We start from the raw sequence: 72,089 nt of genomic DNA, 5'->3' as shown, positions 1-72,089 counted from the left end.
TTTGTGAACTTTGAGTTAGTTTAATGAAGGTATTATCTTAATTTGGCTTAACTTGAATACTTTAAAAGGAGAAGATATGACTGAGCTTAAAAGACATTCAAATGAAACCCAGCATATATTTGCAGACAGCTTCTTTTGATGCAGTTTTAGTGAGGTGCTGATGTTGCCATCTCTAATGCCAGCATATCATACTCTCGTACTGCATGATTGAAAAGTTCAGTAACTGGCAACAACTGCACTGTGAGCTTTTCTACATGAGGCTGCTATTCCATTGTATCTACTTCCAGTTTCGTCCCAGAATTGAGATCCAGGCACAAGGAACATTTTGTTTTCTGCTTTTCTGCCAAAAAAACTCTAGGTGGCACTATGGTATAGTAGAACAGCACAATTACACAAGTGAAAAAAGCATTTTCTTTCACATTCACAAATAATACTGCATTTTCCATGCTCTAAAAAACAACAACCCCTAACTGAAAAGCTCTATATCTCTGAATTCAACAACATATCCAGAGATACGAAGGTGATGGAAACTGTTAAGCAGAGGTCAGCAATTATATTTACAGAATTGGTCTGTGTCCCAACATGCCACCTTGACATGTCCTTTAGAACATGAAGCGGCTTGCAAAAAAACCCTAACACAACATGACTATTAGATCCATTGATGCATGTTAAATTGATGACACAGCAATGTTCTAGTCCAGAGCTGGGTTTTCATTTTGGTGGATGTTAGATTGTAAGCTCTTCAGGGCAGGGACCAGACTGTTTTTGCTTATGCCATTTTGCACATCACCATGTATGTTGATGGTGCTTATACAGTCAGGGCCAGAAATATTGGAACAAGGATAACTGTTTTGGCAGTTGGCCTCTGTACACCACCACACTGAAGTTCAAAGGAGGAAGCACACCCAGATGGAAGTGAAGTACAGCTTTCAGCTGTAATTCAAGGGGTTTGACAAAAGTGGGGCACTAACCATTCAGGAAGTACAGCCAGTGGCATACACCCCCCCCCCATTGTTGGTTGTTCATAAGTAACGGAATGAATGGCTGACAAGCAGCTGCATGGCCAGGTGTGGCCTGTTTCCTGGGTACCCCATTTCCTGGGTGCCCCAATCAAGCAGTTAAAAGGACTGGAGGTGGTCCTGAGTGTTACATTTGCATCTGGTAGCTGTTCACTGGAACTCACAACATAAGGTCCAAAGAGGTGTCCATGAGAGTGAAGGAGGCCATCATTAGGCTGAGGAAACAAAAGAAACCCATCAAAGAGATAGCAAAAACAGTGTTGTTCCATACAACAGTTTGGAACATCCTGAAAAAGAAGGCATTAACTGGCAAGCTCAGCAACAGCAAAAGGCCTGGAAGACCACGGAAGACAACTAACGTGGATGACTGCAGAATTCTGCTCATGGTGAAGAGGAACCCTTTCACAACATCTAGCCATGTCAACAATGCTCTTGCAGAGGTAGGCATGCCATTGTCAACATCTACAGTCAAGAGACGGCTTTATGAATGTAAATACAGAGGCTTCACAACAAGGTGCAAACCACTGGTAATGCTCAAGAACAGAAAGGCCAGATTAGCCTTTGCCAGCAAACACCTAAAAAAGCCTGCCCAGTTCTAGAATAAGATTCTTTGGACTGATGAAACCAAGATTAACTTGTATGAGAATGTTGGGAAGAGAAAAGTATGGAGAAGGAAAGGAACAGCTCATGATCCAAACCATACCACATCATCTGTCAAACATGGTGGAGGCAGTGTTATGGCATGGGCATGTATGGCTGCCAATGGAATTGGGTCACTGGTGTTTATTGATGACCTGACTGCTGATTAGGGATGTTAGAGAATTCTGCCATGGATACCACGGGGGCCGAACTTCCAGTGAATTCCCCCCAGAATCCATGGCGGAACGGAGCAACCTGCCCCACCACCCCGCGAAAGCCCCACGAAACGGAGCCTACCTGGCTGTGGCTCCAGCTGCGGCTTTGGCTCCGGCGGCGGCGGCAGCTCCGGCTGCTGCCAGGCTGGTGCGGATGCAAATGGCGTCCTGAGTAGGGGATGCCATTTGCATCCCTATGGTAGCCTGTGATGGTAGCCCATATGGTAGCCCATTTGCGTTCCTGAGAAGATGGGAACGCAAATGGCGTAGGGGATGCCATTTGCATTCCTGCTTTAGCCGTCATAGGCTACATAAATATTTACGTAGCCTATCACGGGCTACCATGGGGATGCAAATGGTGGAGCAGAGCCGGCCAGGCAGGATTCCGGAGGGGGAGGAACGGATCGCCTCCCCCCACCATTGAAGATGTCGGGGGGAGGGACAGAGTGCCTTCCCCCCACTGCAGATGTCCCTGGACGAAACCAGATAAGTGTTTCGTACATCCCTACTGCTGATAAAGCAGCAAGATGAATTCTGAAGCGTATAGGGCTATACTTTCTGCTCAGATCAGCCAAATGCTGCCAAACTGATAGGACGCCGCTTCATATTGCAGATGGATAATGACCCAAAACATACAGCAAAAGCTACCCAGGAGTTTCTCAGGGCAAAAAAGTGGGATGTTCTTCAATGGCCAGGTCAGTCACCTGATCTCAACCCAATAGAGCATGCTTTTCACTTTCTGAAGACAAGACTGAAGGCAGAAAGAGCCACAAACAAGCAGCAGCTGAAGGCAGCTGCAGTAAAGGCCTGGCAAAGCATCTTGAGGGAGGAAACTCTGCATTTGGCCATGTCCATGGGTTCCAGATTTCAGGCAGTCATTGACAGCAAAGGATTTTCATCCAGGTATTAAAGGCAATCCTTAAGTTTGAAATTATGTTGGTTTGTTCCATTACTTATGAGCCACCAACGATGGGTGTGTGTGTATGCCACTGGCTGTCCTTCCTGAATGGGTAGTGCCTAGGGGTGCACGAAAGTCCCTTACCTGTCCTCGAAGCTTTTCGCGGTGGGGGGGAGGTGCTTCGCTGCTCCCCCCGCGAAGTTCAGGCCAGGGGGGAGGCTTCCGGCCTCGCCCGGCCAAAATTCAGGCCGTGGGGGGAGGCTTCCCGCCTTGCCCGGCCGAAATTCAGGCCGGGGAGGAGGCGCCTCGTCTTGCCCGGCCGCGAACTAAACAGTTAAAAAAAAAAACATGCCCCCGTGATAGGCTACGTGACGATTAACGTAGCCTATCACAGCTAGATCTGCAAAGTCAGCCGTGATAGGCTACGTAAATCGTCACGTAGCCTATCACGGGTGACTTTAAAAAAAGAAAGAAAAAAAAGCGCGTACGCAAATGGCGGCCCCCATAGGGAGCCGCCATTCGCGTTCCTTATTTGGTCGCTGTAGTCTACGTAAAGGTTTACGTAGACTACGGCGAAAATAAGGGCAACGCTATTTGCTAAACTTGTTTGGGGGGCCGAACACGTTGGCGCTCGGCCCCCCGAAGTTTCGGGGAGAAATTCTCCGCCAACCCTACTTGCTTGCTTCTGTAGTCCCTGGACCAGCTGGAGCAGCTTGCTCTGCTCTGCTCAGCTGGGAGGCGGGAAACAGACTGAAGCTTCCTGCCCACTCAGCTGCTGGGAGTACTCAGGCCACACACCTCCAATTCAGTTGAAGCTCTCAGAAGCACCTGGTGAGCTCACAGCCAATCAGAAGGATAAAGGGCAGCCCCCTGGGCTTCCTGCAGCCCACTTACCTCTGTCTCCTTTGTCTCCTTTGTCTCTTCAACCACTGCAACTCCCCTGGCCAACTCCTGTTTGCTCCCCCTGTTAAACTTGCTTTTGCTTTGCTCTTCCCAAGCCAAGGATTCATCTGAAGGCATACACCTTCTGTGATGTCACAGTGTTCACTGCATGATCCCCCATTGGGTGGGATCACCCATATGACTATTTCAGGAAGGAGGAAGCAGTAGCAGTGGTCAGGGGAGACAATGGCATGACAGTTCTACTGCTGATGCTAAGCAGGTCTAGCTTTGTCAGCCTTCTGGGTGGGAGACTGCCTAGGAATCATACGTAAACTGCCTTGGATATGATGAGCAAATAAATTGACCCTTTAAGGGAACTCGCTATAGTGTTGTTCTGTTAGATACAAAATAGGCAAGATGAACTCAGGACTGGTGTCAGGGGTAGGCGTAGTTAGGCACCTGTTGAGGGCCCACACCCCAGCAGGGGCCACTGACGAAAGCCCCCTGCAGTTGCTCCTCCTCTTCACCATGGCAACCTGCTCATTCACCTGCCTCTTGTTCTGTCCAAGCCAAGAGTGCTGGTAAGAAGGAGAAGCAGTAGATGCAGCCTGCTTGCTCACTGGCTGTGCGCCTGTCAAGCAAGCGCGTGGTAGTGGTGATGAAAGAGAGGAAGAGGAGCAAGAGCAGCTGGTGATGGCGAGGATGAGAGAGGAGGCCCTTGAGGATGTCTTGCCCAAGGACCCTCAAAAACCTGGAACTGGCACTGGGTGAATTTCTGGATGGGAGGCACTTGCCCACACTATCTGTTCCCTTGAAAAGGTACACAAGCAATGAAGCTCTTTCTGTAAGAGTCTGGCATGCTGAAGATGAGTTTGGTGTTTTGAACTGGTGCATAATAGAAAGCTATCACCTTACCTCTTCTGGCATGCAAAACACTGAACATTGATGTGATGTTTACATCGTTAACTCCTTGGGGGCATCGTTAACTTCTTTTCCACTTCACTCTGTAAAATACCACTGATAGGCGCTATACAAGTAAAGAACTCCACATAAAGAATTGGATGAAGTGCAGTCTTGGGATACTCTATAGGGACTGTCTGCCTATATAGGCTTATCCCTTTAAATCGGCCTAAAGGCAATTCTAGTTTTTAATAATTGGACAACTTGCCAACTTGGAAGGAAACAGCCCATAGCAAAGTCATTAGCGAGAGAAAGCCACTAGGATTCGACATGGTCAGAAACAGCCATAATGAAAACTGATCAATACTGGTGAAAAGAACTTACATAAAAGCACCCATGATATGAGAAGTGTTCTGTGGCAAAAGTAAACATAATGGGGATAAGAAAAATGTGCAGCTCAAAATTGTTAAACTGTGACAAATAGGATCTCTTTGCAGGCATGACTGAGCAATTCAGTTACTTGTGGAACTTGATATTTACTCAGACGACACTACATCGCTGCATGTAAACAACTCTGATTTCATTCTTGTGTACTTCTCATTGCTTCTGTTGATAAAAATGGGCTGCAATCCGTGCTTCATGATACCAAGAAGAAACATTTGGAATTCTGTGCTGAGCAATGGATATGGACACACACAGATGATGCTGGCAATCTTGCAATTAGACAATAGGACATTAATGGAACCACTAGGGGGCAGTTTAAACCAAATGTTTTATGGGATTTCAATTGCAGAGCACTTGTCTGTTATCCCTTTTTGTCACCTGGATGAATCTGTATCCAACTTCTATTGACAAGCTGATTGCACTTTCTTTGTTATCCTTATAGTGCTTTTTAAGGCCTGGCTCTCCTATCAGTCCACATCTCTCTCACCTAAATGCCTTCACCAAAAGCAATTATTTAGAAACACTGGAAAATGGCCACCTCGTTTCATCATCATCATTTTTTATTTTTTATTGCAGAAGAACATGAAGTGGAAGGGTAGACAGAAAATATATTTTTGTGCTTGTTTTTAGCCCGTACCCCCCTCCCCGCATGCCACCTTTACTAAGTGAATGATGCAGTATTAAGAATCATATTCTAAGGAAATGGTGGTTAAGGAAAGTGTCGTTGTTGTTTTAAAAACACACACCTGAAATTAGCATCTTGCGGCTTAACTACATGCTATGTTAGCATGATTAGCAATCACATTGTGTTTTCAAAAATTAAATACCAGAAGTGTAATTAGGCCCTTATTTACACACACACACACACACACACACACTCACTCTGCTGTGCATGCATACTCACAAATAATTCAACAGAAGTCTCAGCCAGAGAGCCCTGTGAGATACTATATACAATTAAACTAAGCAAGATAATTTCAACTGGCACTCTCATGGGAGCCTGTTTCGCAGTAACAACCACCATAGGGCATAGATTCAGATCCAGCCCAGTCTTCATGCAATATTGTAATTCTTTGACTAATCTAATTACTCTTTCCTCATTTCTAAACAAAGCAACACCACCTTAGCAAAAAACTAGTGCTGAGCTGAAACCATGCATGGTTTTTCATGAACATTTTTGGCAGAGCCCGAAGTGGAGCCATTTTCCTGTGATTGTTCAGCACTCCTTGTGTTCATTATTAATGTTGCCTGCAATGACATTCCCACTTAGCCACATTTGCTGGGCTACCTAGCTTTTTGATATCATGTAGTTCACTGCACATGACCCTGATTGGGTGGGACCACCAATGTGGATAATCCCAGAAGCAGCAGCAGAAGGGATGTTGCTGCAGCAGACAAGGCTAACAATAGTACCAAAAAGAAGAGAAAAAGTGTGCCGTCAAATTGCTAGTTTCTACCAAAAAAAATTAAGCTAGAAAATATTCAGCACATCTCTACAAAAATATACCACAGTTTTTGCAATTGCATCCTGTTGGTAATGATGGATCGAGACAAAACCTGCATACCTACTTTGAAAGCAGCCATTCCAACATATATAGTAACTATTTTCCTGGAGGCACAGCTCTTCCTTTCTGTCTGATGTCTTTTCAGTGGAAGATCAGAGCACCTGAAAACTATGGAATTTTGATTTCTCACCATCTATCAATAATAGTGAATATTATCAGATAGAAATAGGGGGCTACTAAAACTTCATCCAGGCTGGTTTTTTGGTATGGAAACTGGTTCCCGGTGTGCAGAAATTTTGAACTGAACGTTTTTGTACTTGCCTGTAATTCTGAACTTCTATTGAAACAGATTCTGGATTGGATCCAGACTTAGTCATACTTAGAGTACACCCAGTGAAATCAATAGGACAAGTAAATTGGGACCAAGTGAAGGCCCTCTCTCAAAGACCTTAAAACCTGAGCAGACTTGCATGGAGGAATACAGTCTTTCAGATTGCCTGGTCCCAAGTTGTATAGAGCTTTATAGGTCATAACCAGCACTTTGGCTTGTGTCTGGAAGCAGATTAGTAGTAAGCGAAGCTGTCGTGACAAAGGAGTCATGGACTCCCTGTAACTGGCCCCAGTCAACATTCTGGCCACAGCATTCTGGACCAGCTGAAATTTCCAAACGCTTTTGAAAGGCAGCCCTAGGTAGGGTGCGTTACAGTAGTTCAAACAGAATGTAACTAAGGCATGCGTGACTGTGGCCAGACCAGACATCTCCAGGGATGGGCACGGGTGGTGCACTAGCCTCAGCTGTATTAACACACTCCTGGCCACACTGGTACCTTGGCATCCAAGTGCAGGCCTGAAATCTGGAGGACACCCAAACTGTGAGCCTGTGTCTCCCGAGGGAGTGTAGCCCCATCCAGCACAGGTTGAAACCCTATTCCCTGATCTGCCTTTCTGCTAACGAGTTTAATCCAAATCCCAGGTAGAAGAACTGCTATCAAGGGAAAGTATTCTTGGTAAGGCACATTCCCAAAGTGTGCATTTCTAGGAAGCCAATGTAGACCATCACATGCGCTACAAGAACAATGAAGAGGGATAAGGTGATAGGGTTGGGTCAAGGATGACTTCCGAACATGTGAATGCATTTTCATCCAATTGTAAGACAGATGCTTGCAGATGTCCAGCACAAGGAAAGAGCAAACAGTCACTGTGCAGTTAAAAACAAATGAACATTTGTGAACTAACATGAACAAAGGCAAACCACAATAGGTACTGCTGTCTTCTTCCTCTGTAGTTATCAATTTCTGGCTTTAATTGGAGTCAGGAGTTCCAGATATAGAAAAAGGATTATATTCTTAAAAGCACCGCTGCATTGGACCACATCCATCTAGTGAAGCATTCAGTTTCCAATAGTGGCCAACTAGATGTCTCTGGGGAGTTGGCAAGGAGAGCATGAATGTGACAACCTTCTCCCTGTAACCCTCAATATTTGGTACTCAGGGACGTAGTGCCTCTGAACATGAATGTTCCCATTAAGCTCTCATTGCTAATAACCATAGGTGGAGCTATCCTCTCTAATTCCATTTCAAGTTAGTGGCCATCACCATGTGTGGGGCAATATAGGATGCAAAAGCTTCAGTCCTGGATGGGAGCCAGAGCAAACCTCAGGTTTGGTCTGGGCCATTCTTCAATGGCAAATCAATGTCACAATAATAGTAAATCAATGGTCGACTGGTACTTTAGGCATCAGTTACACCACACTGATTGTCTGGGTCACTCATTCTCCAATCTTTCCCAGTAATCTCAGCTTTTCCATTAATCATCTTTTGACCCATTTCATCCAGACCAGGATAGCTTTCTGCATCTCTCAAAGTTTCATCTCCCTGGAAATAATTATAATAGTTAAAACTTTAATACCCCACTTGTCAACGGGTGTGTGTGTGTGTGTGACAAACTATAAGGGGATGAAGTGGAGTATGGAATTATCCATCCATTAGCTCAGCAAATTCTGGCCCATGGTTTTGATTTATCTAAAATACGATGAAAAATGAAACCTTGGAACAACCCACTTAGGCTCCGATCCTATACACACTTACCTGGGAGTAAGTCCCATTTAACTCAGTGGGTCTTACTTCAGAATAGACATGTATAAAATGTTAATCACATTTTTAAAAATTGAGTATAGTTTTACTAATCATATTTATTTACTATTTATTTATAAAAATACCAATACTCTGCCTTCAGCAGAGAAGACCCCCTGGTGGCTAACAGTATAAAAGCCACAAAAAACACCATCAGTGTGGTTGTAAGTGTAGCTTTCCAGCTTTTAAAAATAAACTCTGCATTTGTCCCCCATTGTTTTCAGAAATAGTTGACGGACAAAAGAGATTTCAAATATGGAAAATACAGTAAAAATGAAATAAAGCAAATGAACAAACCAGAAGTTCTTTGACTCAATAAATTTTCAGTTTCCCTGGCTCCCAAGGTTGAAGACAGATGTAAGAAATAAAAAGTTGAACATAGGAAGCTGCCTTATACTGAGTCAGACCCTGGGTCCATCTAGCCAGAAAAATGTAAACGCCGTAATGGGCCCTTTATTTTTTAAAAAACCAAGCCAAAAACAATGGTATGTGTTAGACATTTGAGAACAACAAAGAATTTATTGTATCTTAGCAAATTGCCATTATACACAGTTACACTTGAGAACAATATTTTAGGACTGAAACCTTTGCAATGTTATATTATTATTAACCCCATAATGCCCAGAACCCATCCAGAACAGAATGGAATGGCCCGGAATGCCAACTTCCAAGTGAACCAAACCAACCAAATTTACCAGCCACACATAACAGGATAGGAGTGATGCAACCACAGAAACAATGTTCCAGTACCCATTATGGGCATCAGTCCGTATTCTGGAAAATGGCCCAGCACGCCAACTTCCAAGTGAGCCAGCCAACCAAATTCACCAGCCACACATAATGTAAACAATAATAACCACCACCACCACCACCACCGGGCTAGTCTGGGTCATTCCGTTCCTGCATCCCCATCTAGCCCAGTATTGTTGACAATGACTGAGCTACAGTCCCAAAATGTGTTCTTCAGATGTGCTCTGTGCTATCAGGTTTAAACTAGTAAATCTAAACATTGGCTGCAGCCCTTCAGTCTTCCTTCTCCCTGGTGGCTTCTTCTCCTTTGCCTCTGTCAGCAGAAAGCTAAGGAAGCACCCCACAGCCAGAGAGTGACAGGGCTGGCCCCACCATTAAGCAGAGTGAGGCGGTTGCCTCAGGCAACAATTGTTAAGGGGTGGGAACAGCAGCAAGCTCTCAAAGGACAGAGGTGGGCATGCCCTGTGGCCTGCCCTGTGTCCCGTAAGCTAGCCAACTGCTCTTAAGTACAGGGGAGGACACTGCCAGTCAGCACTGTTGAAGTAAGATTCAACTGCCAGTCTGGCTGGGTTCTATACAAGGAATGGGGAGTGGGGAGGAAGCCATCTTGTCCTTTGCCTCCAGCAGCCAAATATCTTGGGCCAATCCTTTGGAGTGGGAAGAAGTGGCAGTAGTAGTGAGAGAATAATGGGGAGGCGAAAGACTCAGTTAGTTTCAGTTAGTGTTGGATTCTCTGGTACATGTGATAGCACAGTTCAGGTTTGAAGGAGGGCTCAGAGCTCTGGGAATCTGTACTTGCCACATTTCTCTTTAGTCTGGGTTGGTGGAGGAAGGAAAAGAAAGGGGGGAAAGGAATGGATGGAGGAAAGAGGTCCATGCAATTGTCACAGGAAGGGGAAAGAAGAACCACGGGGTGAAAAACAGGAAGAAGAGCTAGGAGGTGCTGTCTTAGTGGAGCTGGAGGTGGGATAAAGATAAACATGAGTATATCAATCACCTGAACCCCAAACCCATTCCACTGAACCCAGGTTAGTTTCAGAATTATTTGAACATGGTTATGCCACCCTCTCCCCACTCATTCACTGGGGGTGGGGGGCTTGGGAGTGGGAGGAGATAATCATAGATGCTTCCCTGATCTCTGATCTTCCCTGATCTCTTTGTAAATGTTCAGTCTCTTTTCAGCTGGGATATGGATATCAATTCCTACTCAGAAGTACATAACCAGGGAATATGGAAAGATCTTAGCTTAATTAGCAGCACCTGTGGTTTCTCAGCTCTAAAAGGATGAGGCCTATAGAGGTTTATGAGAACAGCATAAAAAATAATTATATTATTATTTCTTATAAATGTAAGTATACATGCAATAACCAATACAAAAGAAAACATCTAATACATCATAAAATATTTCTCAATTTCTACAACTGTGTTTTCCAAACCATACATTTGTCAAGGATCTCTCTCTCTCTCTCTCTCTCTCTCTCTCAAAGAAAGTAAAAACTAGTAAAAAAAAAAAAAGAACACAATTTTTTCCAGAAAGGTGACCGTGTGGCTATCAAACAAACAAACAAACTTATACATATGGCTGTGCTTGATGCTACTCAATGTGAATTGACAAGGCAAACCAGCCATCTTTTTTTCAGCCTCTACTCTATTTTGTGACTGTCTGACATCACCTCTGTACATTTCCCAGCAAGGGAAACACACCTGACCAAGGCTCACCTGGAGATCTCCTTGCACTGGTCCTACTGGCAGTGGAAGGAGTATCTGCTTTAGATTTGGGATAGCCTTGGAGGAATTTCCTGTTTGAAGGAAGGCCGGGCAAGCTAAAATATAGATAAGGCAATAAGCCAAGACAATAATACTTGCAGATGCATTTCAGATATGGGAGGATTCATTCTGAATCTGAACAGTGTAACATGAGAAGCAGCTATCAGATCAGGGTGCATTAGGAACAGGCATTGTGGTTTGGTGATCTAAGTATTTTTTTTCTCTCCAAGAACAATCCTTACATGGCAGAGCAAGAGAAGATACTTAGAAAAGCATGGAACTCCAAGCCAACAGAGCAGCCATTTGGTGAAATACTGTCTACTTTCTAGTTTGCCAAGGGAGGACCCCCCCCCCATAGCAGCCATTTATAAAGCTATGAAAAAGCTCTGAATTATAAAAATAAATGGCTAGCCTCTGACAATATCATGTTTCCCAGGAAACAGAGGTCCTATGAATAAACAAGGGCAGGTATTAAAAATGTAAAACCAGCCCCCCGCTCCATTTGATTCAGCATAATTCTTTTTTGCTGAGGATATTTGCTCTTGCTTTGGTGTGTCCATGACAGCAGTTTATATCTAATATGGAAATTAGACAAGCTCAGAATATATATATTTCCCCTAAAGGGGAGCCAATGAGCATGCTTTACATTTCTAATGTTTCAGTGAAGGCTCCAGCTCTCAAGCAGTGCACCCCCATAAGAGTTCTCAAGCAAACATCCTCATGTTGAACTTGGAAATCTTGACATCTTATGCAGATCTAGCTAAATCATCATTCTTAAATAAAGGCTGCTCTATATGACAGAGGGCCAGAGTTTATACAGCGAGCAGAATTTGTTACGGTTTTAGGTTTTAATGCCTGTATAAATTATTGGGTTTTTTAAAAGTAGATTTTAGGAACCACCTTGGGGGATCTTTGGATCTGAAAGGAGAATATAAATGAAATCCAATCAATCATTAGAGATTTCCCTTGACTGTACTATCTCAAACTGCAGGAGTGTCTAATGATTCAATATTCCACTAGGAACTAGGATTCTGCCAAGTATTCCTCAGTTTCAAAATTCATGTCAAAAACAGTGCCGTTTGTTAAATATTTCCTTTTTAAAAACCTTTCATATTGCTGCTGCTTCAACACCATTTTCCCCTGACTGCCGCTTCTTTCACCTTCCTGGAGTAGTGACATGGATGATTCCAACAAGTCAGGCATCACATGGGAAGATAATGCAACATATGTTCAGATTTGGCAGCCTGTCTGAGAACATCACATTGGGCAACGCCGCCTGGACAGTCACCCGGGTCATCTCACGCAATTCAGGATCACACAGTGAATGGGGTGACATCACAATAACTCACAGCCAAGCAGATTTGGTTACAAGAAGACAGCACTATGACAATGGAAGTCAAATGAAGAGTCATATACAGTAGGTAAATGAATAAGTGGGCAGTTTCACAAGAAGTGCAAAAGCCATCGAAAAAGAGGGTGGGTTTTTTAAAGACTACCAAATATGTTCATAAAAATGGAGCTGACTTTTGGCTTAGACCTATTTGTATAGAACACTGTAATATCAAGGAGGAGGCTATGGCAGAATCTATCCGCCTGACTTGCTATTTTCCTTTGTATAGGGAATCCCCCCCGCCCAATTGGGAAGCATTCAAATATAATTCCACACACCTGAAGTAGTACCGTCCAGGTTATATAACTGGGCTTCTACACAAACATACACATGTCCATCATGTAGAGGCCTAGGATCAGGTCTGGCTGTGTTCATGCTGAACGGCTGCTCTTCAAAATGATTCATGTATATTGTCAGCATTATCGCCATATTGCAGAAGTGGGACTGAGGCTGAGAGAGATTGGCTTGCCTAAGGCCATCTAGTTAATAACAGAGGCAAGACTGAGGGTGCACAGGAATTTAGTTTCTGTTCAAAAATCATGAGAACATGATTTCACATAACAATCATGTGAACACCCAGCAGGGCACTGGATACATGGAAGCCTCCAAGATCGGAGGCTTTCTTCCAACGGGCAGTAACCCAATAGAGTTGCACCCTAAGGCGTAATCCTATACCACTTACCAGGGAGTAAGTCCCATTGAACTCAATGGGGCTTACTTCTGAGTAGGCTTGTATATGATTGCACTGTAAATTAATGGTGCCTTGGTCAGATATGATAAACTCAAGCTTTAGATTAAATGATACATACATTTAGATTAAATTATACATACATATATATACAGTCTGCTATATTTCTAATTAGGTTTGTTCTTTCTCCTTGAGAAAAATTCTCATCCTGTACTTATTTATTATACAGGAAAAGAGCTTAAAATGCCCAGAAAAGATGATGGAATGTGGTTAACACAGAATAACTCTGTCTGGGGAAAAAAGAAGAACTGGACTTTGATCTTCACACCACATTTTAGAAAAATGGCAGAGATAGACACAGTAAAATCTTGCATTTCTCTAGCTACATTCTAAGTTTCCTCTACCTTTCTTGAGATATTTATGAAGGATCAACACTGGTGCCTTGTGAGTGCCTTCACCAGGTATGGTAATTATGGAATGTCTGACTCCATAGGACTGAAAATTTGTGTAATCCAACGAAGGATTCCCCTAGACAAAAATGCAGTTAAGTGCCTTACTGGCCCAGCGTACTCATCTCTGCAATCATCTGTCACTCCAGGGGCACTGTTATGGACAGGCTCACCTGGGCAAGGGCCCCAGATCTTTTGAGCTGTGCCCTGGATCTTCTGAGCTGTCCTAATTGCCATTTTTTTTACATTTTCCCATTGACTTGCATTGGAAACCAGAAACGGCCATAACTGTTTTATTTTGTAAGATAAATACATGAAATTTGGAGATCTGGTAGCCCCCATGGAGCTTATTGAAAGTACTCAATTTCAGGCAGTTAGGCCTAGTGGCTTTTGTGCTAGCCACAGGTAAAACTTGCTATTTTCAAGAAAATGTGTCAGAGCAAAGAGCTCTAATTTTTTGTTCTTCCACATGAGTGCATGGAATTTGGGGACCTGGCAGCCCCTCGACAGATGACTGAATCTGCCAAATTTCAGGCAGTTAGGTCCAGTGGCTTTAATGCTAGTCAGGGGTAAAATTTGTTATTTTCAAGAAAATATGTCAAAGCAAAGAGCTATATATTTTTTTGTGCTTCTACATACATGATGAAATTTGGGGACCTGGCAGCCCCTATGGAGCTGACTGAACCTGCCAAATTTCAGACAGTTAGGTCCAGTGACTTTTATGCCAGCCATGAGTAAAGTTTCCTTTTCTCAAAGACTAAAACAATACGTAAAAACTGCCAAGTCTCATTAGAGATCCTAATCAGAAGGTGTTTAAGGTGACCATTAGGAGCTCACTATCCCTAATCTCTCGTGTTGGTTTTTCTTGAGATGCAACCCCCCCTCTCCCCCTACTTTAATGCTCTTACATGCCCACTGTTGGGAGCTTACTTTCAATGAAATTTTGAAGAGGGAGAAGGAAGGGAAGAAGAGCTCCATGGGAAATACTGGTATTTCACACAGCACCTGATTTTACTGCCCCAAAGTGGAACCTTTGGATTCTGCAGAGGTTTAGTAGCTTCAGTACAGAAAAGGACACAATCAGCCTCCACAAACTTATTTCTCCCCCTCCACTTTAATTTCTCCTAAATAGCTGTAAGACTCAAATTATTTCAAAAGGAGGGTTAGGACTACATGGCATCATGATTGAAGAACTGCTAAGGCTTTTAAACAGGTTCTACAGTTTAAAAAAAGCTAGAAAAAGCCCTCAGCCGCCTCACCTCATAACGTTCATTTAAGGACGTGCAATCCTTGCAAATCCTGCAAAGCCTCCTAAATTCCTCTGAAGCACTACTTCTCTAAAAGGAGCCACTTGGCTTAGGGAATATATTAGGCTATTTGCATTGTCCTTATTTTCACCGTAGTCTACGTAAATCTTTACGTAGACTACAGGGACCAAATAAGGAACGCGAATGGCGGCTCCTTATGGGGGCTGCCATTAGCCGTTTGCGCTTTTTTTTTTTTTAAGTCACCCGTGATAGGCTACGTGACGATTAACGTAGCCTATCATGGCTGACTTTGCAAATCTAGCCGTGATAGGCTACGTTAATTGTTACGTAGCCTATCACAGGGGCGTTTTTTTTTTTTTACTTTTCTTGTAATGGCGGCGGCGGCAGCCGGTCGAAAGACCGGCTGCCGCCCCCGCCCCTGATGAAGACCTGCTGAACCACCGCCGGGACCTGCCGCTGGGAGGGACATTCGTGAAAGGTAAGTCCCATCCCGGGGGGGGGGGCGGGGGGGCAGAGAATTTCTCCCCGAACAACCTTCGGAGGACCAAATGTGTTGGCACTCGGCCCCCCGAAGTTTCGGGGAGAAATTCTCCCCCATCCCTAATATCTTGAGGAATTCTTAAAGAGAATTCTCTTCAGTGGGCAAGACAAGTTCTGAACCGTATTTGACTTTATACAAACAGACAAGAGGGTTGGTTTTCTCCTTCTCACTCAAGTCTTTGAGAAGAGTGGGTTCACATGGTTGCAGAGGAACAAAACTGGGGCTGTTTTGTTTGTCAGTTGCCCTTATCCAGCAATAGGAAGGGCTGCAGCTCAGTGGCAGAGCACAGGCTTGGCATGCAGAAGGTCCCAGGTTCAATCCCCGGCATCTCCAAGTAGGACCAGGAAAGAATCCTGCCTGAAACTCTGGAGAGCCGCTGCTGCCAGTCAGTGTGGGCAATACTGGGCTAGATGGACCCAGGGTCTGACTCAGTATAAGGCAGATTCCAATGTTCCTATGAACAGAAAGCTTTAATAAAAATAGGAGGTTTTGGTTTGTTTGTTTGTTTTAAGTGGAGGGCAGATAACTACTGATCATTTATACAATCCTATGTATGCCTACTCAGCAACCCCATTATGTAATGAGGCTTACCTTCAGGAAAGTGTGCATTAGGGATGTCAGAGAATTCCACACGAACTTTAAATGGGATCGAATTCTGACAAATCCGGTCCGTGGAATCCTCCTTGGAACACAGCAGCCTGGTCGACCCAGACCAGAGCTCACGCGGACCCTTTTTTTTGTCCGCAAAACTGTGGATTTTAGGAAAATAATTACAAAAAGAATCGGAAATCCAATTCCGTAAATCAGAAATGGAGGTAGAAGAACATGAATGGCTTTACCCTTTTTATGAAGCATTTTCCCTGTGAGCCAAGGCTTTCTTTCGCTGGGGCTGAGTCTTGAAGTCCACGGAAATCCTCCATCTTTTCTGTTTATTGTCTGTGGAGGTGAGGTGAAGTCAGGACAGGTTTGGTTAGGTGAGGTCAGGACAGGTCTGGTGTGGTCCGGTGAGGTGAGGTCAGGTGAATGGAAGTTACGTGGGGAATCCCCGTGAAGGGCTTTACCCTTTTTATGAAAATAAATAGGCATTTTCCCTATGACCTGAGGCTTATGGAGACCGACGGCGGGCACATGGAAAAGATTTTTCAGCAGTACTTACAGAATTATTTACGTAAGTTTGGGGAGACGAAAAACCCTGGGCGAATCCGGGGCATGCGGACAGTGGAACAGGGAGGCCCTCAGCTCTGCAGAATCCTCATGGAGCGGAACCACTCCATGTGGATTCCGGGGGAGAGGAACAGATCACCTCCCCCCCCCATGGATTCCCCACCAGAACGGGTGGTGGGGAATACGTAAATCCCTAGTGTGCATAGGATTCCAGCACGAGTTACTTTTGCAGGGAGGTTTGCACCTTGATGTTCTGCATGTTTACTCAGAAATAAGTCCTGCGTTGTAGGCATGGTATTGCAGGCTTAATACAGTGCCTACCCAATTCCCGCTAATTAATTGACTACCCTTTCATCTCAGTCCTATACATGTTTTGTCATTTGTGTTTTTTTCATTCTGCATGAACTCTAGCTTCAGTAGTGAGGGAAAGACACTTAGTACATGCTCAGAGTTTCGCCATAAATGAACCCTAGTTTTAAAAACAGACTCATTGACTGAATCCTGGTGAAGTCTTGGCACAAATGAAGTTATGGGGAGGAAGATACATTGAGAGCTTGTGCATAACAAGGAGGAGGTAGAGAGCAGTTGCACAAAACAAGAGATCTGTTTTTATGAAGAGTTGCTGGACGATAGTAGGATGAGGAGGGATGGTTGCATAGAGGGGAATAGAATTGGTAGCGGGGAGAATGTAAGTGCTCAGTGGTGAAAGCAAAGCATTTTGCATATCCTCAGAGGCACTCTATATTTAAGAACATAAGAAGAGTTGTGCTACATCAGACCAAGGTCCATCTAGTCCAGCATTCTGTTCACACAGTGGCCAACCAGATGCCCACGGGAAACCCACAAGTAAGAAATGAGTGCAACCTTCCCACCCATGTTCCCCTGCTGCTTGTATTGGTGAAATGTAAATAAATTCTAGTCATTCTAAATTTGCATGCATGTATATCCTTCAGAAACTTTGCAGGTTTCTTGCCTGGGAGACCATTCCATGTGCATTGTCATACAAATTTACCCAAAAACTATCGGGTAAGGGGTGAAGGGAAAGCAAATCACTCCCTCCCCATATTGGAGAACTCCTCTTCCACATGAACTGCTGTACCTATCCTTCTGAAACTTTGCTGGTTTCTTACTTAGGGACAACTCTAGGCTGTCTGTAATTTTCAGAACAATGGTCCACAAGGAAAATAAGGAGAGAAGTATATCCTCTTTTGGAGACCTCAAAATGTCAAGGCCACCCTTGCACAAAACCCCTTGCGGCTATTATTCTGAAATTTGGAGACGTGATCTCCTCTGATGGGGCAATGAATCCTGAAATGTTTATCCAATTCTTCCAAGTAATAAAAACATTTTGGCAGTTCCCTTTAAAAGAAAATCAAAATATAAACCCTGCACCTATTTTTCTGACATTGGGCAGGTGTCATCCCCTTTTAGGGGCTACTATGCCTGAAATTATCATCCAGTTCTGACCAAGAGAAAAAGTTGCAGGTTTTTTGTTTTTTTTTTATTGCATTGGCAGTCAAGAGGAAGCATAAAGACTCATTTTTCCAAATGTTGACTCAAGTTTGGTGCTGAGCTGAAATGGTCCGACTACAAATTGGACCGAGCAGAAGCGGGATGTTTTCCAAAATGCTGAATCGGGGTCTGAGTTGAAGTGGGGTGGGGGGTCAGTGCACACTTCTTGTGTATGTATATAATCTATACACACATGCAAGCACACCACATGCACATACCACACACACACATATATATATATATATATTATAGGTGTGCTTAGACGCGGATATATATATATACACACACACACGCATGTGCGCACGCACGCAAATGTGTGTTATGGCCCTGTGCCCTGGATCTTTTAAGAACCTAGGAATGCCCCTGTGTCACTCCAACAGTTTCAGTGACATTTAGGGAATGCGTCTCGTTAACCAGTGAGAAGAGGAAAAAGCAACCCCAAAACTTGTTACAACAGAAGGCTTGTTCACCTAATCTGGTATCCTCAGGCCTCAGCCAGAGGGAGAGATTGTCCAGAGCATTGAGGCTGGATATCATCAGTATGCTGATGATAGCCAGCTCTATATTACTTTAACTAAGCAACCAGGAACCAGCTGTCATGGTTCTAAAGCAACATTTGGAAGCTGCCATCAGGAGGATGAGGGGAAAGAAGTAGAAACGGAACCTAGACAAGGCAGCAATGATACTAGCTGTAGGATCTGGAAGAATGTGTTCTATCTGTTATCAAGTGTATGTATATAACTATGTTGCTCTACTGCAAGTCTGGAGAACCTCAGGCCTGGGGGCCAAATATGGCCATGCCAGACCCCTTCCCCTGGTCCTTTCCCCCAACCACCAGTGGTTTGGTGGTTTCCCAGCTTTTGTGCAGCCCCCCCGCCCCGGGCCAAAATGTCTCCCCTAAGGCTTAGTTACTGGCAGTAACAGCTTTCAGCTACAACATGCTGGTATTATTGTTTGCGTTTCTGGCCCCACCTCTTTTGCCTTCAGTCCTGCCCACCACTGAAATGTGGCCCCTGAGAGGGTCTCTGAAATGGAATTTGGTCCTTGGGCTGAAAGTGGTCCCCCTGCCCCACTCCTTTCTATTGGAACAGATATGCTGCTTGGGCATCCTTCTGGATCTTCTGTTGTTCAATAAGCGAGTGGCAGTATTCGCTCTAATTATCAACTATATCCAACATGCTGACTGCATGCCTTTATTTCAGAGCCAAGAAATTGCAACAGAGTGTGTTTTCTGTTGGTTCCATTGCACCTCTCAAGTAGGGCTGCGTGAGAATTCTCCCGCTACCTTCACTGGCCCTTTATACCCAGAAGGAGAAATTCAGGGACATTCATCTGCAGGTGAAAATTCTTTGACATGTGGGGGAGGGAGAAGAGTTCTTACAAATAGCTTGAAGAGGTGGTCTGAGGGCTTCCTTCTTCCCCCCTTTAAAAAAATACTTTAAATCCAAAGCCAGGGTGAAACTGAGTGTCTAGCAGCACAGCTACTGGGTGCTTTTAAAATGGTGCCACAAATGCCCCTGGGAAACAGCCCTGCATGACAACACAGTGTTGTAACCAGAGAACTGTATGTAAAAACAATGTCTGTCCTCACTGACTGCCCATGGGGGCAGCCATCTTTTTTATATAATGGTTACAGCATCATCACATGACACCATTTCCCATGGACGTTTGTGGCTCCATTTTGAAAGCGCCTGGCAGCCATGCTGCCGGACTCTCAGCTGTGCTGTGGCTTCATATTTAAAGTCTTTACAGAAGACAGGAGAAACAAAGCCTTTGGATCACCTCGTAATATTATTTCTAAAAAATTACTTCCCTCACCCACATTTTCGCTCCCAGCTCCTAAAGTCCACCCCTCTTGCTGATGTTCAGGAGGGGTTTCTTTGCCACCCCCAAGCATTTGAAAATGTTGTGGCAGCCTTACTCTCAATGGCTTCTGATACCATCAACCATGGTATGCTTCAGAGCCACCCAGCACTGTTTCACAGTGTTTCTGTTCCTTCCTGGTGGGTGGGTGTCAGGAGCTGGAACTGGGAGACCGCTGCTTGTTCCTGTGACCTGTGGGGTTACAGAGGATTCCATCTTGTCCACCATGGTGTTTAAACATCTACATAAAACTGCTGGGAGAGGCTCTCCATAGATTTCGGGCACAGAGCTACCAATGTGCCTACCGTTTGTGCGCTCCATTAATAAACAAGTCTTCAGAGGAATGAAGCTGCTGGCCCTGATCTGGCTGAAATTAAGTTGTGACCAAGGCCCACTGAAATAAGTGGAAGTAGTAAGTCGCAACTAGCTTATCTTGTTGCTTTGAATGGGGCTTATTAATTATTATCTTTAGTCGGCTTGGGGTGCTATTATGTAATAAAGGTCAGATATATGGGAGAGAGGTTAGTGAAGCAAAACTAACCTATCTCCCATATCTGCAAAACTAACAGAAACCTTTTACATATCAGTAGTCAACACCAGTGTACAAATATGTTCTAAAGCTGGAATATCAGGTCTGTGAGCTTTAGAAATCATTGTTGCAGCAACCCAGGAAACAGGATGACAATGGCAACCTAATGCAATTCACCAGTTAACAGTTAACCACATTTTATGTGGTCAACTGAAAGGAAGACTGGGGAATAGGGACTCAACATGTAATGGATAGGGTTACACTCCCTTGGAGAGTCAAGTTTTCAGTTTGGGTGTACTCCTGGATTAGCCTGGAACTTGGATGCCCAGGTTTCACCACTGGCCAAGAGTACATTTGCACAGCTAAAGCTAGTAGGGATGTTGGAGGAATCTGTCTAGGGAGTGAAGTCTACAGCTCACGCCCCCCCTTGGACTCGATCTGTGTGAGTCTGGCCAGCTTGCAGATTTCCATTTCCCCTCTCTAAAGTCAGCAAGTTACACAAATTGCAGCTGCAATTTGCGTAACTTGCATGAATTGTGGCCGTAATTAGCAGGGCTGTGCATGGAACCCCCGATCTGCTTCGGATGCCTCTTCAGACTCTCCTAATCAGCCCTGCTTTGACTTGGACCGATTCGGACCCATTCCACCTCAACTTGGTTCCAGATCTGAAGTGAGATTCGGATATCCAGGCCACTCAGTTTGTGCGTTTTCCCATTGACTTGCATGGGAAAACACAAATGACCATAACTTTTTCAGTTTTCATGATGAATTCATGAAACTTGGGGTGGTAGAGAAGGGGAGGGTTCAGCTCCCATCACCCACATGCCCTCTTTAATATTAAAATCAGGAACCTCTCCCCATTCCCCCCAAACCTGTTTCATACATAAACAAGGCAAACACACGATTAAATGTCATGTCTAATTTGTCCTTATGGCTCCATTGCCATGCATTTCTAGTAGTGTGGCTGCCACTAGCTCCATGGCAGCTGCTTTGTCATCAGGCATATAAGAGTCAACCCATGTGGTTCCTCTGTGAGCAAAGGTGCCACCCCCGCCCCCACAACACCCATCTCCTAGCACTACATTTATAAGATGCCCATTTACTGGACCACAGTCAAGACTAGAGATGAAGTGAATTTGGATGGCAGCGCAATCATGGTTGTATCTTTTGCTGATGCAGTTCAACAGACACAGATGGGACCTCTGAGTTCTGACCTATGATGTTGCAAATTCAACAAAAGCACAAACATAAAGGGTGTGTGTAAATTCACCAGGCTTATAAAGCATGTCATTTTATTACTTTGCATAACTCCTGATGGTCCCACATAGCTCAGAGATCTATTTAGAAGCCACAAGGAGTAGGGCCTTTAGTGTGGCAGCTCCTCTGTGGAATGGCACTCTATGGAATGCCCTTCTAGCTGAGATCAGGCATGCACTTACACTAGGGGTGGGCAGAAAGTAGATCTCCAGATGTTTTGGACTTCAACTCCCACCATTCCTGACCATTGGCCATGCTGGCAGAGGCTTCTGGGAGTTGATCCAAAACTTCTGGAGATCTACCTTTTGCCCAGCCCTGACCTACATTACTTTGGTTTTGGTGAAGACTTTTCTTTTCAGGCAAGCATCTCCTGACTGATGAGTAAATTTCAGCCCCTGTTTTATTGATCTACTTGCTTTTACTGTAACTTTTTGCATTTTCAGTTTTAATTTACACTGATCTGATATCTCTCAGTGTGGAGTGGTATATAAATTTAATTAATTAATTCTGGCTGTGTATAGAAAGAAACCAAGCTTTCTCAGTAGAGAACGGGAATGGCATTATCCCAAATCAACTAAAGATAAGAGTATAAGAGCATAAGACAACTAGGGATGTTGCAAGTAACAGAGGCATCTATATAAATACAAACCTATGTTTGGCTTAACATGCTTAGTTAATCCCATTCACTGATGAATGTACGTCACTTTCCGTCACTATAGTGGAAAAGAGTCTTCTCTTGTATGATCGGTCCACATTCTATGATGGGAATCTTGTTGCCTTAGCCAAAACTGTCTGGAGATTAGGCAGTGTCTTACTGGTTTACTCATTACTTGGTTCAGGATGGCTCCCTCACTAGGCAGAGCTGGCATAAATAGAACAAAAAGGAAGAAAGTCAGGCTCTGAGTAGCTTTCAGATATTCATAAACTATCCATATTTAGCATGCATTTGCACATTGGCAGTGGGTACCTCTTCTTAATTTTCACTATGAAACCATGTGAATTCATATTCAGAACAAAAAATATATCAAGCAATAACACTGTTCATTTCTACCAACAAATAAGTATTAAGGTCCACTGAAGAGAACTGCTTGTAGAATGCAAAATTAGGAGGAGACATTTTGTATTGTAGTCACCTGTAATCTCAGAAATTAATGAATTACACACTTGTTTGGTTTTAGAATTATTACTTATATTCCTTCCACCAAAATAAACTGTTACATTCCATAATTTCTGCAAAATTTCAGTTTCAACTGGAAACTCCAATACATTCCATTTAACAGTCATTTCTGGTTTTGATGTTGTTACAATATTGATCACCGATTCCACATAATAAGCTACCAGGCCTTTCAAATAGACCAGCAAACCATGGCAATGGCTATATCCTCATGCATTCACTTGAATAATAAGGTCCTGGTGGCTAACATATACCACTGCATGCATGCACACACACACACACACACCCAATATTCATAAAGCTCCATTTAAACATGAAAATTGGGTTTCTTAAAAAGCTAGTATAAGGAAAATTAGTGCATCTGAAAAAATAACCAACTACCTTAAAGTGTAATACATCATGCAGCAAATGAAGAACTTGTAAACAGGTAAGATTTTATAGTGCAGGGGCATATAGTTTATATTGCACCCTAAATTTGATAATGGTTCAAACAGTGGCCTCTAAGTTCCCATTCAGGTCATGCATAAAAACTGTCTTCTTACAGCAACCAGTTCTTAGTTTCCAAAGTTTTAAAGAGAGAACACATAACTATGTTCTTTAGGAATATGAAGACATTAACATCTTCACTCAGAACTAAAAATAGGCCCACAGGGTGCATATCAGGTGGCCTGGTTAGCAGAAAAATGTGGTGAGTACTTGGAAAATGTGGACACTTGATCTGCAATACATGTTTATGCTGCAAGGCACACATACTGATGGACCTTCCCCTTCATCATGTGCTGATGAGCATGGGCCCGTTCCACATCCACTTTTTTAATTGAACTAAGATACCTTCTTGTCAGTGACTCCTACTTGTGATTCCAAAGGGTTGCTTCTGACAATAAATAAAGGCATCAGTTTGATATTTAAAGAACTGGGCTATCCCACAACTCCTGCCGCTATATCATAAGTTTAGACTTGGACAGGAGCACACAATGATAAAAAGTACCTTCACATGTTGAATGGCAAATTGGGTTGCTGTCCGGATAAGCTAGTTCCTTGTGTTTCATTCCAACATCCCTGGAATACAACAACAGCAGCAACAACAACAACAAATGAAATGTGATACTCCGGGGAACAAATAACCTCAAGAGGAGAGGAGATTATGAGAAATAAGGGGTGTAAGCTAAAGCTTAAGAAATCCAAGGTGAACAATAAACTGTGGGACTTGGTATATATTGCAGATTTGTCCAAACCTAAAAATATAACATAAAGCCAGTGAGATAAAATATATTTTTAGGCTGCCTTTAAGGGTAAAATTCCTCTCCAGGGGGCTTACACAATAAAATCCACTACAACAACAAACCAAAATGCAATTAAATAAATGTCAGCAATGATATTAAAACATGCAGCCCAGAAAATACTAAATTTAACACAAAAATTGCTGCTGAAAACCATCAACAGTCTGATAAACGAACTCAAGAAAAAGCCAAAGAAAACAAATGGGTTGTCAGGGTTTTCCTAAAAGCCTATAGTGATGGGGCCTGACAGATCCAAGATGCAACGTGCTCCAAAGGTGTGGGGCCACTGCAGAGAAGGCCCTCTCCCTTGTTCTCAGCAACCTAACTGCCCCCAATGGCAGGCATGTTAGTAGGGCCTCCATTGCTGAGCTTAAAATGTGGACAGGCTGAGATGGTCCTTCAAGTAACTTCAGTCCAAACAGTTCAAGGCTTTAGAAGGTTAAAACCAGCACTCTAGACCAAAACACACTGGTGGCCAGTTCATCTGGCACAATATAGGTGTCACATGAACCACCTACTCCCCCTGCCCCCAAGTACCAGGGCAGCCAGCCACGTTCTGCACCAGCTGAAGTTTCTGAACTGCCTTTAATGGCAGCCGCATGTACAGCACATTAGTTGAGCCTGGTTGTCACTAGTGCATCGATACTTGAGGGAAGGTCAGCCATCTCCACAATGGGTTGCAGCTGGCATACCAGCCTAACTGGGTAAAAAGCACTCCTGGCCACCGCCACCACCTGAACTCCCCCAGTTAGTACTGAGACCAGGAGAATTCCCAAACCACGTGCTTGGTCCTTCAACAGGAGTACAACCCCATCTTAGACCAGTGGTGAACCTCTATATAGGATAGTCGATTTCCCTACCCAGAATGTCTGTCATGTCTGGATTAAGTCTCAGCTTGTTCAGCCTCATGGATGGCGGAGAATTTCTGAGAATTTCTCCATGAATCTCGGTGAGGCCGAATGCCAACACATTCGGCCTCCCGAAACTGGCGGTGAAATTCTCCGCCCCCCCCCCGGATGGGACTTACCTCCTGTGAATGTCCCTCTCGGCGGCGGGTCCCAGCAGCGGTTCAGCAGCGGTTCGGCGAGGGCGGGGGGCAGCAGCCGGTCTTCCGACCGGCTGCCGCCGCCGCCATCACAAAATAAAGTAAAATACAAAAACAAACCCCGTCATAGGCTACGTAACGATTAACGTAGCCTACCACGGCTGACTTTGGAAATCTAGCCGTGGTAGGCTACGTTAATCGTTACGTAGCCTATCACGGGGTTTTTTTTTTTTTCACTTTTTGTTTCGCGGCCGGGGAGACGGGGCGCTTCTCCTCGGCCTGAATTTCGGCTGGGCGAGGCGGGGCGCCTCCCCCCCGGCCTGAATTTCGGCCAGGCGAGGCGGGACGCCTCCCCCCCCTCACCTGAACTTCGGGGGGAGAAGCGAAGCGCCTCCCCCCCACTGCGAAAAAAGCTGCGGGACAAGGTAAGTCCCTTTCGTACATCCCTATCCCTAAACCACCTCCAGACACTCCTTCAGAAGTTCTACAGCCTCCCTGGATCAGCAGGTGGAAACAAGAGGGAAAGCTGAGTATTATCTACATGCTGATGACACTTCAGCCATTCAGCTTCTCCCAAGGCAGTAAAGCTGTGTGAGCACTGCTTGAATTTCAGGTAGCTGCTTGAATGCTCCCTCCGTAAAATGCATATTTATAGAAAGTTACCATATCAGGAGAAAAGCTAGGCTAGAACCCTGCTCCCTGACGGACTTGCTTTCTATATGGAGGGAGCTCCATGAGCTCCTACCAGCATGGCTTCAGTGAGAACTAGGTCCTAGTTCAGCTTTTCCTGACCTGCTACCCTCCAGATGTTTGTGACTTCAACTCTCATCAGCCTCAGCCAGCATGACCAATGGTCAGGAGTTATAGTCCAAAACATCTGGAAGGCACCAGGTTGAGGAAGGCTGCCCCAGTTACTGTAGGCAGTTGAGAAATTTAAGTACAGAAATTGTAATGTTCAGCTGGGGAGACATGACACCAGCTTGAATTCCAGAAGAACCACTCATTTTTGCTCAGTTCAGTTAGCTCCCAGCTTGGACTAACACTAATGACTGCTGTTGGCAATCTCACACTGAACTGAAGTGAGGATGTGTGATCAAAAGAGCTACTGCATGCTGCAGTGCTACAAAAGCTCTGAAAGGGATTTATCCTGGCATTAGCCCCACTTCATAGGCTGTCCAGACCCTGTCTATTCACTTCACACTTGTTTAATATTTGCCTTCATCTGTCCCTGAATATTTGCCTGATGGATATGGCATACAAAGGAAACATGCTAATGGTTCCACGCGTTCAGCTTTTTGTCTCCTCCAAAGAGTTCTTCTGTGCGAATCAACAAACCTTCAGCTCATAGAAGCTCTCCATATTATCATTTATTATTGCTTATTTGTTATTGTTTATTTCATTTCTATACTGCCTTATAGCCAAAGCTCTCTGGACGGTTCACAACAATTCACAAAAAATACAACCCACAAAGTTATGCAACATTATACAACATTACATAATACAAAACTACAATAAAACCTAGTCTAAAAATTTTAACATACAAAATTTAAAACAATTTAAACAGCTAAAAACAATGTCAATAAGCAATGTCAGTAACAGACCTGCTCAAGGCAGCTGACGTAAGTGCCCCATCCTATTCCATCAAATGTCTGAAAGTAGAGGGCGGTCTTAACCCGGTGCTGAAAATATGACAGTGTCGGCACCAGGCAGGCCTCAGAGGGGAGCTCATTCCATTAGTCCACCTTGATGCTTGTGTCCATATCAGATGGTGAGTTTTTTTCTTTTCACACAAAAATTCATGCACTGTGCACATTTCTCCAGAGCATCGGTTGTGCGCATCTTTTAAATGTATGCATTTTCTCCTATTGATTAAAGCATGTTTGTGTGCATTTTTCAAATTATGAATTTTTTCATGCACATTTTTCAAATAGTAACTTTTTTGAACCCTTTTTTTGGTTCTGAGACTCACATTGCAAGCTCTGAAATGTATGGACTTTGAGCATGCATTGTGTCGAGTCTGTGTTAGGTTCTGGGAGATGCGTACTGGAAAAATGCTGATAAAAAATGAACTGAAATTAATTTCTCATATATCCCTATTTTCCTGTAGCCAAACTCTCTTTCTGATGCTCTGTTGCTTTGCTGGCTATCTCTAAGAGGAAAGCTAGCCACTCAAAAACAAAGGTTAGAAGAACCCCTGTCAAAAGACCTTCCTGACATCAGAACAAATAGCCATTCCTTTGGGTGGCTGTCTTCCAAAAGACGGTTTCTGGGATCTTTGGTGACTAATTTGCAGGCAGCCACTTCCCCCAGGGCACCCACACAGAGTGAGAAAAAGTCAGCTCAGCTGCTGCTTCTATGGATCAGGATGCAGTGAGGTGCAAGAAAGGCCAAGCCAGGGTCAGGAACAACCATTGTCTTATTGTCAGGACACTAATCACTCTCCCTCCAACATCAGTCTCCAATCCCTGATGGCAGAACAAATTCCAGCCAGTGAACAGGAAGTTAATCCTTCACATATCAGTAAACAGTGACTGAACCTATCAGTTCCCAGGCAGTACTTGGGAGAGAATAAGAAAATGAAACACAGCTCTGGTTCTGGCAGATAAACTTTCCTGCAGCCATGGTTTTTCCTATACTATTCATTTATACTATTTTTGCCTACACTCTTCATTTCTATATTACACTGAAGTTTTCTAGGAAGTAATTGCCAGCAATAGGCACTTCCAAGAGTGACCCCAGTGGTCATGCTTACTGCACAGAGCAAATACGCACAAGATGTGGGAAAACTGCAATAATTAATTTAACATAACACCTTTAGAAGAACACATTCAGTGGTGGTGCTGCCAGGCTTGAGGTGGCTCTGGGCAAGATGTGTCTGTGAGGGGGCTTTACCCCGGCCACTTTGCCACCCTGTTTCTCTCCCCCCTCCTCGTGGTTGCTTGCTTGCTCACTCGATCACTCCCCCACCCTTTCTCAGGTGGCTGAAAAGAACAAATGGCTCCATTTCCCTTACTTTTTCATACTTTTAACAGAGGCTGTTGGTCATGCTGGGCAGCATGGCCAACAACCTCTATAAAGTAAAGTTTTGAAAAATGGAAAGGAAAGGGCAACTGTTTGTCCCTTCCCCAGTCTTCCCCCCATTACCATGACCAACAACTTCCATTGCAATGAACGGTCACCGAGGAGAGTTCTAGGGTACATCTGGAGTGTGATCATCCATGTAGGTCAGTGGTAAGGCCTGTGAGTAGAATGGTCTCTAGCCAGCCTTCCCCAACCTGGCCCCCTCCAGATGTTTTGGAATTCACCCCAGCTAGCATGGCCAATGGCCAGTATAGTTCAAAACATCTGGAGGGCACAAGGCTGGGGAAGGAAGCCCTAGACGAGGTGTGTTCCTTGGCATATAAGTCAACACAGAAAGAGCTCCCTCCCTGAAAGAAGAATGTCTGGAAAGCATGGCTGTAGAACACATTCATGCCAAAAAAAAAAAAATCCTAATTAAGGAGATGAAAGAAAACCCCAAGTCTGAGAAAATGAGATGTGGCATCTTTACGCACCTGTTTATATTTTTGACAATTGGCCCATCCAAAATGTCTTTAAACAGAAAAAGCACACAGCTTCAAGATGGGGCCATTTTCTCCCATTAAGGGCGGAAGTCATGAACACACTGATCTGGGAGTAAATTCCATTAGAGTTAAACAAAATCCGTTTCCAAATATATTTAGGATGGGGATTCTAGTATGAATCTTTATGAATAGAGCTTGGCTCTGGAATTGCCCACTGAGCATTAGTGTTGACTGAGCAGAACAATACTTCTGCAGTGATAGAGGGATGCAGGAGGTAAATCTAATAAGAAGCTTTGCTTGTTGCCACAGTGAAGATAATTGTACTCAATTAAAAGCAGGGATAATAAAACAATTCTTACATTATTATCCTAAAGCCATAAAATCTGGATGCACTTGCAACATTAATAACAATTTAGCCATTCTTTTCTTTGCCAGGCTCCAAGGTGAGCATAAAACAATTACTGGAGTACAAGGAGGAATTGTGGAATGGTTAAGTGCACTTTGAAAACAGATTCTCATTTTAGTTTTTAAACATGAATGCAAAATATAACCAAGTAAGTACAAACTTGGCACCATGAATTATGAATGGTGCACCTATGTTTACAGGGCCAGTTTCCCCTGCAACGTACATAAGTGCAGGCCTGGTCCTTCCTCAATTGCTTTGGCATGAAAGTTTGTGCGTGCATTTTCCCATTTGTATGTATCAGTGTGCACATTGTTGAAATGTATGCATTTTTCCCATTGTATTGGTGCACATTGTCCAAACATACACATTTTTTCAGGCATGTTTTTTGTTGCATGAACGACATTGCAAGTCTGGAAATGAACAGACTTCAGACTGCAGGTCCTGTTTGGGTCCGAGAGATGCGAACTGGGAAAATTCCGGTCAGAAACATGCTGAAATGGATTTCTCAACAATTCCAATAAAAACTGATCTGATCCACACCTCCCAGATTAATGTTGGCAGACATCCACTGGTTTGCACACTCCCAGAACACAGTTCTTCATTTAAAAAAATCTCAGCATGCATTGAAAAATGCAGGGCAAAAACATGCTTAGAAACGTGTATTTAATGGCACATGTGTGTGTTTAAAGCAGATTGTTGCAGAAATGGGACAAGAGTTATAGGTGAACGCAGACAAAAGTGACATGGACCAGAAATAAACTGATTCACCACCATCCCTCACAGAAGTTCAAAAATCACCTTCCACAAAGTCTTTAGTTTTACCCCTCAATCCTCATTCCCAACTGTAACGAAAGCTAATGTAATCGCATTTTTACACACATTCAGCTCTATTGCCCAGTTTCCCTTCTCCCCTCTGGTTTGTTCCTTACCCACACTCAATTTAGATTGTAAGCTCCTTGAGGCAGAGAGCTGCCTATTGCTCATGTAAACTTTGTAATGTACCAGATGGTTCTATATAAATAAATGAATACATACATGTGGCAGGGAAACCCAGTTATTTAAATGGATTATGCACCATTTTGTTGATGGTACTGTGTCTTTGTTGTGCCATTTAAACTCAAGTAATTTTCATACCCAAGGTTTAAAAAATGAAATATGACTTAGCTCTAAAAGTCACATGTCTGAGATGCTTCATATTCACAAGGTTTGTGCTTAAACAATTAGATGTATTGATGCAATCATTTTCGGGTTTTTAATCTGTTTAGATAGTATTGGTAACTGGAAGTGACTCCATGTGACAAAACTACTCTGCTAATGTTATTAGTTGTATTCAAAAGCTGATACTTTTGATGGATTTTAAAATTGAGAGCTGTTGAAGCAAAAGCTATGTGAGAGGCAGATGTGAGAAATTACCAAGCAACCAGCATGCTAAAACTTGCACTCTGAAAAACAGCCTCCTTCCTCTGTGTGGTGAAGCCTTATAAAAGCTACCATCAAGTCTGCAAATGTAATTTTAATACTAAAAGACATTGGGCAGGCTGCATCTGCCATGGCTTTAGCTTTCCCATGAAATATTAAATCAGATGTTTGATAAGATGCCAGAAGACCAGTATTGTAATGAAAAGGAACACTTGTTAATATTACATCTGCCACTATACATTATATCACGCCTGCTAAACTACTGTGTTTTAGGATAGCATTAGTAGCAGACTGATTTAATCTCAGTTTAAAACAGGGGTGGGGGGGATATGCAGTTTTAATTCCATTTACTTAGACGGGTGCCAATTTCAACTTGGAAATGCCAGAAAGAAAAAAAATGGACAAATGAGGTGGCATGATTGAATATTGATAAGCCATTTTTTAATTCATCAAGGTTATATAGAGGTGCTATACTTGCACTGCATACCAATGAAAAGCCTCAGGGGTTGAGAACTGGTGATGTGTGCCACAAGACGTCATCAAGGGCTGCTGCAGCGAGAATGATGCTACAACATCATATGATGCTGATATTATTAGAGTTGGAAGCTTAGGATGGAAACACTGACCGTGGAACTAGTGTTTTAATTACAGCAGAGTTCAGCCACCAAAAAATGGCAACCCCACGTCACCTTCTACTCCTCCAGAACATGTAGGTACATTTTACCTCATTGGCTGGTATGTAATGGAGGTAGGACATGATGATGCCATGACACAAGAAAAGCACACCACATACTGTGCAGGAGGAGGGGACACAAGGATGCTATTTTTAGCAGCAGCTCTGTGTCATACCCAACACTAGTTCCACCTTAAGAATGATCATGATGCTGCCAAAATTAAACACTTGTAAGTTACCATTTAGTCAATGGAAGTGATCAATAGGGCTATCAATGGCTACTACTTGTGTTAGCTATATATTACCTTCAGCATAAGGATGCAGGAGAAATTAATTTCAGTTTGTACCTTCCGGACTGAACATGAACTCAGATTCCCCAAAATGTGTTCATCAACATGCGTACTTTCTGAAAATGTGCTCAAATATGCTCTAATCGATGGTAGAGCAATGTGTACATTTCAAAGATTTGCACAATGGATGCGTGCATTTGGAAAAATACATACAAAAATATGCATGGATTTTCATGCGAAAAGAAACAAACCCAAATCTCACAATCTGATAAGGAGTTGAGTTGGAATGAGCTTCGAGATGAAATGAGGAGAACTTGGACAAGCTCTGGTTTTGCTGATTCACACATCCCTTCGTCAGTATCGGGACAGTATGCTGCCATATGCCATTTGCTGGGGAACGTAAGTGGGAGGGTGCTATTCCACTAATGTCCTGCTTGTGGGCTTCCCATAGGCTCCTGGTTGGCCGGTGTGGGAACAGAATACTGGACTAGATAGGCTTTTGGTCTGATCTAGTAGGGCTCATGTTCTTATGCTCAGTCCTCCCATTATAAGAAATGGGACTTACAGCACAATCCTATACCGTCAGGGGTGGGTAACCTGTGGCCCTCAGATATTGTTGGATTTCAAGTCCGATCATCCCTCACCATTGACTATGCTGGGAGTTGCAGTCCAACAACATCTGGAGGGCCACATGTTGCCCACCCTTGCTATACATGTCTATTCAGGAATAAGATCCATGGGGTTCATTGGAGCTTACTCCCAGGCAACCAGGTATAGGACTGCAGCCTTAAAGGTGCTCAGCTGGCTGGACAACCAACAAGAGGGAAAGGCACCAGATGCTGCATAAAACAAGAGAGAAGTGATTCTCATAAACAAGAGAGAAGTGATTCTCAAAGTGCTTGAAGTATTTATTCCGCTCAATGCATTTCAGAAATGCAATTCCTTCTGAAGAAGGAGTTCTACAGATGCAAACAACATTAATATAAAAATCATTACTCGTATTTAAAGAATATAAATGTTTACAACAAACCATTTTCTATGATGTGACCATTTACAGATATATATCCTATCACTGATAAATATAATGGCTTGGATCCAGATTTAGTCATACTCAGAGTAGACCCATTGAAATGAATAGGACATCATAAAACAACCCAATACGTTTATAATATCTATAAACATTTTCACCACAACCCTGTCTTGTTAATATTGCCCCCACCCACTCCTTTGAAAAGAGAGGCTCAACTTTAATGTGGTTGTGGTGGCTTCATATTAGTGAACCTACATGCGTATATCAAACCTACTGAAATCCACTATCCCGGCTAATAAACTAAATTCATACACAAACACAGGGACTTCGAAACTTTGATCTTACATAATCCAGAAAGGGAAAAAAACATTTCTAAAAACTACTCTTGTGTTCTTCTTACTTACTCAGTTGTCCTCCCACAAATATGCAGCCATCTGCTTCTTCCTCTGCTGAAACTAACGGAAAGACAGGAGAAGCTTGGGCTTATACTCTTCAAATGGATTACTCATGAGTAAATGAGGCAGCACACATAATGATGAAAAGAAATTTCCCCTGCAGGAAATAATTCTACCATCTATTTGACACTGGTATTATAAACATATTATTTTACTTATTATTTGCTACGATTATATCCCACCTTTCCTCCAAGGAGCCTAAGGCGGCGATTATATTTATTAGGGCTGTTCAGCGATCCACCTTGGGGCTTCCGAGGCAGGCCCACTTCACTTCAGGCTGCTTCGGGGGGGGGGGGGCAACCCACTTTGGCCTCTGGAGCCAAAGCAGGATTTGGATGGCCATACTCTGCTTTGGCCCTGCCCTGCGCAAGCCCCCAGCTCCTTACCTGGGCCCTCGAAATGTGTGCCAGCAGCCATCTTCCTGTTCCAGGGAACTGTTGCCACTGTCAGCTCCTGGGCCCTTGGGACGTGTCCGGCAGCCCTCATTTTTAAAATGGCGACTCCCTGGAAGAGGAAGAGGGCTGCTGGCACACATCCCAAGGGCCCAGGTAAGGAGCTGGGGGCTGGACAGTGGCAGGGGCTGGGCTTCCAGATCGCTCCAAAGTGCTGTGCTTTGGAGAAATCCAACCCGCTTTGTGCCATTTCGCTGCCCCTCCGCCTTGCCTCAGAAGCGGCCCGAAGCACCCTGCTTCAGCCCGGAACTTGGGTTTTGGGCTGAAGCAGTGCACAGTCCTAATATTTATCAATGATAGGAGATATGTCTGTAGTTGAATGTTTCTGTTTTTAGAAGCCCATGAAAAAGGAATTGTATTTCTGAAACACATTGGGCAGAATTCAGGCACTTTTGAGAATCACTTCTCTCTTGTTTTTGCTGAGCTGGATTGATCATCCCTACCCAGAAACATTGCAGACCTAGAACACAAACTACTACTATATACTTTTAGCGTGCAACTGCATGTTTAGACAGAAAAAAGTCCTACAACTCCCAGCATGCCCCAGCCAGCCATGGTAGCTGGGGCTAAGGAGGGTGCAGGTACCCAATTCCATCCAGAAATCTGGTGGAACCCTCCCTACCCGCACCCCCGAGCCCCTCGCCGAGCCCCTGCCCCCATTTGCCCCCTGCCCACGCTCAGCGAGAGGCCTGCATTCACTCCAGCAGCCTTGGTGAGCTCTGCGGTCGTCTTCTTTTTTAAAAGGCAATCGCAAAAAATGCGCATATGTATGCAAAAAAGCACATTTTGCAAATGCGCATATTTACGGGTTCATGAAAATGCACATTTTTGCGAAAATGCACATTTTCATGAACACAAAAAATGTGCATTCGCAAAGATGCGCATTTTTGTGCATACACAAAGATGCGCATTTTTGTGATCGCCATTTTATTTTTCAAAAAATGGCGACCGCAGAACTTGACAAGGCCGCCAGGGTGAGTGTGGGCTGCTCACCGAGCACAGGAGGGGCTTGAGCGTGTTCTGGGGAATGGTGAGAAGGGACAGGGGCTGGGCGGGAGCCCGGAGATCCTGGATGGGTTCACACATCCCTAGCTAGGGCATGCTGACTGGGGAATACTGGGAGTTGTAGGACTTTTTTCTGTCTAAACATGCCTAGGATTGTACCTTTAAGCTCTCAAATTTTGAAAAACAGATCCGGTTTTGCCAAAAGCAGTGTTTGGAACATTTAATTTCAACAGGGCTGGTTTCTTGTAGAAAGGAGTGTATAGAAGCATCAAACGATTCTTGAGTTTGAAATCCTGTTTTTTCAAACTGCTTCTAATGGAAGGCTACTAGATTTTTTAAAAAAAATTCACCAAAGTTTTTACTTGGTTTGAATTGGCTGTTGCTGTTTTAATAATGTGTATTTATGACTGCTTTTACATTACAGTATTTTCACTTATTATTTATTTAGTTATTATTTTTATAATGTGTGGTCCCTTGAGCAGTTTCCCATTGGATAGGTGACCTATAAAAACTATGCAAATAAATGCTGAATCAAGTTTTATTATTTAAATTTTGTCATCACAAATAAAATTCCAGAATGAACATTAACAGTATATAACCCATGATAATACACAGATTGGCAGATCAACCTCATACTCTGGTTATACTGTGTGTGTGGTGGTGCGGGGTGTCACTTAAGTCTCTACCCATTTTGGCCACTGCACTAGAGTAGGAAAAGTCTATCAATGGCTACTAGTCCTATGGCTATGTGCTACCCTCCAGTACCAGAGGCAGTGAGCCTATGTACACCAGTTGCTGGGGAACATGGGTGGGAGGGTGCTGTTGTGCTCATGCCCTGCTTGTGGGTTCCCAGTTGACAGCTGATTGGCCACTGTGTGAACAGAATGCTGGACTAGATGGACCCTTGGTCTGATCCAGCAGGGCTCTTCTTACATTCTTATGATTCATTCATCTGGAAGATGTTGGGCACCAATTTGGATGGCTTTAAAAGGGGGTTAGGCAAATTCCTGGAGGAAAAGGCTATCAATGGCTACTAGTCCTGATGGTTGTATGCTTCCTCCAGTATCGGAAGCAGTATGCCTATGTACACCAGTTGCTAGGGAACATGGGTGGGAGGGTGCTGTTGTGTCCTGCTTGTGGGTTCCCAGTTGACAGCTGATTGGCCACTGTGTGAACAGAATGCTGGACTAGGCCGACCCTTGGTCTGATCCAGCAGAGCTTTTCTTATGTTCTTAGAGGAATTTTGCAGGCAGAACAGATACGCTGATGTGGAGTTGTGCCAGTGTATCCCCTGTAGCAGACATGTATTTCAAGTTACTCCACCACAGAGGGGTTCGTACCATATCCTATAGCCCTTCCTAGCACATGTAAATTGAGAGCAGGATTGTGCTTTAAATCAGGGGTGTAGAACGTCTTTTGCCTAAGGGCCAAACTCCATTTCTCAGATGCTCTCATGGTGTAATGGTTTGAGACTGGGACTTGGGAGACCCGGGTTCTAGTCCCCACTCACTCAGCCATGAAGCTCACTGGGTTACTTTTGGGCCAGTCACAGACTCTAAGCCCAACCATCCTCACAGGGCTGTTGTTGTGAAGATAAAATGGAGAGGAGGAGGATTATTTATGTATGCTGCTTTGGGTTACTTGGAGGAAAAAAGGTGGGATATAAATGCAATAAATAAATAAATATCTCCATCTCAGTTTTGGTGCACCCACTGAAAGTCTGGTCACTCTAAATCTAACATAACTGGTTTGGTTAGCCAACAAATAACTTCCTTTAGATCAGCCTTCTTCAACTGGGTGCCCTCCACACATGGTGGATTACAACTCCGAGCATTATTAGGGCCACCTAAAAATCCCAAAGTAGTGCACTAGCTCTGGAGCATTACAAAGCTCTTCCTCAGGCTGACAGTCAAATAAGAAGGATGAGGAAGCTCCTTGTTGGTGAAGGGGCTGGTGGAAGCCCCACGTGAAATATGTGATGTTCTTCAAAGGGTGGTTCAGGAAGCCGCTTTGAAGATTCATGAACAGTGCAACCCTAAGTATATTTACCCAGAAGTAAGTCCAACCGAGTTCAAAGGGACTTACTCCCAGGTAAGTGAGTATACGATACAGCAGGGGGCAGAACCTCAGGCCTGGGGGGGGATCTCAGGCCCACCACCACTGGAGGGCACTAAGTTGGAGAAGACTCATCTACAGTAAAGTATGTGTTGGCGAACCTAGTTACCGGCAGTAAGGGCTTTAAGTTACAATATGTTGGCATTTTTGCCCCCTGCTCCTTTTGCAGAGGTTCCGCATCCCTGGTGTATGGGATTGCATCCTAAGTTAGTTTGGGATCCGATCTAAGGTTGCACCAAATCATATTGGGGAAAAGCAGCAAGGCCACCCTGCCTTTGAAAATATAAAAGCTACCCATTATTCAGCTTTCTCTCTCTAGGACTAATTGGAACCCAAAGGTCCTTTGTTAAGTAGAGAGCAGAAGAACAATGTGGTAGTCCTATCATCATCGTCATCATCTCCTAATGGACCAACACACTGCTTGCAACTTTTTTCTCTCTCCAAGGTATGCATAACCGTAAAATAACACAAGTAGGAGTCAAACGAGATCTGAATTCTCCCTCTTTAGCGCATTTACAGACCTGCTCCACAGTCCAATCTCTCATGGTTTGGAAGTCTGCATTATAGTTTCACTGCAGCGTGCCCTGCTTCTCCGATTCTCATTCAGCAATTGCCCCAAAAGACTTTGCCTTCATCTTTCCTGACAGGTATAAAACTAACTTACACTCTCAGAGAAGCAGTGGGAGTTCCTAACACAAACCTTAACATTTTATTTTGAAAGATTTCCAGTTGAGCTGCTTCTGATATTTGTGGGAGTACCTTACCTCTAAATCCCCTAAGAGGTGGGGTGATCCTCTTGAACTAACAAAGCCCAATATTCCTTGTAAAGGTCTCAGGGCTTTAAACTTAATAGCAGATGGGTAAAACAAGTCCCCAAACAGTCAAAAATTCTGTTTGGCTCTATCTCCTGTCCATCCAATGGCCATGTCTGAGGTGTACGGAGGTGTTCCCAAACAGCCACCATGGTTTCAGAGTAGTTTAATGCTCAACTGCTCTCTTTGACAGACTGTCCCAGTAGAGCTTTTCAGACATTCAGTTAGGGTAGAATGAACACCGACTGTGTGTGCGCGCGCGCGCGCGTGAGAGAGAGAGAGAGAGAGAGAGAAGCAAAGCAATGTAGTGACAGCCTCTGCATCCAAGCTACACTCATTGTTTGAAGGGCTGAAGAGAGACAGCAGACTACACGTGTACAAGAGTACATATGTAAGGACCTTTGTGTGTGCAATGTACATAGACTCTCTTCAGACCGTCAAACAGCCATGTGTAGGTTGGAGGTGGAAACAGCCATTGCAATCCCACTTCCCCTACACACATTCCACCCTATCTGAATGTCTGAAAAGCCCTAAGGTCTCTCTTCACAACTGCCTCAGACAGAGCACTGCTGCACGAGTCATCTGCCATTTATCTCAGGGAGAAATAGGCCTGTATATATCCGATGTTGGCCTAAATTAAGTCCTATTCATTTCAATGAACTATATGCTGTAATTTGGAGGGGATGGAACATATTGGAACAGTCCAACCAATGATTTCAATAGGCTAGATTTAAGGGTACGCTTAACTCTCCAAATGAAATCGAAATCAAAAGAGGCCCTTTTCAGTGGTAGCCCCATACCCCTGAATGCGCATCCAGGACTCTTCTTTGCAGCTCTTCAGGAAGTCTCTGAAGAGTGAGTTGTTTTCACTGGCCAGTTCATGAGCTATAGGCTACAGGTTTTACTGACATTACCTGTTTTTAAGTATTTTATTGAGTATTTATTTATTGCTTTTATATTTGCTTTTGGCATATTTATGCATTTGGACTTGTATGCTGCCTTGAGAGTATTTTACCCTTAAAGATGGCCTAAAAATAATTTTAAATAGAAGTTAATTAATTAATTAAACCATGCTTAGCATTGGCTGCATCCAGGTTCTACGTGTTTCAGATATACACACATTGACTCTACCCATGCATGCTCCACATTAGGGATGGTGCGGGCGCCCAATTCCGTCCAGGAATCTGGCAAAAAAAAACACTGCCCTCACCCACTCGCCCCCTGCCCAGGCTCAGTGAGTGGCCCATACTCACTCCAGTGGCCTTGTTGAGATCCCAGGTTGCCATTTTTTGAAAAATAAAATGGCGATTGCAAAAACGTGCATCTTTGTGTATGTGAAAATGCACATTTTGTGAATGTGCATATTTGCATATGTGCACTTTCGAAAAAATTTGCATTTTGCGCATATACAAATATGCATTTTTGCAATCACCATTTTATTTTTCAAAAAAATAGCGACCATAGAGCTCGATAAGGCTGCTGGGGTAAGTGTGGGCTACTTGCCGAGTGTGGGAGGGGCTCAAGCATGGTCTGGGGATAGGTGGGCAGGGGCTAGGTGGGGGCCCGGAGAACCCAGACAAGGGTGGGTTTGCACATCCCTACTCCATGTAGATGCAGAGGCCAATGGTAGACAATGAGGGCCTAGAGGAGGCTCAGATGCATACAGTGAGAACATAAGAGCAGCCCTGCTGGATCAGACCAAAGGCCCAACTCGTCCAGCATTCTGTTCCCACAGCAGCCAACCAGATGCCTACAGGAAGCCCACAAGCAGGGCTTGAGCACAACAGCCCCTTCCTGCTCATGTCCCTTAGCAACTGGCATTCAGAGCCATACTGCCTCAAATTCCAGAGGAGATATACAACCATCATGAGTACAATACTATTGTACCACCACAATAGTACAATACTATAGTACCACCACACATTGACTTGACCTAATTTTCTGAATACACATACCAGTCCCCAATAGCTATTAATTTACTGTAGAGAAAACAGTGCCTGGAGTTTGAGAGAGGTGCCCCAATTTGGTGGATTAGATTAGCAGAAGACTTGAATGACTTCATCAGTTCAGTAACTAGGGAACTGCACTAACTTAAAAGTTATGAACCTAGGCCTTCTTCACTCCCTATTAATTGAAAACAAGACTTTTAAATCTTGAATTTGTAATGAACAGCTTTTCATTTGCCTCAGACTGTACGCTCCTGGGAGCAAGGGCTTCACTTTGTACTGCTCCATGGTAATGGTCTGTGGGGCGTAATGATGCGTCCTCCTATCTCAATAATAAAGACAGAGTCATATGACCACATTTACATCTGATGCTATTAGGCTTGTTTCAGTGACAGTTATTAATAATGCCATTAATGAGAAATTTACCCTAGAGCATTTTATGGACGATCAGCAATGTATTTTGAACTATGCTCATCAGAATGAGTATTCAGAAAGAAAGACAAGCTTTGAACTGTACAAGGGTTAGCAGCCAGAAATAATTATTTTGAGGGAGCGTAATTGTCTCCATGAGGGCCCTCCTATACCCTGCAACGTACAGCAGAAAATGTGAACATGGGCATAGTAACTGCGATGTTTTAATAAGTTGCTTACCACACATTTCCATGCCAATCCACAAGGCAGTTTAACCCAAGTAACTGCACACTTACTAGAGCAAGGGTGCGGAAGCTCTTTCAGCCCAAGGGCCAAATTCCATTTTGGAGAAGCTCTAGGGATGGGGGAGAAATGGGGGAGAAATTTCAATTTCAATTAAATTGAAATTCATTCAATTTGCAATTTAATACGAACTTGCCTAATTTTGCACTTCTGAACCACTATGCAAACTGAAATGCAATTATCTTTTGAAATCCACACTTCTCTGAATTTTGCATGGAGTTCTCTAATCAGAACATGCATACAAGAATCTGTGTATTAGGGAAAATAATGTTTAAAATGAATTATATTTGGTTGCTTGCAGAAATGTCCGTCTTGAGCAAAAAGGCATACAAAATGCACGTATTAGGGGAAAGGTGCACAAAAGTGCTTATGAATTTTCATGCAGACTTAACCCCCCCCCCTCAGCATTCAGGGTTGTTTTTTAAACAACATCATGAATTTGAGAAGTTCATAGTATCTGGTTCTCACTGCTGCTGTTTTTAGGACACAGTGGGCATTTTTAAACACATCTTACTGTTTTAAAATGAGTGTGTTTTTAAAGGTTTTGTATTGTTATCTGCTGCGGGGGCTACTCAAGCCAAAAAGCAGGTTACAAAATGAAGCAAGCAACACATAAACCCAGTGGTCTTGATTTTAAACATGGCACTCTTATGTCAGAAAGGAGTGTAAATGTGTATCTGCATGAATCAACACTTGTTAGCAATAACTGCACTTTCTTTAGCAATGGCCAAAGTCCCCCAGGCTCAATTTGGAATGGGGTAATTATGAGGACTTTAAAGAATTGTTGTTCAGTCGTTCAGTCATGTCCAACTCCTCGTGACCCCATGGACCATAGCACGCCAGGCCTTCCTGTCCTGCACTCTCTCCCGGAGTGTGCTCAAGTTCATATTCATTGCATCGGTGATGCTATCTAGCCATCTCATCTTCTGTCGTCCCCTTCTCCTTTTGCCTTCAGTCTTTCCCAGCATCAGGGTCTTTTCCAGAGAGTTTTTGCATTAGGTGGCCAAAATATTTCAGCTTCAGCTTCAGTATCTGTCCTTCCAATGAGCACTCAGGGTTGATTTCCTTTAGGATGGACTGATTTGACTTCCTTGCAGTCCAGGGGACTCGTAAGAGTCTTCTCTAGCACCACAGTTCGAAAGCATCAATTCTTCAGCGCTCAGCCTTCCTTATAGTCCAGCTCTCACAGCCATACATTACTACTGGGAAAACCATAGCTTTGATTAGATGGACCTTTGTCGGCAAGGTGATGTCTCTGCTTCTGACTATGCTGTCTAGGTTGGCCATAGCTTTCCTCCCAAGGAGCAAGCGTCTTTTAATTTCATGGCTACAGTCACCGTCTGCGGTGATCTTGGAGCCCAAGAAAGTAAAATCTGTCACTGCTTCCATTTCTATATGCCAGGAAGTGATGGGGCCAGATGCCATGATCTTCGTTTTTTTAATGTTGAGTTTCAAACCAGCTTTTGCACTCTCCTCTTTCACCCTCAACAAGAGGCTCTTGAGACCCTCTTCACTTTCTGCCATTAGGGTGGTATCGTCTGCATATCGGAGGTTGTTGATAATTCTCCCGGCAATCTTAATTCCGACCTGTGATTCATCCAACCCGGCGTTTCTCATGATGTACTCTGCATATAAGTTAAATAAGCAGGGTGACAATATGCAGCCTTGTAGTACTCCTTTCCCAATTTTGAACCACTCGGTTGTTCCATGTCTGGTTCTTACTGTTGCTTCTTGACCCTCGTACAGGTTACTCAGGAGACAGGTAAAGTGGTCTGGTACTCCCATCACTTTCAGAATTTGCCACAGTTTGTTGTGATCCACACAATCAAAGGCTTTAGCGTAGTCAATGAAGCAGAAATAGACGTTTTTCTGGAATTCTCTTGCTTTCTCCATGATGCAGCGAACGTTGGCGATTTGATCTCTAGTTCCTCTGCCTCTTCGAAACCCAGCTTGTACTTCCGGTAGTTCGCGGTTCGCATACTGCTGAAGCCTAGCTTGTAGGATTTTGAGCATCACCTTGCTGGCATGTGAAATGAGCGCAATTGTGCGGTAGTTTGAACACTCTTTGGCGTTGCCCTTCTTTGGAATTGGAATGTAAATTGAGCTTTTCCAGTCTTGCGGCCATTGTTGAGTGTTCCAAATTTGTTGGCATATTGAATGCAGCACTTTAACAGCATCATCTTTTAGGATTTTAAATAGCTCAGCTGGAATACTGTCATCTCCGCTAGCTTTGTTGTTACTAATGCTTCCTAAGGCCCACTTGACTTCACTCTCGAGGATGTCCGGCTCAAGTTCAGTGGCCGCACTATCATGGCTATCAGGGACATTCAGATCTTTCCTGTATAGTTCTTCTGTGTATTCTTGCCACCTCTTCTTAATCTCATCTGCTTCTGTTAGGTCCCTGCCTTCTTTATCCTTTATCATGCCCGTCTTTGCACAAAACGTTCCCTTGAGATCTCCAATTTTATTGAAGAGATCTCTAGTCTTTCCCATTCTGTTGTTTTCCTCGATTTCTTTGCATTGTTCATTTAAGAAGGCCTTCTTGTCTCTCCTTGCTATTCTCTGGAACTCTGCATTCAGTTGGATATATCTTCCCCTTTCTCCCTTGCTTTTTGCTTCCCTTCTTTCCTCAGCTACTTGTAAAGCCTCATCAGACAGCCACTTGGCTTTCTTGCATTCCTTTTTCTTTGGGATGGATTGAGTTGCTGCCTCCTGAACAATGTTACGGACCTCCGTCCATAGTTCCTCAGGCACTCTGTCTATCAGGTCTAATCCCTTAAATCTATTCCTCACCTCCACTGTATATTCATAAGGGATATGATTTAGGTCATACCTGAATGGTTTAGTGGTTTTCCCTATGTTCTTCAATTTAAGCTGAAATTTTGCAACAAGAAGCTCATGATCTGAGCCACAGTCAGCTCCAGGTCTTGTTTTTACTGACTGTATAGAGCTTCTCCATCTTTGACTGCAAAGGACATAATCAATCTGATTTCGATATTGACCATCTGGTGATGTCCATGTGTAGAGTCGCCTCTTGTGCTGTTGGAAAAGAGTGTTTGCTATGATCAGCGTGTTCTCTTGGCAAAACTGTATTAGCTTTTGTCCTGCTTCATTTTGTGCACCAAGGCCATGCCTGCCTGTTATCCCGGTGATTTCTTGACTTCCTACTTTAGCATTCCAATCCCCTATGATGAAGAGGACATCTTTTTTGGGTGTTAGTTCTAGAAGGTCTTGTAGGTCTTCATAGAACCGATCAACCTCAGCTTCTTTGGCATCAGTGGCTGGGGCATAGACTTGAATTACTGTGATGTTGAATGGTTTGCCTTGCATTCGTACTGAGATCATTCTATCATTTTTGAGATTGTACCCCAGTACTGCTTTTCCCACCCTTTTGTTGACTATGAGTGCTACTCCATTTCTTCTAAGGGATTCTTGCCCACAGTAGTAGATATGATGGTCACCTGAATTAAATTCGCCCATGCCTGTCCATTTTAGTTCGCTGATTCCCAAGATGTCGATGTTCAATCTTGCCATCTCATGTTTGACCACCTCCAGCTTACCTTGATTCATTGATCTGACATTCCAGGTTCCTAAACAATATTGTTCTTTACAGCATCGGATTTTCTTTTTACCACCAGACACATCCACAGCTGAGTGTCCTTTTGGCTTTGGCCCAGCTGCTTCACTCTTTCTGGCGCTACTTGGAAATACCCTCTGCTCTTCCCCAGTAGTATATTGGACATCTTCCGACCTGAGGGGGTCATCTTCCGGTGTTATATCTTTTAGCCTTGTGATACGTTCCATGGGGTTTTCTTGGCAGGAATCCTGGAGTGGGTTGCCATTTCCTTCTCCAGTGGACCACATTTTGTCAGAACTCTCTGCCATGACCTGTCCATCTTGGGTGGCCCTGCACGGCACAGCTTATGGCTTCACTGAGTTACGCAAGCCCCTTCGCCACAACAAGGCAGTGATCCATGAAGGGGAAACTGAGAACTTTAAAGAATGCTCAGGAAAAAAAAGAATTCTAAGTATGCTTGCAGTTTCCGGAACACCATATGGCCTCACTCTTGCCCCTAAGACCTAAGACAAAGTGCTGCAAGACAGAGCTGTGTGCGCGCCACGCACAGCCTGCCCTGCGTCCCTAAGCAGGCCTACAGCCCTCAGGCGTAGTGCAGGAGACTGTCCCACGGCTGGTGCTGAACTAAGATTCTACTGCCAGTCCAGCTGGCTTCTGTATGTGGGAAGTGGGGCAGGGGGGCTACCATCTTGTTCTTTGCCTCAGGCACCAAAATGTTTTGGGCCAGCCCTGTTGCAGATAGATAAGGGGATGTCGCTCAGTGTAATAACATGGGTAGTTGATATGATCTTGAAAATTACTCCCAAAAAGAAATGCTCACAATATAGTCAAATAGATATTCTGTATGATGTATACATATTACATTACTTTCATTTAGATACAAAAGGAAGCAAAGGATTAATGAGTCCAAATGTAATCGCTGGACCACCAATTGTTGTCGCCAACATTTCAAGCTAGCAGTCTGTCAAAATTCCAGCTGTTGGAAAATGTTGCAATAATGTATCCTATGCCCCTGTAAGGAAATTAATAATGAAAAAATGGGCAACACTTCAGAGTAGTTTCTAAAGAATAAGTAGAGAAAAATCTAAATTATGCTAAAAACCTACCCTCCAAACTCACATTTCAAGGCAAGTGGAGTTCTTGTTCTTCCTTGCTGCTTTTCATCTTAGTTCAGCTGATATACTTTCTGGCTCCAAACTGGGGCCCAAAATGGAAGTGCTGAAAAGAACAGCAAGGATGTCCTGGCTGCATTCCCAGCCTGAGTGGAAACAGGTGATTCCACATCTCTCACAGGTCTGTAACTGCTGTTCCAATTGTCATGTCTGAAGCTACTTGTGGGACAATTGAGGATTTTCAGCCTCATTTCCCAGGAGCCAGTGGGAACACCAGAGTAATTTACTAGATAAACTTCAAATGTGAAGTCTTTATTCTTTTGAAATAAAAGTTAAATGTGCCATAATTGAAAACCATGGGTTGGCAGGAAAGTGCATCAAATCGTACTGGATTTCAGAACTGTTTAAATCTACCTGGCTGGCTTGCCTGCCTGGCGCACAGAAAAGAGGTAGACAGACAGACAGACACACACACACACACACACACACACACACACAAGTTCAATGGGGATTTTAAATATTCAGAGTGCCATATTTAAGGCACCACTCTATTTTATCGGCGCATCTTCCATTTTAAATGACAAAACAAGCTACTTGGTTATGCAGCTAAATTGCTTGCTCCTAAACTAACTAGACATTTGAATTGGCAAATCAAGTAGAATGAGTTTGCATTTTTGGAAGCTACTCATCAGGCTGAGATGGAGAAGGAGCTTCCAAAGACAACATCAGCTAAGCAGCCTGCCCTGTTTCTTTTCCTAGGAATTACAGGGCAAAGTTGTGCTTTGCCACAACAGGCAGTCTACCTTCTTTTTACAAAGGTGATATTGACTTCCATGGATGTGGATCACACCTACAAATAAGCACTTGTATATATATTCCTTGGTTCCCATTAAATAATGTTTAAATTAAACATGTGGCAGAGCCCATCATGCATATAACCTGCGTATGAATTGTAAGAACAAAAAGATAAAATGCGAAGAATTAAAAATGGAAGCAATTGCTACAAAATGTCAGCTCTACTGAAAAGATTAGAGGGTTAGACAAATTTGGAAGATGTGCTGGGCTTTCTGAAACTGCAGGAGAAAATATTCAAAACTGTGGAACAGCAGTGCAAGGAGCTTCTCTAGGTTTTCTTATCAAACAGTGCCAGAACTGTATTGTTAAGATGGCAGTCTTGGTCCATTACAGAGATCCTGATGGGATGTAGGGTAGAAGTTCTTTAGAGTAGCTTTCCCCAAACTGGTGTTCTCCAGATGTTTTGGACTGCAAATCCCATCAGCCTGGCCAATGGTCAGGAATGCCGGGCTTTGTCGTCTAAAACATCTGGAGGGCACCAGGTTGGGGACGGCTGATTTAGCGCTTTGCATGCCAAAACCAGCATCGTGAATTGTGCCTGGAGGGGATAATGGGAAATCCATGAAGAATCTGGACCTGTGGTAGAATCTGGACCAGCCAAATACTCTTGGTGAACAACTGCTTTGTAAACTAATTGAAGCCAAATAGTTTTCCCAGGGACATATACAACGTATTAGGTTACACACAATGGTTGTCAGATCCACATCTCAAAGAAAAGGATGGAGTCTTCTCACTGGATGGGGTTAACAATGTGCCCTTTGGGTATTGTCATAGTCATATGATATTACTATTCCTGCTACTACATACTCTTAGCAGACTGCATTTGAGTCAAAGAACTGCCCTGCTGCTATTACTTAACTATGTGGACCCTGAAGTCACATATGATTACAGCACTTACAATGATGAAACTGCTTGGTTGTTAATAACAAGTGTTCCACTGGTGTTTCCAGGGCTGCTCCTTCCTCAGCAGGGATGGGTGAGCTCCTCAAAGCTCACTGTGGATCGAATCCGACGCGGACTGAGCTACCATGGGACAAATGGAGAAAACCCATCAAAGGCTTGGCAGGGTTTTCTACAATTGCTCAGTGCAACGTACAAAAACTTTAAAACAGCTGTAGGACAGATTGAATGCACATATGCCCACTTATTCTACCACATATCATATCAAAATTTTTACCATACATCTGCACCTGATGTGGGATACAATCTTCCTTTCCACTTGTCAGGATGATACAAACGAACAAGTGCCATAGGGAGAGGGGTTGGTGGTTTTCTGGATGCATTTCCTCAATGAAGTACTAAATCTGCCTTCCCCAAGCTGGTGCCCTCCAGATATTTTTGACTTCAACTCCCATCAGCCCTGGCCAGCATGGCCAATGGTCAGGGATGCTGGGCATTGCAGCACAAAACCTCTGGAGGATACCAAGCTGAGGAAGACTGTACTAAACAAAACATATTTTGAAGCCTTATGCAATGTTCTTAATCTGATTTTTATGCTCACTCAATTCACCAGTAAAATGACAGCAGATATATTTTACTACTGAAAGCAAAGAGATGCTGAAATAATGGGTGAGGAAACAACCCCTGTGCTGATGAGTCATTCAAGCAATGATTCAGGCATTCAGGAAGCAGCAGCAAGCAACTCAATTTGCTCCGAAATCTATATTTTTCTACTTGTAGAGAAACATTAAGTTAATCATTTCCATATTAATGAGTCCCACAGTGGAACACATCAAATGGAAGAAGCAGGTATTGTGGATGGATGGACAGGAAGAGAGTGTGTTTGTGTGCATGACTGGAAAAAAAACCAAAAGAAATTGTACATGGGGCTGTCATGTGCTGTTTTCACTGTCCCTTGCTAACAGTATTTAAGAGGCAGCTGTGCTAAAGATGAGCTCAACCCCGAAACATTGTTGGACCAGTACCACTGGCTGAAGACAGCTGTCCTTTATAAAAACCAGATCAGTCTTCGCCAACCTAGTGCCCTCTAGAAATTTTGGACTTCAACTCCCATTAACCCCAGACAGCATAGCCAATGGTCAGGAATGCTGGGTGTTATAGTCCAAAACATCTGGAGGGTACCAGGTTGGGGAAGCCTGACCTAGAGGTAGTAATATCACACATGCAAGCAACAGTGTGCTCTCACCAGGCTTTTCTGTCCCATCCTCTCTTTGGCAGCTGCCCAAATCAAGTCACAAGCCACTCCCCAGGCTTACGACATTGCTGGGTGGGTGGCGGTAAGTCATCAAAGCAGGCTGCTAAAGACCACACTGACTGAAAACCCCAGATGCATGTCCCAGCTGAAAAAGCTTTTTCAGAAACTTCCAGCTTAAAAGCCGAATTCACCCAAAGCCCTAGTGAATGCATAGAGATACTCTATATCCTTGAAGAGACACCCAGGCCCTCAACCTTTTCAGGGTACAGGTGAAGACTCTATGGAGATGAGGATCAGACTGCTCTTCCAGGGGAAGGACAGTCACACCCATATCCAGGGCCTCCTCCCAGCCAGAAAACACAGCCTCGCCATGATCCTCTGAGGATGAACCAGGGCAGAACCTCCATCGCCCCAGCCTTACAGAAATCCAAGGCTACAAAATCAGGTGAGGGGCCTTTGACAGTCCAACCAGCTCTTCCAGAGGGGGCAGGGCTGACCACACTACACTTATTGCGGGTCTCACTTGTGCCTGAGACTATTCACTTTCCTGTTCCAACCCTATCGAAGAAGGTCAGGCTGAGAGATAGTGACTAGCTCAAGGTCACCTAGTGACCTTCATATGTCTCAGTGGGGACAAGGAGCCAGGTCTCCCTAGTCTACCTTTTCTTCTATGCCACATTGGTACAACACAGCTCTAGCCTATTGCAGTCCGATAAGTAGGGCTTATCTTGATATCTAGAAATGTCAGGACCTTTCAAGGGCCCTGATCTCACATTTTTAAACCCCCAAAGTTGCAATTCATTTTTCTGTAGTTGGGAATTACTTTCATCCATTTCTTCCAGTAATTATTAGTGTATGTTATCAGCTGAAAATATTCTCCTCTTAAACCTTGTTTTTAGTACATCAAATGGCAGTTACTTCATATTACAATGGTAATCTTCTCACATACTTTGCTTTTATTATTCACCATTATTTCCTGCTGACAAGTTCTTCAAATAAATTCTTCCTATAGTTCCTGACATTATTGGTGGCGTGTGCCAAGTGACAATCTGTAGTTACACTTTATACTTTGAATTTATGTGGTGGCTGCTTCATCTGTCATTATTAACAAGCAGCAACATAAAGATACTCAAGATGTGCTTCTTTTGCTGTGATGAACATTACAAACCTTTGATTCTCCATCACTAATTTGTGTGTGTGTGCACGCGCGCACATATCCGCGTTGTCTGCTTTGCCTGGAATGTCTTTACAGTTAATTTCTGCCTATTTCTTCATTACTTAAACAAACACCCAATTAAATCTTCAGGAGAGTAAGGCAAATGTATACACTAAAAACATTAATGAATATTTGAAAACTAACAGTGTTGTGCATTTACTGATTATTCTACTGGCTTTTTAAAAGAAGTCTAAATCATACAAAGCAAGCTGCTGTTTAATAAGCACATTTTAAAACAAAATGTCATTCTGTACATGCACTCTTATTAAAAACCTAAAGCCTAAACCCTGATTGACAAATACACAGTTCAAATTTTGCCAGTGTTAGCTTTCATGGTACATTACTTCATGAATTAGTGTGGCCATATTCCCAGTCTCTTTAGTGTCTCATGAGAACAAAGTGTGAAGTCTACAGAAAGAAAAAGGTTCTACTTTCTTATATTTATGTACACACACACACACACACACAGAGGAGTAAAGCAAGTTTCTCTCATTCCACGGGGTTGCTCAGGTCCACCTTCCTTTAGGTTTAACATGGTGAATTTATAAAATTATTTAGGATGCAATCCTATGCACATTTAGGGTGCAATCCTATGCACATTTAGACAGAAAAAGGCCTACAACTCCCAGCATGCCCCCACCAGCATAAAACACAGCAGAAACAGGAATTCTGATGTGCTCATGTGCTGACATGCTCATGACAATCAGTATTTGTACAATGTACATGCTGCATTTTATCACTGATAGCATGTATACATCACTATGGTGGTGGGGCAGGAGGGAAGAGAACATTTTAAAGTTCTCTAAAGGCACAATCCTATGCATGTTTAGATAGAGAAAAGGCCTACAACTCCCCATTATGCTGGCTGGGGCATGCTGGGAGCCCCTTACTAGGGACTTAGGCTTGGATAGGGACAACTGGTCCATAGTGAAAACTCCCAGAGTCCAGTTCAATCAAGGAGCAGGCAATAAGCAAAGTCAAGTGAATCCAAGGTCAAAGCCAGCAAGTTCTCAGAGCTAGGGATGTCAGAGAATTTCTCCACGAATCTGGAGAACGGGATGGGACTTACCTTGTGTGAATGTCCCTGGCGGCGGCGGCAGCTCCGACAGCGGTTCGGCGGCGGTTCGGCAGTGGTGCGGCAGCGGTGGCTGTTCTTCCGACCGGCTGCCGCCGCCACCATTTCCAAGTTTAAAAAAACAACAACAACGTGATAGGCTACGTAAAGATTTACTTAGCCTATCACGGCTAGATTTTTAAAAAACACCATGATAGGCTACGTAAATGTTTACGTAGCCTATCACGGCTGAGTTAAAAAACAAACAAACCTGCGCGTATGCAAATGGCGGCGCCCATGGGCGCCGCCATTTGTATTCCTTATTTTGGCTTGTGTAGTCTACATAAACATTTACGTAGACTACGGAGAAAATAAGGGGGACGCAAATAGCGTGGGGGGGAGGTGCTCCGTTTCTCCCCCCAAAATTCTTGGCGGGTGGGGAGGCGCCCCGCCCCTCCCCGCCGAAATTCTGGCCGGGGGGGAGGCGCCCCATCCCTCCCCGCCGAAATTCTAGGGATGAGGGAGAATTTCTCCCCGAACCTTCGGGGGGCCGAGCGCCAACGCATTCTGTCCTCCGAAGGTAGTTTGGGGAGAACGTCTCCGCCCCCCCATCCCCCCCCGGGATGGGACTTACCTTTCACGAATGTCCCTCCCGGCGGCAGGTCCTGGCGGCGGTTCGGCAGGTCTTCGTCAGGGGCGGGGGCGGCAGCCGGTCTTTCGACCGGCTGCCGCCACCGCCATTACAAGCAAAGTAAAAACAAAAACAAAAAAACGCCCCTGTGATAGGCTACGTAACGATTAACGTAGCCTATCACGGCTAGATTTGCAAAGTCAGCCGTGATAGGCTACGTTAATCGTCACGTAGCCTATCACGGGTGACTTTTAAAAAAAAAGCACGTACGGCTAATGGCGGCCCCCATAGGGAGCCGCCATTCGCGTTCCTTATTTGGTCCCTGTAGTCTACGTAAAGATTTACGTAGACTACGGCGAAAATAAGGGCAACGCAAATAGCGTTGCCCTTATTTTCGCCGTAGTCTACGTAAATCTTTACGTAGACTACAGGGACCAAATAAGGAATGCGAATGGCGGCTCCCTATGGGGGCCGCCATTTGCGTACGTGCTTTTTTTTTTTAAAGTCACCCGTGATAGGCTACGTGACGATTAACGTAGCCTATCACGGCTGACTTTGCAGATCTAGCCGTGATAGGCTACATAAATCGTCACGTAGCCTATCACGGGAGCATTTTTTTTTTAACTTTTTATTTCGCGGCCGGGCGAGGCGAGGCGAGGCGCCTCCTCCTCGGCCTGAATTTCGGCCGGGCGAGGCGGGAAGCCTCCCCCCCGGCCTGAATTTCGGCCGGGCGAGGAGGGAAGCCTCCCCCCCTGGCCTGAACTTCGGGGGGAGCAGCGAAGCGCCTCCCCCCCACCGCGAAGGAAGCTGCGAGACCATGTAAGTGACTTTCGTGCACCCCTACGAAATTCTGGCTGGGGGGAGCGCCCCGCCTCTCTGGCCGCAAAAGAAAAAAGTTATGTAAAAAAAAAAAAGTGATAGGCTACGTAACTATTTACGTAGCCTATCACGGCTAGATTTTCAAAGTCAGCCGTGATAGGCTATGTAAATCTTTATCATGGCTGACTTTGACAATTTTATCATGGCTGACTTTGAAAAAAAAAAAGCGCATACGCAAATGGCGGCGCCCATGGGCAAATAAAGCGTTGCCCTTATTTTTGCCGTAGTCTATGTAAATCTTTACATAGACTACCCGTGCCCAAATAAGGAACGCAAATGGCGGCGACCATGGGCGCCGCCATTTGCATACGCGCTTTTTTTTTTCAAAGTCAGCCGTGATAGGCTACGTAAAGATTTACGTGGCCTATCACGGCTGACTTTGAAAATCTATCCGTGATAGGCTACGTAAATCGTTACATAGCCTATCACGTTTGTTTTTTTTTTTACTTTACTTGGAAATGGCGGCGGCGGCGGCAGCTGGTCGGAAGACCGGCCGCCGCTGCCGCCGCTGCTGAAACGCCGCCGAACCGCCGCCGGGACCCGCCACCGAGAGGGACATTCGCACGAGGTAAGTCCCATCCCGGGGGGGGGGCGGGGGGCGGAGAATTTCTCCACCAATTTCGGGGGGCCAAATACGTTGGCATTCGGCCTCCCAGAGATTCATGGAGAAATTCTCCAACAGCCCTACCACTACCTCTGCTTCTGAGGCATTACTGAATGACAGCACATGACTCAACTTTCTCGTGTCATTTTATGCAAAACAAGCAGGATGGCAACTGTTGGGTTCAACTGGAATGCTTGGGTTTAAGAATATTTTGTATTATCTACTTCACAAATCACTTAAAGCAGACCAAATGGATTTACTTGACTTGGGATACAACATCTTAAATCTAAGTATGCTCACTTCATTGATTTTTAGCTTGGGGCCAATTGCACAGGCAGAAGATCACATGACAAAACCATACTGGGACTTTACCACTTTAGACAAGAGGTGGGCAGCTTGTGGCCCTCTAGATCTTTTGGCCAACAACTCCCAAGATCTCCCTCCATTGGCTATGCTGGCTAGGGCTGATGGGAGTTGTTGGCCAAAACATCTGGAGGGCCACAAGTTGCCCACCCCTGCTTAAAATCCCAGAACAAAGTCAATTGCCATGGTCAGGAAGAAAGCTGGGGTCAAATTTCTTTGCATGTCATCTAGCTTATTATGTGTGTGTATCTTCCACCACCTACCACCACACTTGCAGTGGTAGAGTCCAGGTACAGTTTAGAAAATGTATTGATATTTGTATAGACTAGCTCTTGAACTCCTGAAGTCACCATAAAAAGCTCTTCTCAAATTTGACCCCCTTCTGCTACCATTTGTCTCTGAATTTAACTATGATCTATGGATACCTAGACGCTGATACCAGAATGGTAATAGCTTTTATCTGTTCATCTACAAAGTGTGAAGCAGCTCCCTTTGAACTCTCTCCTTCTTTGGCTAGCTCAGCTACCACTATCTATAAATATTTCAGTTCTTATAAAAAATACATCACTTTAACATTGCTCTTACACTTTGCAGTGCTGCTCAAGATAAGCAAGATTCTGGCCCCAATCCCATTCAAGAGACTCAAATCCCCATACATGCGTCTCCAAGGCCAAGACAACTGCTTGAGATTATCCTGCTTTATTTCCCTCTTTGAAAAAGATAATGGTATACAACTTGTTAAATACTGGGGAAATTGTGTGTATGAGGACACATGCATTTTTCCTGAGGTGCTGTGTCACAGTTAGAGTTGAGGTATGTAGGCTGAAGTTCCTTAATTATAATACACAGGCTCTATATGGCCTTTGGTTGGTATTGGTTTCCTCATTAACTGGACTTAATCTAAACCAGGGTTGCTTCTGCACCAGCTGTCTTCTCTGGAATGAGCATCCTTCAGACAATAGCGTTTACATAAAATCCAAATAATGTCATTGTCAACCTGTTATATTCCAATGGGTGTGTGTGTTGTTCTTGTCCTGTCTTTTTCAAACCTGATTTGTGGTGATTTTTGAAACTCAAAATGCAATTGCAATACCAGCCTGTCCAGTGCAGAAAGGGAAGGCACTATTGAGGCTTCTCCCTGCAACCAGCTCTTTAATTACTTATTTCCCCCTTTGTCCCTTTCTTCTGAATTGACAACTAGGCTTCCTCCACACACATGTCACCCTGGCATTCCTGAATTGGCCCCTAGTGAGTTCCTGTTTGCTGCAGGGGGAGAGGGGCTTTAATTATTGCTTTTGTTTTTGCAGCTATAGCAACTGCCCATTATTTTTCTTTCTTTTTTAAAGAATGCAACTGCACAATGTTCATAAACATTTGGTAATGCCTCAGCAACAGAAACAATGGCTAGGAAGGTCATATTTCAATAGACTGAAACCTCTGTAGCCATTTGCTGTAAGGTCTGGCCTCAAAGTCTGCAGCCTGTGTTTACCTCGATATTTCATCTTTTGTTGATGTTCTCTAAATTTGTGGGCAAGCTTGCAAATGCACCATTTTTCTGCAAATCTACAAGTTCTGTGTGTTTTAATGTGATACCTCCTTCATCATAAGTGCCCTAGTGGATCAATATCCACAATGGGATATTGTGGATATCCCTTTCCACGCACAAACTGAATGCTCACAAGGATGTACAATGAAACAATCTTTCATCTTTTGGTGTGAACCCTGCGTCCCGAGGCAGCGTCTGTGACACCTATGACCTCGGCAGGAGAAATCCAAGCAGATATTTTGCCCAGGGCCAGCGCAAGCAATCTTGCTACCTGAAGCAAGAGATAATTTGTGCCACCCTCGCCTCGCCACCTTCCCTCTTGCCGCTGTGTGCCCCCGTTCCCCACCCGCCTTACCTTTGCTGCCACACTGTGTGGCTGGGGGAAGCAGCCTCCCAGGTCTTGTGAGACCTTGCCGAGCTCTCACGGGAGCTGCATGGCTGCTTCTTCCAGACATGTGCCTCTCACTGAGAGCAGCAGATGGCTGGCAGCTGCTCCAGACAGCCTGCTGGCTGCTCTCTCACTGTGGCAAATGCTGTGCTGGGAGAGCGGCTTGCAGGGCTCTCTGGCACACCTGCTGGTGGAGGCAGCAGACCCTCCTGGCTTGGGTGGGGAGAGGTGCTGTTTGCCACTCCTCCAGCTCCACTATCTGATGTGGGCACTTGAGCCCACATAATGGTAGGGCCAGCCCTGATTTTTCCTCAGCCACACCCATGTCTCCCCAGCTTCTGCAGAAACCTCAGTAGCAGTTCCCTCTCCCAAGGTCGGAGCTCCGACCTCTGGAAGAGGAAGGAGAGGGAGGGATGGGGGCTTGCAGGTGGTAGGGAAGGGAGAAGAGAGGCTGTGTGTGGATCTGATGGATGCAAAGCCTCTCAGGCACTGTTCCTGCCGCCGGCAAGCTGAGTCAGTGAGCTAGACAGGCTCAGAGGCCTGTCTAGTGAAAATACTGAAATCAGAGGATAGTCTAAGAAAGCCTCTGCCTTTCCTCCTGCCTTTCCTCCTGTCCAGGCTCTTGCCAGCAGGGCTTAGGATGGTCAGAGGGCTCTGACATTGGAGCCCTCTGTCCTCTGAGTGACTTACCCAATAGGATTGTGCTTTTCTTTTTCTTTCTTTCTTTTTTTTAAGAACCCTTATTCTGAACTGGTAACCAGTTCTGAACCAATGTCAGGTTCAGAGACTTTAGAATTAACATTCAGGTTCTGTTTTGGCTTTGAGGGTGGAAGTAAAGATTGGATTTGAACTGGACCAATGCCTCAAGAACGTGCTTCTGTAACACTTATGCACGGCATATCAACATTGGTTTTCAAATAAACTGAAATCCCAAAATATTATTTTCTAATCAGTGCTCAGTAACATTAATAACTCGTAGAAAATAATAGTTGTGAGTGGTTAGAAACATCATGATAAAATGATTCAGAAACTCTCTAATATATATAATGGAGAGATATCTTAGTTTTTAGAGGAGTTCAGGGGAGCTGAGAGTTGGATTAATTGCACTGCACAACTGTACAGACTGACTTGGAGTAAAAGTCATTAGAATAAAGATTTCATATTTTCACTGGCAGGGGTGGGGGCAGCTCAGTCATTTGCTGCCTAGTATATTTGAGAGAATGCCTGGAATCTATTTACCTTTGTAATGCTGTGTAGCTTTGACACCCAGAGCTGCAACATTCTGTTGTTATGAGAACATTCTGGCAAGGAAGTGAGAGAGTGACATCAGTCAGTTCGAGATGTTTGTTCATGATGCAGTTTATTTTCTTACATTTATATTCATGTACCACCTCTTGCTTGGCGATACCAAAGGCCTGTCAATCTAGTGTTGCCAAATACTACTATAAATTACATTGTGAAATATATTTCCCAATAGTTGTTATTTCCACAACACAGCCAGTGTGGTGTAGTGGGTTAGAGAGTTGGGGCAGGACCAGGGGACCTGGGTGCAAATACCCACTGAGCCCTGAAGCTCAATGAGTGACCTGGGCCAGTCATTTTCTGTCAGCCTAACCTACCTCACAGGGTTGTTTTTATGAGTGAGTGTGTGAAGAACCGTGTATGCAGCTCTGAGCTTGGAGAAAACGGGTGGAATATACATGTAAACAATACAACAGAATTGTATCGTACATCAACAATAGAATTACAAGGCCTTGCAAAAAAACCCCACAACACCCTACAGCTATGACATCATGATCATGCTGGAATCATAAATATCTCAGAACACTGCAAAGCTAGAAAAGATGAGTATAAGTATTTGGTTCTGCTCTTTAAAAAAGAGTCTAGATAGAGGAAAGAATGAACTTTGGTATAGAACGTAGCATCCAAAATAGATTCAAGGCATGTGCAGAGAGATCCAGGGGGGTCTTTTCCACTAGTGATTTACTCCAAGCCAGCTGCGTGTTGAGGTCATTAGGGATACATGATGTATGGCCATCCAGCGCAGCCACCCTGGAACTTAGCAGGGAAAAACCAAATTTCCTGAAACTGCTTAAAGTCCGATTCTTTTCCCCAAGTCAAGTTCTCCCCGGTTTGTCTGTCGTGTGCCCCAACCCACACATTGACCTTGAGTATGCTAGCCCTGCCCAGGGGTGTGCCTTTCACCCTGACCCTGGTCAAGGGGTGTTTCCTCCCATTGTGCTGAATGAGGCTTGCCCTCTCAGTGCCCACAGAAATAACAGAGAAGCTCCTCAACTGACATAGCACATTTTAAAGCCCAATTCTTGATCTCGAAGCTCCAGTCCATTGCCTTAGGAAGCAACTTATAGAGATCCTGTGTGTTGAAATGTGGGCTGGTTTCCATCTCTTTCCCACAACAAACCCATTAGTGTCTCCTCAGAAGTAACTCCCATTGTGCTGAATGAGGCTTGCCCTTGAATGCCCACATCAGAACTTACAGAGATTCCCCCTCAATTGAAATGGCACATTTTAAAGCCCAATTTTCCTTAAGTGCAACTAAGCATGATCTCCCGTCTCTGATTCATTGCCTTAGGAAGTATGTTCTTCACAGCTTGGTTATAGAGATCCTGTGGGTTACAATGGGGACTGATTTCTCTCTTTGCGTTTACTGCTCTCTTTCCCACAACAAACCTATTAGTGTCTCCTCAGAAGTAACTCCCATTGTGGTCAAAGAGGTCCTGTGGGTTAAAATCGTTGCTGGTTTCCGTCGTTGTGTTCCCCTCTCCTCTTTACCAGCACAAGCATATGTGTGTCTACGCAGAAGTAACTCCCATTGTGCTCAATGAGGCTTGCTTCTGAAATGCAGGTGCATCTGGACTTTCCAGGGAAAGGAGGAAAGGGAGGGGAGAGGGGGACGCCTCTCTTATTGTCTGAGCAGCCCCTGCCAGTCAGATGAGTTTAATCCAACCCCCACCTGGAAGTATGTTCTGTGAAGCGATTTCTACTGTGCCAGAGAATCTGCTCATGGAACCCTGCTCACAGCAAAACCAATTCCATTAAAAAAATCCAGTACTCCTCCATTAACTTCTCCTTCCATTGTCATGGAAACATGGCCCCAGTATAGATCTGGTTTAGGTCTCTTGGCACATGCAGCAAGGCCTTTAGCATGGCAAGGTATCAGTGAAGCCATTGATCTCTTGCTGTATTTTCCAGAACGAACCTGGAATCTACTGGAACATGAGGTGGCTCAGTTCTATTTCAGAAGTCATTCAGCCCCAACCAGAACCTGGGTATATTGCACAAACATGTTCCACCTCCTTTCCTAGAAAATATTTGAAAATAGTTTATGGTGGCCATTAACTAATCTAGGGTGCCCACATGTCCTCTTCTAGAGAGGATCATCTTCTATTGAAGGCGTTCTCTATTTGAAGAGCTCTTCTGTCCAATTCCAGTTTAAAGAACAATAAGAAATGCCCTAACCCCGGCGCCTGCTTGTCTGGCTGAAAGGAAGGGGCATTGCGGGCGGGTGGGGTGACAAGACGTAGGGGCCTCTGATTGGTGCACCCCAGTGGCACCACCATGCAAGGAGGGGCAGGCCGAGTTGCCTTAAACTCAGCTCCCCTCCCAATCTCAGCTCTCTGGCTCAACGCAGCTAGAGAGACTTACAGATCCGCCTGGACATGACGAGGGACACCTGCCTGCTGAAGACCGTCGTCGTTGTCTTTCCAGCCACCTGGACTCGGCGTGCAATCTGCGTGCCCAAAGCCTCACTGATGCTCGCGGCGGGGTGCGCGCGCTCCAGGGCGGCTCCATTGTGGCCGGCGCCTGCCCTGCCGGCAGGAGTGCCGGCGTTCGTGACAGCGTGTGCTAGGGCGCGGCACCTGCGGCCACTTGATGCCCCCGAGGGCCCTGGTGCTTGCGGCGGCAGCGCGCCCACCCCCTCCTACTCCTTGCTTCTCGCCATTAGCTCGGTGCGCGGGTGTGACTGCACTTGCGGCAGGGGTGCACGTGCACGGGCGCCGCCCCCTCAGCTGGCGCTTGCTGCCCCGGCGGGAGCGCCGGCGGCTGTGCCGGCGCACGCCCAGGTGCGGCACCTGTTGTTCCACTCTCCTGCTGGGGCGCTGGCGCTCGCAGTGGCCGAGCACCCACCCCCCTTTTTTCTCGCCTCCTCCGGTGGTTGCGGTGTGCCTACGCCGCCGCAGCCCCGGGGTTGCCGGCACTCACGGCAGGGGCGCGTGTGCACGGGCGCTGCCCCCTCAGCCGGCGCTTGCTGCCCCAGCGGGAGCGCCATCGGCTGTGCCGGCGCACGCCAAGGTGCGGTGCCTGTTGTTACGCTCTCCTGCTGGGGCGCCGGCGCTCGCAGCGGCCGAGCACCCCCCCTTTTTTCTCTCTTCCTCCAGCGGTTGCGGCACGCCTACGCCGCCGCGGCCCCGGGGTTGCCGGCACTCGCGGCAGGGGCGCGTGTGCACGGGCGCTGCCCCCTCAGCCGGTGCTTGCCGCCCTGGCTGGAGCGCCGGCAGCTGTGTCGGCGCGCACCCAGGTGCAGTGCCTGTTGTCCCGCTCCCCTGCAGGGGCGCTGATGTTCGTGGCGGCTGAGCACCCGCCCCCCCTTGCTGCGGCCCCGGGGTCCCTGGCGCTCGTGGTGGGGCACGCGTCTTTGTACGCCACCCCTCCTGGCCGTAGCTGGCTGAGCTGGTGGGAGCGTCGGCGTTCATGGTGGCGGTGCGCGCTCATGTGCAGTCCCGGTGGCTGCCGGCGCTTACCGGCCTTGAGGGGTGCCGGCGCTTACAGCGGCGGCATGCAAGCCCCCCCGCTTCTTTGCTCGCCGGTGGTCGCGCGGGCCTGGGCACCGAGCATATCGGCTCCGGATCTTGCCACCTCCCATGAGCGCAAGGCGCTCGCGGTGGCGGCGGCACATGCGCCCCCCCCAAACGACAGCCGCAGCTCCCTGTTGTGCGCCCACCGCGGCTCCCTGGTCACGGGCACTCTTGGCTGGGGGCGCCCGCACTCAGGCGCAGCTCCCGTGGCTGCGGGTCCTTGCCGAGCCTCTTGGGCGCTGGGCTTGCAGCGAGCGGTAACCGTGCCCCCTTCAAAAAGCCACTGTGGTGTAGTGGCTAGAGTGTTGGACTGGGACTTAAGAGATCCAGGTTCTAGTCTCCTTTCCAGGGGCATAGTTCAGTGCTAGAGCCCCTGCTGGGCATACAGAAGGTCCCAGGTCCAGTCCCTGGCATCTCCAGGTAGGGCTAGAAAAAACCCTACCTGAACCACTGGCAGAGCCATTGGGGTCCTAGACACACGGTGTCTTAAATGTGGACACACAGAGCTATACAGAAAGAGGATCAATGTTTTTGCGCTCACCTCTCTAGCTGCTGCTGGATGCGGAGGGTGCCCCTCCTGTCTAGCGGTAGCGGTGGCGCTGCTGCCTGTTGCCCTGGGTGCCCAGTGAGTAGCCCACTGGAACCTCCTGCTGTGTGCTCTGACCCCTGCCGCATTTACTTCTAGGGTTGGTTGTTGGAGTGTTGGATGGGGTCCGGGGACCCGGGCCCTTGCTTCTTCTTGCCAATATCGTGCCAAGCTTATCTCACTTTCTTCATCATGGCCCCCAAGAAGGGCCAAGGTTGAAAGAACGGGAAGGGTAGGGCCCCGCCTCCCCTCCCCAACAGATCGCTGCCAAGGCCTGATTCTGAGTCTGATGATGAAGCAGACCTGGTACTGGCGTCAATTCTTGCTCATCTGGAAGCTGCTGAGCGTTCTTCGGGGATCCCTTCCCCCACCCCCGGCCAGGCCTAAGAAACCCTCAGTGGTCCAGCCTAAGCGAACGCGACAGCAGACCCAACGCTCACTACTTCTTTCTATCTCAGCTCGTCTGGATGCTGTTGAAGCCTCCATCTCCTCTTCCTCGGCTCTTCCGGATGGCTCACCACCTACGGTGGAGCTCCTCCCTTCTGCGGCCTCCTCTTCCCCGAGTGCACAAGCAACTAGGGATGGACGAAAGGGACTTACCTGGTCCCACAGCTTGCTTCGCGGTGGGGGGGAGGCACGTCGGTTCTCCCCCCGAAGTTCAGGCGAGGGGGGGGAGGCACCCCGCCTCGCCCGGCCGAAATTCAGGCCGGGGGGGAGGCACCCCATCCCTCACCGCCAAAATTCAGGCTGGGGAGGAGCGCCCTGTCTACCTGGCCAGGCTATTTGCGTTGCCCTTATTTTCGCCGTAGTCTATGTAAATCTTTACGTAGACTAGACGTGCCAAACTAAGGAACGCAAATGGCGGCGCCCCATGGGCGCCGCCATTTTCGTACGCGCTTTTTTTTTTTTTTCAAAGTCACCCATGATAGGCTACGTGACGATTTGCGTAGCCTATCACGGCTGACTTTGAAAATCTAGCTGTGATAGGCTACGTAAATCGTTATGTAGCCTATCACGGGTGTGGTGTGTTTTTTTTTACTTTTTTATTTTGCAATGGAGGCGGCGGCAGCCGGTCAGAAGACCGGCCGCCGCCCCCGCCGAACTGCCATCGAACCACCGCCGGGACCTGCCGCCGAGAGGGACATTCGGACGAGGTAAGTCCCATCCCGTGGGGGGCGGGGGGCCAGCGGAGAATTTCACCAACAATTTCGGGGGGCCGAATGCGTTGGCATTCGGCCTCCCGGAGATTCGTGGAGAAATTCTCCGCCATCCCTACAAGCAACATCCGTTTTTTCCAGTTGAGGATCAGAGCACGGCCACACTGGGTTCAGTGCACCTGGACACCATTGAGGCCTCCACCTCGCCTTCGCAGGCTCACAATGGCAGCACACCACCGCTGCAGGCACTCCACGCTCCTCTTCGTCAGCAGTGATCCAAGCAACATCCTCCTCCTTGTGGTTTCGCCCAGGCGGCACACCACAGCTGGAGGCGGTCCGCCCTCCTGGGGCATCTCCGTCAGGAGTACTGCAAGCAGCATCATTTCCCTTGCTCCCGGGGACCCAGACGCGGCTGCCCCGGATATGGGTGAGATGACTGCACCTTGCCTCACTTGTCCAGACGGGCGACCTTCAGGGCCTTGGGGTTGCCGCCTAAGCTTACCTCCCGGGGGCAGCTGTCCCTCCCAATGTCATCTCCCTATACGACGCTCAGGCCACCTGCAGCTCCGTCAGTCACACCCCACAGTAGCCCCAGCCGATTAACTCAGTGTCTTACAGGGTTCTGCTGGATTAATTCAGGATCCCTCGCCCTGCCGCCGCCCACTCAGGCATCCATTTAAGTGGCATATCAGATCCCTATGCTAATCTGGCGAGTTGCGATGCCACCAAGGCTACTCCTTCTCGTAATGGCTTTCACCTGAGGAGGTGTGTGGCTGGCATATATCGAGGCCTTCTGCAGGAGGGCCACCATTGACCCTTCTCTGCGCAGGGACCTGATGGACCAGGACCTTTCGCTCCAATTTTGACTCCTTCCCGGCCATGTATCGGCAACAGATCTGGCAGTGGCCACATTCCCCAGGCTGTCTCCCACACAGGCCCCTGGCCTATGGCGGGTCCGCTGCTTCAGCACCGCTGTCTGTGCTGGGAATACAGCCCCAAGGGCGCATAGTCCCAGAACCCGTGCCTTTTCCGTCGTGAGTGCTCCCTTGTAGCAGTCAGCACTGGTGCACCTCTTGTCCAATGCCTGGGGATGGTAGGGTCCCCCCTTGGAAAGGCCGACGCAGTAGGAAGCTCTGGTGGGCCCATGCCCGGTTAGATTGGCGCCGCTACTCTGGCTTTAAGGGGGAACGCGTTTTAACTTGGAACACAGTTTCATGCTAGGTTCTAGGACCCCTCCCCCTTTTTCTAGGTCAACATAGGCCATCCTTACCTCGTAAGAAACATTTCTCCTCACCAGGCATCGACAGGTTCATGAGAGGTTTAATAAGGCAGTACTGGCAGAAGGGTTATAGCCCCCCCTTTTTCCACACCCTGATATCTACTCTAGGGATTTCCCTTCTCGAAATGGTGCCCAGAAAATCCTCTAGGGAGTTTATCCTGATTCGTAACCTCTCTTCCCTGAGGGCCAATCTGTTAATCACGAGATCCCTGATCATCTGTGCTCAGTGCGATATACCTTGTCGATGTGGTAGTTGTCTTGGTTTGGGATCCCAGCCACGGGTCCCTGATGGGCATATGCTACATGGAGTCCAAAGATGGTGGTCAATGTCCTGACCTAACGCAAGTATTGCTTCCCTTTCCTTTTACCTCGGTGTCCCTTAGCTCACAAAAGGCTGAGGGCCCGTCTCCCACATCAACATTCGGTGAAGCCAATCTGATACCCTTAGGTATTATTCTCGCCTCCCTCAGGACAACTTTCAGGTCCTTTGGGCACAGCTCCAAGCAGTTATACATCTTCCTAGGGTTTCCCTTGGGGGGCCATTAGGGATGTCAGAGAATTCCGCCACGGATCTCGGTGAGGCCGAATGCCAGTGCATTCGGCCCCCCAAACTCCGTGGTGGAACGGCCTGCCACCCCCCCCGCCCCCTCGCGGATCCCCCCCGGGACGAGACTTACCTGGGGCAGATTTTCCGGGTGGCGGCAGCGGCTTCGGCCATGGCGGCTGCAGCGGCTGGTCTTCCAACTGGCTGCCACCGCTGCCATTTGTAGTCTTGTAAAACAAACAAACAAACAAACAAAAATGATGTGATAGGCTACGTAAAGATTTACGTAGCCTAACATGGCTGGGTTTAAAAAAAAACAAAAACGCGTACGCAAATGGCTGTGGCTACGGCCGCCGCCATTTGCATTCCTTATTTTTGGCCGTCTTAGTCTACGTAAATATTTACGTAGACTATGATGGCGAAAATAAAGGGGAATGCAAATAGCGTAGCGGGCACTATTTGCGTTCCTTTTTGATTTGCCGTTTTAGCCTACATAAATATTTACGTAGGGTAAAACGGTGAATCAAAAAGGGACGCAAATAGTGCCTGCTACGCTATTTGCATTCCCCTTTATTTTCGCCGTCATACTCTACGTAAATATTTACATAGATTACGACGGCCAAAAATAAGGAATGCAAAGGCCAGCGGCCGTAGCCGCTGCCATTTGCGTACGCGGTTTTTGTTTTTTGTTTTCCCAGAGCCCTCCGCGGCTGGAAATCCGGCTGTGGATGGCTCTGGCCTGGCTGGGCCTGGCCAGCTGCTCCGTGGAGCTGTCGCGGAGCACAGCCGGCCGTGGAGGATTCCGGGGGGGGGGAGGAGTGGATCGCCTCCCCGCCGCCGTCGAGGATTCCGGGGGGGGGACGGAATGCCTCCCCCCCCACCATCAACATAATCCGCGGAAAGGTAAGTGACTTTCATACATCCCTAGGGGCCGTGCAAGATATTGTAGGGCATCTTCTTTTCACAGTTAGGGTAGCGGCCCCTGGCCGTGCTCTGTTCCACAAAAGTTTGTCAGTCTTCCTCTGGAGGTCCAGGTGCGGCACATTGAGAGGAATGACTTCGGCTGTAAGCCAGGCAAGGACCTGATCGAACAGGCCTTAGTTGAGATGCAGGTGGTCCGGCATACCTGGCCGGAAGTAGCCTATTGCAATCCTCACTGCTCCCATGGATCAATGGGAAGGCATGGAATGACGTTGCCAGTGGCAGGGCACATCGGAAAGTGCACAGAGAAATGGCTTATGGCCTATGCGAATGAGGTGATGGATGCACCACCCGCCAGGAAATTCTGTGGACATGGAGGGAGTGTTACAGGAAGGACGGTGTCTGCCTGTCTCATGTAGTGAATAACATATTTCTGTCTGATCTGCAAAGGGGCCTGCGGGAAGTTCTTCTGCGCAGGTGGGGGGAGTTTCACAAGTTCTAGGCTTGTGACTCCTGTGGCGGCCAGGATGGGCAAAACAGGAAAGTAGGGATGGTGTGCATGCAGAGGCACCTTATGGTGACAGGTGACACCTGAGGCCCCCCGAACGGGTTGTGCGGCTCGGCGGGGGGATAAGGGTTGCCTGGGAGACCAACCCTACTCACTCACCCAGGTGTTGTGCGGCACCTGGTTGGGGGTGACACCGGAAGGTCTACCTCCCCCAGAAGGGACAGTCCGGAGGGATGGCGAGATCACCGCCACCCCTCAGGCTGGGTGTGTTTTTGTCCAAGAAGTGCCAGCTAGCCGCTGACACAGTTAGATGCCCGTCCTAGTTACCCCTTTGCAGGTATTTCAAGAAATGTGGCCCAATTTTCACCCCAAGCTTGTTGTCTGCGTCTTCTTTAACCCATCTCTGCTCACAACTGTTGCCCATCAATAGTGCTTAAATAGCAAACTGAACAGGCAGGTACACAGAGCATTTTGGCCACAGTTGTCCATGCTAAGGTGAGCTGTACTGCATTTCAATTTAATTGTAAATTAGCACATGCAAATTTCACTGTTCTCTTTTTTTGTTGCGCAAAAAATAGCATTTCCTCTCTTTCGGTGATACAGGAGTGGCCACCCTACAGTCTGCTGACTCAAAAACATTTGCTCTTAATCTGATTTATCTTTCCAGTATTTTTTTTTTAATCCCTTAAGCCTATTCTTCCGTTAGTTTATCCCCCATCCTTGTCAATTCTTTTTCTTAACTACTGTCTGTTCAGGAAAAGGAATTCCATCAATATTCCCACAGGGCGTGATCCTCCATTAGCTGAAGTTCGTGACCCCAAGCTTTTGGATCCGACAATGAGTTCAACTTGTCTGCTAGCATCTGTTCTTCCCTGCAGAATCAATTTTCCCTCATTGAGGTCGCTCTCTTCGGTGCCCTTTTCCCTTAATATTATGTTTAATAAATGTCATTGCATGAAAAGTTAGGGCTCAGTGATGCTGTTGGTTTGCCACATCAGATGTCTATTGGAGATACTTTACAGGACTTTGTGGGTGCGTGTGAGTGCTGGAGGGACTCATTCAGCACACTAGATTTCTCTAAGGCATCTGGCATCCTGAGCCCTGGCCCAGTAGTTCTCCCACCTGCCTGCACAGTGGAAAGATACGAGAAGAATGTCAGTATGGGGTGTGCTATTTGCATTAATAGAGGTGCAATGTCACCACAAGATTCCCATGCGCCCCCACTACACCTTCCTTTTCAGTTCATGAGCTAAGCGGGGTGTACATTTAGGGCTGTAAGCATTAATCCACAAATCAATCATCTAAATCTTCAGTTGATTAATTCCTGGGAGCCAATTTTAATGTGGTCTGTTCAGCCTGGTGTATTAGTGCAATAAGGAATAAAAAATAAGTAATTATTGAAGGCCTTCCTACTAACAATGAATATTAGCTTTTTAAAAATCAAATTGTAAGGAATTGCACACTGCCTTCAGTGTCTAAACATGGCATCCATATTGAGGGATTGGTAATATGTGCATCAATTTAAATTTCCTCAGTTAATTGATTGAAAGGCAGGTACTTAATCAACTAAAATGATTTAATTAGTTGAAAGCTCTTTCAAGAACAGATATCACTTGTATGCCTTTATTTTTCATACAAAATCTTCAACAACAGAAATTAAAAACAAACTAACCTGGGCCATGTTTTTCATGATTTGGAGGCATTCCTTAGAAAAACTCGCTTGCATAGTCCTTTATGTTGCCCTCATTGATGCCATCACATGACCATGTTGTGATGTTACTAATACAGGAAGGCCAAAAACGAAGAAGCGTGTGTGCTAAATATGTAGGCTGGCAATGATACCAATGATACATCCAGCAACCCCTCCTCCACAAAAAACTGGGCTAGGGATATAAAAGCTGAAGAAATTATGGTGGTGGTGCTGTTTTGCAAGCTGTTGAGGAAGAACACTTCACACAACGCTTACTTAGCAGAAGGAGGGATATGCATCCAAAAACTTGAGTTCCTTGAAGTTCTCCAAATTCCACCTGGAAGCTTGTTTTGTCTCATGTCTGTATGCGATTGTGAGTTTGGTTTTTCTTTCTGCATGAAAATTCATGTTTTTTTTCTTGTGCATGTTTCCAAATGAACACATCAGTCATTCAATCTATCTTTCAAATGTGCACATTCTTCTCCCATTGATTAAAGCGTGTTTGGGCACATTTTTCATAAGTACTCGTTTTTTCAGCATATTTTACACATGCTCTCCAACACATTTGGCCCAGGAGATTGTGAACTGGGTAAATCCTGGTCAAAACCAAACTGAAATGAGCAAACAGGGGGAGCAAAACAGGAGTTGGCCAGGGGAGTTGCAGTGGTTGAAGAGACAAAGGAGACAAAGGAGACAGAGGCTAAGAGGTAAGTGGGTGTCAGGGTGGACACTGAGCCCATAGAATCCCAGAGTAGTTCTGATTCTGAGGAAGAGGAGTTGCTCCTGGGAGAGGAGCGCGCTCCTCTTTCCCAGGGCCAACAGCTGATGGAGATTCCTCCCACTGGCATTCCTAGCTTAGATAGCAGTCCTGGGAGTGACAGAGTGCGGGAAGCAGACTTGTTGGATGCGCGTCGCCGACGCAGAGTGGCGCCAAATGGAGGGCGCAGAAAGGAGGCATAGTGCCCGGTGGGTGCGCAAACAACGGTTGCGCCCAGAGGATCCAAGGGAAATGGGGAGGGACTCTCCCTAGCCCTTAAGTTCAGGGTCTGCCAGTGATTCCCTTTCAAACAAGGACCAGCTGTTCCAACTTAGGGCATAGGTACTGTGCTGCTCATATCTAGTTGCTAATAGTAGAGTTGTTAAGTTGTAAAAGAGGAATAAAGCTTTGAAAAGAATCCCTTTGTCTGTGTCTGGACTTGGCTACTGGATTAGACTGAGAGAGGCCTCCAAGGAGCCCTTGACAGCGGGCTGCAGGAAGCCCAGGGGGCTGCCCTTTATCCTTCTGAGTGGCTGTGAGGTCACCAGGTGCTTCTGAGAGCTCCAACTGAATTGGGTGTGTGTGGCCTGAGTACTCCCAGCAGCTGAGTGGGCCAGAAGCTTCAGTCTGTTTCCCGCCTCCCAGCTGAGCAGAGCAGAGCAAGCTGCTCCAGCTGGTCAAGGGACTACAGAAGCAAGCAAACTCCCAGAGAGCGAGCGACCAGAGTGAGCGAACAGGGGGAGCAAACAGGAGTTGGCCAGGGGAGTTGCAGTGGTTGAAGAGACAAAGGAGACAAAGGAGACAGAGGCTAAGAGGTAAGTGGGCTGCAGGAAGCCCAGGGGGCTGCCCTTTATCCTTCTGAATGGCTGTGAGCTCACCAGGTGCTTCTGAGAGCTCCAACTGAATTGGAGGTGTGTGGCCTGAGTACTCCCAGCAGCTGAGTGGGACAAAAGCTTCAGTCTGTTTCCCGCCTCCCCGCTGAGCAGAGCAGAGCAGAGCAGAGCAAGCTGCTCCAGCTGGTCCATGGACTACAGAAGCAAGCAAGCTCCCAGAGAGCGAGCGACCAGAGTGAGCGAACAGGGGGACCAAACAGGAGTTGGCCAGGGGAGTTCGGCAGGGGAGGTCAAGGGGGAGGCCCCAAACATTTTTTTCACGTTTTATTTTATTTTATTTTATTTTTTAACTAACTTTTTCCCATTTATTTGTCTTGTAACACACACTTCCACACCAGTGGGACTCTGCTTTTAACCTCTACTGAGTAGAGGAGCAGGCACAGGCTAGTCTAGAACAATCACAAAGCTAGACACAAAAAGGGAAAAGAGGCAATGGAAGGACAGGACTCTCCAGTGGTGGTGACCTGCAAGGCATGTCCAATGTTTGTTTTCTTGCCTGAGAACAACATGGCCTACACCTGCAACAAGTGCAAGTTGATCACGTTGCTGGAAGAAAAAGTAAGTGGACTGGAGCGGCGACTGTCAACCCTCCAGGGAATAAGAGAACACGAAGAGTTCTTGGACAGAAGGGGGAACTACAGCAGCAAAGGGAAGACCAGAAGCTTGAAGAGCAACAGCAAGATGAGGCAGTGGGAAATGCTGAGGTGAAGAAAAATGGAGTAGAGGATACTCCTTGGAAAAGGGTGACAGTTAGGAGAAGAAGAACTAGATGCCACTCTGCACCAGTGGAAGCAGTGGAGCTGTGGAACTGATTCCAGGTACTTGTGGATGAGACTGGAGGACAGCCTACAGAGGAAGAATCACAGGGGAACCTACATGAGAGTGTGCAAGAGGCTGAAGGTCAGTCAAACAGAGGCAATGAAACCCAAGCCTACAACAACAAGAAGAGAAGAGTGGTAGTAGTGGGAGACTCCTTGCTGCGTGGGATCAAGACCCAAGTATGTCGCGAAGACCCGTGGACTCGCCAGGTATGTTGTCTCCCCGGAGGACGAATGAGAGACATGACTGAAAGGTTGCCTGCACTCATAAAGCCCACTGACAAGTATCCCTTTCTTCTCATCCATGTGGGAACAAATGATACCGCCAAGCGGAGCTACGAAGAAATCACATCAGACTTTGAAGCTTTGGGAAGGAAACTCAAGAACTTTGGGGCCCAGATAGTTTTCTCATCCATCCTTCCAGTAGTTAGAAGAGGGAAGAAAGGGAACGAAAAATACTCCGGGTGAATGATTGGCTATGAAGGTGGTGCCGATGAGAGAGATTTGGATTCTGGGACCACGGGCTATATTTCCTGGAAGATGGGCTGTTGGCAAGGGACGGGTTGCACCTCACAAAGGATGGGAAGAATGTGTTTGGCCACAGCATGAAGAACTTCATCAGGAGGGCTTTAAACTGAATCCTGCGGGGAAGGGAGATGTAATGTTGGGAGTAACAACGGACGTAGGCGCATGCACTGCAATGGAGAGAACAGCTCTGATAGCACCCAATAATAGTCTTCAGACACATGTAGGAAGAAAGCCAGACTATGAAGCACATGGTCTTCGATGTCTATATACTAATGCCCAGAGTATGGGAAACAGAACGAACTTGAACTCTTAATACAGGAGGGAAATTATGACTTGATAGGTATAACTGAGACTTGGTGGGGTGACTCTCATGACTGGAATACAGCAATTGAAGGATATAACTTGTTCAAAAAGAACAGGAGGAACAGAAAGGGAGGTGGGGTTGCACTGTATGTGAAAAATACATATCTCTGCACAGAAATACAGGAGGAGGAGCTTGGTAGCCCCATCGAGAGCGTCTGGGTGGAAATAAATGGAGCAAAGAATAAAAGGAACCTGGTGGTCTGAGTCTACTACCGGCCACCCAACCAAGGAGAAGACGAGGATGAAACTTTTGAAACGCAAGCAAATAGCCAATGTTTTAAGGAAGCATGATGTAGCAGTAATGGGGGACTTCAATTTCCCTGATATTTGTTGGGAGACAAATTCTGCAAAACATGGCCCGTCCAGGAAATTTCTGACTTGTGTGGCAGATAACTTTCTCCTGCAGAAAGTAGAGGAAGGAACTAGAGGATTGGCTATCCTTGACTTGATCCTAACCAACAGAGATGACTTAGTGGATAAAGTAGCAGTTACAGGAACTCTGGGGGAAAGCGACCATGTTGTACTTGAGTTCTTGGTTCTAAGGGAAGCAAAACCTGAGTGTAGTCAAATGCGTACCCTGGATTTTAGGAAAGCTGATTTTCATAAACTCAGAACAATGATAAGTAAGATCCCATGGCAAGCGACCCTGACGAGAAAAGGAGTCCAAGATGGGTGGGAGCTTTTAAAAAAGGAAATTCTCAAGGCACAATCACAAACAATTCCAACAAGAAGAAAAGGTGGAAGACAACAGAAGAAGTCAATGTGGCTTCACAAAAAGCTTAGGGATGACCTGAAAACAAAAAAGGACACATACAGGAAGTGGAAAGAAGGCCAAGTAACAAAGGAAGAGTACAGGCAGGTAGCACAGAATTGCAGGGATGGCGTCAGGAAGGCTAAAACTGAGAACGAGCTGAGGTAAGCGAGGGATGCTAAAAACAACAAAAAGGCTTTCTTCAGCTACGTGCATAGTAAAAGGCAGAGGAAAGAAATGCTTGTTCAGCTATTAAATAAGGATGGCAAAACAATAACAGATGACAAAGAAAAGGCAGAGGTGCTCAATTCCTACTTTGGCTCAGTCTTCTCCCAAAAGAGGGTCTATGAGCTCCCTGGCAAAGGCGAAGTACAGACTGAAGGGGCAGGATTGCAGCTTGAGATCAATAGGCATATGGTCAAGGAACACCTAATGACTTTGAATGAGTTCAAATCTCCAGGGCCAGATGAACTGCATCCTAGAGTAATAAAGGAACTGGCAGAAGAACTCTCAGAACCGCTGTCTATTCTCTTTGAGAAATGGAGGACGGGGGAAGTGCCAGATGACTGGAGGAGGGCGAATGTTGTCCCTATCTTCAAAAAGGGTAAAAAGGAGGAACCTGGGAACTACAGACCAGTCAGTCTGACATCAATCCCTGGGAAAATTCTGGAGCAGATGATAAAGCAATCCATCTGGAAGCACCTTGAAAACAATGCCGTGATTACTCGAAGCCAACATGGATTTGTCAAAAACAAGTCCTGCCAAACAAATCTGATCTCATTTTTTGATCAAATCACCTCCCTTGTAGACCGTGGGAATGCTGTAGACATCATATACCTCGACTTCAGCAAAGCTTTCAACAAAGTGCCCCATGATATCCTGATGAGCAAACGAGCTCAAAGTGGGCTTGATGAAACAACGATCCGGTGGATCCACAGTTGGCTACAGAATCGGACTCAAAGAGTGCTTATCAATGGGACCTTCTCAAACTGGGGAGAGGTAATGAGTGGGGTACCGCAGGGCTCAGTCCTGGGCCCAGTGCTCTTCCACATTTTTATTAATGACTTGGAGGAGGAGGTGCAGGGAAAGCTGATCAGATTTGCAGATGACACAAAATTGGGCGGGACAGCTAATACTTTGGAAGACAGAAACAAAATTCAAAGTGATCTGGATAGACTGGAGCATTGGGCAGAAAACAACAGAATGAAATTGAATAGGGATAAATGCCAAGTTCTGCACCTAGAAACCAAATGCACAGTTACATGGGCGATACTTGGCTCAACAATACTACAAGCGAGAAGGTTCTTGGAATTGTTGTCTATCACAAGCTGAATATGAGCCAACAATGTGATGAGGCTGCAAAAAAGGCAAATGCTATTTTGGGCTGTATTAATAGAAGCATAGCTTCCAAATCCCATGAAGTACTAGTTCCCCTCTACTCAGCACTGGTTAGGCTTCATCTGGAGTACTGGTTCTGGTTCTGGGCACTATACTTTAAGAATATTTCAGACAAACTGGAGAGGGTTCAGAGGAGGGCAACAAAGATGATCAGAGGACTGGAAACAAAGTCCTATGAGGAGAGACTGAAAGAACTGGGCATGTTTAGCCTTGAGAAGAGAAGACTGAGGGGAGATATGACCTGGGATGAAGTACTCTTTAAGTACTTGAAAGGTTGTCACAGAGAAGAAGGCCAGGATCTCTTCTTGATCATCCCAGAGTGCAGGACGCAGAATAATGGGCTCAAGTTACAGGAAGCCAGATTCCGGCTGAACATCGGGAAAAACTTCCTGACTGTTAGAGCAATACAACAATGGAACCAATTACCTCGGGAGGTGGTGAGCTCTCCCACACTGGAGGTGTTCAAGACGAGGCTGGACAGCCACCTGTCAGGGATGCTCTGACTTGG

The 72,089-nt window shown here is 45.7% G+C and overlaps 1 long non-coding RNA gene across 1 annotated transcript; it reads right to left on the bottom strand.

Moving 5' to 3' along the window:
- Positions 1–21,455: 21,455 nt before the first annotated feature.
- LOC146350592 (uncharacterized) lies at positions 21,456–33,149 on the bottom strand. The gene is made up of 3 exons (XR_014788864.1): positions 33,097–33,149; positions 23,975–24,045; positions 21,456–22,674 (listed from the first exon to the last, which is right to left on the bottom strand). It is a non-coding gene; the product is annotated as an uncharacterized LOC146350592 (long non-coding RNA).
- Positions 33,150–72,089: the final 38,940 nt, after the last annotated feature.

The sequence above is a fragment of the Heloderma suspectum genome, chromosome 3 (assembly GCF_057233095.1).
Source record: "Heloderma suspectum isolate Gila_16-S chromosome 3, 16-S_ref, whole genome shotgun sequence".
Lineage (NCBI taxonomy): Eukaryota > Metazoa > Chordata > Lepidosauria > Squamata > Helodermatidae > Heloderma > Heloderma suspectum.
This window is presented reverse-complemented; position numbering and strand designations above follow the sequence as displayed.